Source organism: Abrus precatorius, unplaced genomic scaffold, assembly GCF_003935025.1.
Source record: "Abrus precatorius isolate BTA unplaced genomic scaffold, Abrus_2018 Scaffold7, whole genome shotgun sequence".
Classification (NCBI taxonomy): domain Eukaryota; kingdom Viridiplantae; phylum Streptophyta; class Magnoliopsida; order Fabales; family Fabaceae; genus Abrus; species Abrus precatorius.
The window spans coordinates 11,345,905-11,417,993 of NW_020874417.1; the positions used below are offsets into that span (position 1 = coordinate 11,345,905).

Here is a 72,089-nt window from a genome sequence, read left to right on the forward strand (position 1 = left end):
TTCAATACGTCTTACTTTAGTTAAAATGTAATTTTTATAATTTCACTACTTTATATATATATATATATATATATATATATATATAATTTTATTTTTTGTTTCTTTTTCATTAACAATTATGTGTTTCTATACAAGTAATTAAACTTAATTTTAATTAAATTATAGTGAATGAATAAGAGTAATAACTTTAATGGAATAAATAAAAAATATATAAAAAATTCAATAATAAATACATCAATTGCTGTGTGATTTTGATCAGATAATACTAAATATACTTAAAATATTATACCCAAATGTTCTCTCTTATATGATTCAGTATGATTGTATGTACATTTTGTCTATACTAGCAACAACTAAGCTTATTCGACGATGTATACATAGTATCAGCCTATTAAAATAATAATAAAAACTTACTATCATCCATACATGGACAATACTGCTTCCGATATGGCTAAAAAAAGCACTAGACAGAAAATAAATTTTAAAAATATCTTATTTTGATAAATTGTTTTAAAAAATATATTATTTAAATTAAAAAAAAAACCCCAATTTTACTAGTTGCACGCTCTTGTTTTTTTGAAATTTAATTTTCAAAAGCATATTTAATATGATTTGATAAATAAATTTCAAAAGTCCTTTACATGCCATTTCCAGGATTTAGTTTTTGGAATATACTAAACATACCTCCAAAAGTTTTAAAGTAATAAAACAAGTTAAGCCTATTTATGAAAAGTCTTGCCTAACCTATCTTACTTATATCCTTATTTATAAGGTGTGTTTGGGTAAGTAGTTCAATTAAATATTTATTTTATAAATTATTTTTAAAAGAGTTTTACAGTATAAATTTGATTATAAAACTTGTCAGAATAAGCTGAAAAGAGTTTATTTTGATAAGATGTATAAAGAAACTTATTAAAATCATACCTATTTTCATAAGTTCTTCATAAACTCTTCCAAGTTCATAAACTTTAAACTAAAGATAACTAACAAAAATAATAATTAAGATAAGATCACCTGCCTACATCTTTATTTTACCCAAACTAACTTATAAGCTAGTCAAATAAACTGTAAACTAAAGTAAATGACAAACAGCCTAGTGCCACTTATAACTCATATCTCTACTCTTACACACTATTTTATGGAAGTTGAGAGTAAAATATGGGGCATCCCCTGTCTAAACAACAGTAGAATGTACTGCATAAACGACAAAGTGAACTGCTTCCCAGCCATGTACATTATCGGTATAGCGTTTTAAAGAATCCTCAACAAGTGAATATGAAATGCCTACCATTTCCATTGCACAACATATATATGGACGTAGTAGACCTCCTACTTTGAAGTCCCCCAACCCATAAAGAGAAGAAAAAAATAGTCACCAAACAATGTAAAGATCTGAAACTATATGCTGCAGCAAACTTCCAGATTGAACAATATACAGGAGCATATTATATATTGGTTACTTATCCAGTAGGAAATGAAACCAAGCAAATTTTTAAACATCTTTTATCTCAACATTTCCTAAGATGTAGCTCAATGTGCTGGCACATGGATCTGCAGATAACCATCGATGATGACCAGTGTTTCCACTGCTTAAACCACCTTGGCATCATTGGAATTGTCTCTAGGACGCATGAAGTTAACGAGAAAAGAGTCCATAATAATCTACAAAGACTTTTAGGTTAGCATGAGGATGAAAATATTAGAAACTGGTTTAGAAAAAAATCAAATGACCTGGTTTAGATGTGCTGCAACGCAAGGAAGAACTAGTAACCCGGATTCTCCAAATGCACCTTGAAGTGGCTCTATCACTGCTACCATTACTGGTAATGTTTTCTGAAAGGTATGAAAACATGTTTGGACAGAAGATCAAGAGAAGGATAACACCTTGTCTCATAAGTTGATACTCATTTCCCAACAGATCTGGGAAATTAATTACTTATTGAGTTATTACCTGGCTTGCAACAAGTACGAGTGCACTGGCATTTTCTTCCTGCGAAAAAATTGATTTTCTACCACCAGTGATAACAGAAATACTCCGGACAGCAATGCTATTGAATACCAACAATGTCAGATGAAGAAGTCTGCAATGTATAATGAAGGTCAATTTTAGTTACTATAACTACATCGGTGCTGATAGTGATAGTCCTTTACAACAATCAAATAATGGTGACTAATTCTATTAAATTGCACGCCAGCGCCCCCTTTGAACCCTTAATCATACAAAGAAAGTACCAGAAAAGATCTCTATGTTGAGCAAGACTTTATGCGATCAGAACAGAATACTATACATATGCACAAATATAAGATGGCCAATATATTTAGTGCCTTGAGTATTAAATCAATGTCAGTTAAAAAGTAAAACCATTTTGATGGATTTCAATAACAAATGTTCCATTTTCCAATTTAATGAATTCAATCTTATCAAAGAAATACCTAATTAAAATAGAGTCAAGCATATATGGGCAATCAGAAAACAGTACTATATTAAATGGTTGTATCAGTACCTGTCACATAGGCACATACCATTAAATGTTTACAAATTATGGACGCAGGAACTCATTTTGGTTAACTATTCATTGAAGAATGAAATATAAGATAATTCTCAAATTTTGTGCTTTAACTTAATACTATCAAAACAAAAAACTAGTTAAGAGAAAACTACCAATAACAGATTTCAGTTATGTCATGATGGCAACCAAAATGTAAATTAACTCATGCTAACATACGTTCCCAGTCCAATAGCTACAAGAAAAACTCTGGGCTTCACCATTAACAGCAGTGGCCTCGACCTACTCACTTGTATCCAAGGTACCTGCATGGCAATATGTGATTAGCCTAATTTGTGTGTAATTCCTTGACGATAAAATAATAAACCAAATATGATAACTCAAACCGGATAAGGAAATTAATTTCTAAAAAGTTTCTAAGACTAAAGCTTTATAAATGATTTTTGGGGGGGAATAACTACCCATGCATGCAAAGCATTCGTGCATCAACTTAAAAGTTAGCATTTCATGATCAAAGACAATCAAATGGACTTGGATGTAGGAGTGGAAATTGATAGAAACCAGGTATCTTATTAAGAAGAATTAGGGATGAACCCCAGTTACAAGGATAGAACTTCGAGGGACTGCTCCTCCCAAGCCAAAGGCCCTAAACTCTCTCACAATCGATAAGATCCCTCCTCCCCAATCCCTTCTACTTATTTATTGACAGCATCCCTAATTAGATAAGTCAAGCTAGATAACTAACACATTATAACTAACTACTAATGGGTACCTAACATATTGTCACTAATGTGAGTTACCTAACAAAAATATTTTCATTTTGAATAATGACGTTGACTTACAGGTATTAGTTTTCACAAAATCTTTAAATTAATGATTTGTCAGCATTATGATTTTTCTGCTCCTGAATGTGCAAAACTGGTTCCTTGGATATATGGATTCAATGGCAAGCGCAAAACAAAGTTTCTCCCTGCAAAACATTCTTATTCACAGGGAGAAAAGTGAAGGGGAGAAGGTGACAAGGACTTATACATCAATAGTCAAGCTGTTATTAACTCAAATCTTCTTAATTGAATTGAATATAGAAAAGTGGAAAAATTATAATTTTCCCCATACAGAAGATTCTTGATACTTAATTGCTGACCAGGTTTCCAAAGATGACAAGAATCAAGGGAGGGAAGAGGATGCAAAACAAATGTAAACATATTATTATAGGAGTCAAGAAAAATCAATTGGCATGTCCCTTGTCTTTATACAATACATGGGTATAATAGTAAGCAATAATAAAATTCTAAAGCTCATGTGAAGCCAGAACAATAATTTCTTGTCCAGAAACTGATGGTTCTTAATTAATTTATTTATTTTTTAGATGGCTCACTTTTTAACAAGTGTTTCATGAATTGATTTAATTGATGGAATGTGCCACTAGTGCAACAATAGAATCAATTACAAAAAGCAGCGAAATGCATCTCATTCATTTCTTATAACTTAAGATTCTGAACATATTAGAAAAACAAAAACTTAAGCAATCTTTCCACCAACTTGATGCAAGGAAAACCCCCAACTTGGAAAAATGGAAATAAGGAATCAATGAAAAGGAATTGTTCTTACTAGGCTAAGGAAAAGTGCACTGATAAATGAGAAAAGCTTGCGGTTTCTATCAACAAAGTCAGCCACACCTGTAATGCAGATTTGATCAAAACAAATATTTTCTAGATAAAGGATAATATTATAGTTAGAAAAAATGAGAAAGTATGCAAACAGAGAATAAGCTATCCTTAAATAAAGGATAAATAAGGGCCTGTTTGTTAAAGCAGAAAAAAGAAAAGAAAGGAAGTGTAACAAGAACCTTGAGAGAACCATGCCACAAAAGCTAGTCTTTGTAGTTAGAGCCTAAGGCCTTATAAACCCTACACTCGAATCTCATACTTTTATGTGAGACTTGAGACCTTGCCATTGGATCCTAACAAAGTGATTATATGGTGCAACTTTATTCTACAGCTATTTTTCATTGAGGTACTATTATTAGCTTTTGAGACAAGCACTCTCTTAAGTTTTTTTAAGATTAATTATTATAAATTTCAGTACACATATCATTTAATTTAAAAAAAAGGTTTGTCCTTAAAAAGAACAAAAAATCAGGCCCTAAATTAGAGTCCTCCTATGCTTCTTCCTATCTACCAAATAAATTGCATTATCTGAACCTGCATATGAGCAAGTCTTGAGTTTTTGAGTACATGTAATGTCCAAAATATGATAAAGGGAAGGATGTGGAAATAACTTTTCAACTACTCAATACCTAATATAGTTTGTCTCAGCAGGATTTTAAATTTTAATGCTATTTTTGGTGACTTAGACTAGGGAGGGAAGAGTTTGTGAATCAGCTCTTTCTTTAGCTGCACACTTGCGTTTGTTCTACTTATTTTGTGTTATTGAGAAGAATTTCTTCCTTCGTAGAGGGGTTTTCCTCAAGTTTTATTCAATTTTCAGTATTAAGTAGTTCCAATCTAAATCAAGTTGATATAAAAGCTCCCAATCTAGTGGAGCTTGGATGGTCTTAACAAGACTGAAGAGCATACGGGTAGCTATCAAAAGACAGATGGAGGGGCTACAACAGAAGCTTCAAGAATCTATCAACTGAAACCTGCAGCAGGCAATGGAGAGGATGACCAAGAGAAAATCAAAGTAGAGGTAATGCATGCATAATTTGCATACCATGCCTACAATGATTAGCATCTAAGTTTCCTATGTTCATTTTAGATTGCATTTTCTTTGTTAGGAATGTTTTATTGTTTTTGTATGTTTATCTTGTAGGTAAGTGAATTTCCAAGAGATGTGCTACATTTGAAGGGAAGGAAAAGCTTGAGAGAAAGACCAAACAATTAAAGATAAGGATTAAAAGAGTTAAGGACCCAATTATGCCTAATGTTTCTTAGCCTCATCGGATTCATCGTATTTGTACAAGTTTGATACATATGATTTTATGCCCTTAAAGCAGTGTGTTGGAAAGGACAAGAGTTGCCATTATAACTTAGGAAACAATAGGCATTTACGAAGCATTGGGAACATTAAGATCTAAGAAGATAGTTCAATTCTTTAGGAAACAAAATCAGAATGCTGAATGTTAAACAACCAAGAAATCCAAAAAAAGCTCTCTTGAAATTTAGTCTCAAGCATGCTCATTTTTCAGGAGTTTGCTATGGCCACAATATTTGATTAAGAATAAGATTAAGCATATGCCTTTTATTTGGTTTTGGTATAAAGCACATACCCTTTTAAATTAGCTTTCCATAAATGATGTGTTGAGGAATTGGCCAGCATTGTGACATTGATTTTTACTTTTTTTCCTTTTGGTGTTCATTAGTGTGGTGTTATTAAGGAGGATTTCTGCAAGAAAGACATTTTGAAAATATTATGTTGACAGAACTGCCCCATAACTATTGGATACCACTTTGCAACTAAGACTTCCAAAGGAAACTCTGCATACAATTTGATTATCAGCTATTTCTCTCATGTAATGATAAGGATCACTTCTTTGTTTTATCTTCAAAACATGTGACAAACAAACTACTCAAACAAGCATAGACAATAGGACACACCTTTAAAAGATTCACGTAGAACCTGCCCATTCAAAGCAATAAAGAACATTAAAATACTTTTAACAAACTCAGTGAAACACAAGAATTTGAGTATTCAGCTCCGAAGAACAATTTCAACCATCACTTATAACAGACAAGTAAACAAATGTGTACTGTCACTGGTGTGCAACTTTGGAAGAAATGAAATAATGCTACAAAATTGAAATGGTCATTTGTTAAAGGATGGAAATACCAAAAACTGAATCAACTATCAAGAAAAAAGTGACAAATTAGGCCATTTGAAAAGATGGCCTACGAATCTATTCATACAACTTTAAATTAGAAAAAATTGAACAGTCACAACCAATCACCCACTATAAGCAATAAGACCCATTCCTCCAGAGACTTTATAGGTTATTGAAGGAGGATTGGATACTAAAAATACAAAATGAGTAAAGTAGAAATGCAGGTAACAAAAAATATTTCTTATTTCATAACAGAATATTGTGTAGCCAAACCCACAATGTAATTGCTCTAGAATTTGGGTTTGAACCTACCTCAACCCCAAAAACTAGCTCATAAAGTCACAAAGCCAAATTGGTTGCACTAAGAAACTCATAGGACCAGGTAAGTTGCATTGGAAAATCCATAGGGTAGGTTAGTTAGTTACACTGGAAAAATTGATGGGGCTAGGTTTATTTTACAGTCAAGGTTGGTCCATTATCGGATCTACAATAGGCTTTGATATCATCTTAAATTTAGGGTTGAGTCTAACTCAATCTCAAAAACCAACTTGTTAAGTAAGGATTGTCTTCATCTTTTTAAGCTCTACTTTGGCCTTATCTATAGTTGACATGAGATCTCAACAGTTGTAAGAATCACCACTGCAGCTTTAGAAAGCAAACAAATATTTTAAACATGAAGTAACCCTCCAGTTAGCCCATGGAGAGAATATAAAAATTTGCAGTCCAGACCACATCATATTGGAAGTAGTCAAACAATACCATACACAATTCAATTACCTTTCCCAAAATAAGGGGAATTAATATGGTCAGAACAAGACTTTTAAATAACTGCTTGGTAGGTAGAGTCACACCAACTCCATCAGCTACAAATTTTGTGATGGAAAGTGGAACCTAAAAGAAGAAGAAAAAATATAATAAAATATAACAAAAACAAGAATTAAATTAGTAGGAGAAAACATATATGTAGGGTATAGAACTGCATATTGCTTAAAAAGGGAAGGATATATAAAAATCAAAATCAAACATGCTGGAATGATATGGTCTTGACTTGATGGAAAAAGAGAGCAGTGTTCAAATATTAATTGTATTATTAATGCAAATATATGAGATGTGATATGTGTTTGATACAAAATGGATGCTTCTCAATGTATGACATTTTGTTACTCTTGCTGAATATGCAATCTTCAGTGTATTTACTTTGTTAGAACATCTTCATATATCTATATCTTTAGAATATCTTGTAAGACTTACAAAATATATTGGGGAATCAATTATTCATCTAACTAGTGTTGTAACAAAGCAGGCGTGGCAGTGCCATGCTGAAATAGCATGGCACAAAATGGAACAAAATGTCATCAGGGTCTACCACTACTCAGCCTCTATCTTTTCATTTCTTCTCACATCTATCCCATGCATATCAAAATACATGTTCCCAAATGCTGCCTCTCCTTGCCATTGATGTGACCCACATGTCACCATTTGACTCGGGGATTCTGTTAGATATCCCACTTGTTGGTTACAAATTACAATCAGTGAAGGGTATCACATGTATAAATAAAATAGGAGAGGAAAGGAGGTCATCTTGTCATTGGTGAGAGAATTGAGTATTTAACATGCTCCCTCACACAAGAGCTCTTTGGACTTGAATCTTGGATAATGCATGACCTATCTTCACCTTGGGCAGAAGCCAGGAATTTCATTTCTATTTAGAAGAATGGGGATGATAAGGATGAAACTCATGGCAACTTAGTCATTGAAATTTTCATATTGTCATAATCAACAACCTCAGAAATTAAATGTTAGGTTATGGTACATGAATGGTTTTATATTGAACAAGTATGACCATAAAGTTAGTGTTTTTCATTACATTATTATGCCCCACATCAAAACAATCTTACCTATTCTAAGTTTTTACTTTCTCTTTCTTTCTCCTTGACAAGTGTTAAACATGACATTTTATTGGTGTTTTTTTGGGAAAATAACAGTGTTTTCATAGTGTACATAATTGTAATCCATAAGAAATTAGTGAAGCTTTGGTGCTCTTTTGTAAATTAGTATTAACATAAATTCTTAAGAAGATTTGTATTAATTTCTCTCCATCTTGGATTAATCATCAATTCAGGGACATTTTGACCTTATTGCATTGACCAGAACCACCGTTAAGCACACAAATCTTGGAGTTAATAGAAATTTTAACTAGTTTGCATTGGCAATGCTGAAATCAGTTGAGAGAATGCAAAAGTCTAAATGATAAGGTTGTCCTCTACCTTTTCAATTTACCATTTCAATTTACTTCATTTTGGTTCCTTACTTTGTTCTTTTAATAACCATAACTAACACTTCAAAACTAAGTCCAATGATCGCCTTGAGTTGGTAGTAGAGTTAGAGTCCAACCCTTGGGGGAATTATACTTGTACCGACACTTTATTGCTTGACATGGCTCAGTACACTTGCCAAATATTTTCTATATTACTCCTCCCCTGCATTAACCTTGTAAATTTAATATAGGATCAAAGTTGTACTATCCCCAATGACCTAGTCCTATTATTGTTTGGCTTGGCAGAGTTACCTAAAATATAGAGCTCCTCTTCCATGATGTCTCTTAAACCCATTGGTAGGGCACAAATTAGAACAATCAAAACTTGAGTTCTTCCCTCTACCTATTATTATTCTACAGCATTTCTCTTGTCAGCAACCATTTCCCTCATGTGCCTGAATGGGGACTGAGAAACTTTCTTATTAATAGTACAACTTCTAGCCAGGCATTTTTCCCATTCTTCCTATATCTGTCATCCAACGTACACTCATCAGGTAGGTGTTTTGTCTCTAACCAACTTAATCATTGTTTCCTACCTTCAGATTGGGTTGTCACCAAAATATCACTGAAAAAGATGTCCTCCTTTTCACTGCTAGTATGAGCGCATCTAAACTTATGGCCACTTTCAACCTCATTCTCAATTGTTGTAACATGTGTATAATAGTCTTATTTCTTGTTTCCTTGCTTGTACAAAATTGGTTTGACTTATCCCTTATTTCTATATTTATTCTACAGATTTGACGCCCATGATCTTAGCATAGTTTTACAATCATACTTGTATATATAGACACAGATTGTACAGTGAAAAATCAACAAAACACAACACAATATTTCTATCAAAATATATTCATTCTTTTTTTCCCATCAAATCAATCCCTAAAATTTAACACAGCCATATAAATAATTTCATAATAAACTTCAAAAAAATATAAATCAAAGATAAAATTGATGAAAATGTTAAATATGCAGCTCTTTATGACTCACAATCAATATTCCTAACATGTTAGATATTACTGTCATCGCAAGAGCTAGTGCAGAATTTCCACCTGCAAGCTGCACAAGCAAAATGGGAAAACTGAGATAAAATCCAACTCCATTGCAGGTGCTTGAATCAAGATATCTAAAAATTTTAAGAATAGAAAGTCAAGAGAAAAACAGAAGAAAGGAAAGGAATGACCAGAACCATACCTGGGTAAGTGCAACACCACTTGATAATGTAGTCGGCATACAGCTAAATATAGCTAGTCCTGTAGAAAAATACAACTAGTACATAAGTTACAGAGTATCAACAGTTTGAAATCTGCAATATATAAGATCAAATTGGAAGAGGGAGTCTGCTGATATTCCTGGAAGTGTTGATCAAAGAATAGAAACACGGTAGCTCCTTCAAAATGTAGCACTTTTCAATATCTGAAGTAAAAATGTAACCTCATCAACTCAGTTATACAAAATGCAAGATATATCCAACCATGTCTCCAAGCTTTTTCGCTTTTTTTTTTTTCTAATTTCTGCATAAAAGTCAGTTTCCCAAATTATAAGTACCTAAATCAATTTATTTTATGTCATTTAGCCCATTGGCATATTCTTTACCAAATATTTTGTTGATCAAGGAATTGTATTTATTGTTAAGAGATAATACAGTTCTATAGGACAGTATCAAGAGAGGGAGAGAAAGAGAGAGAGCTGAGTGTGAAAGAAACTGAAAACTGAATTTTGTATTATTAATCTCAGAAATATTTGATTTAGTACAGAATAGTTTATATAGAATAGTTTATACAGAATACAGTAACTAACTGAAAAGTAGTTACAGGTTCAACAAACTCTAGAAATTAAAAGAAGTATATAACAAACTGACATGGACTACTAACATCCACCACGCTCCACAGCCACAACACCCGCACTGGTTGGATGAGCACTAGCCCCTTGACTAGTCCCAGGCTAACACTGCAATATCAGTGTTAACCCCCACGCCTCTCAATTACAACTAAGGGGCATGATGGAAGGCTCTAATACCAAATGATAAGAACCTTAGGAGAACCACACCATTAAAGGTAGTCATTGTAGTTGAAGAGCCCCAAGCCTTATAAACCCCACACTAAAATCCCATACTTACAATGTGGAAAGTTCTTTGGAGAAATCAGTTAGATTACAAAAACTAAAATCTGTTCAGGAAGCTATGAAAATGACAAGATTACATGAGGAAGATTCAAAAATAGAAGTGGAAGAACATAAAAGGACAGAAACAGAGAAGAACTCAGCAGTTGAGGTGCAGGGCACCAATAATATCATAGAAGAGATTGCAAAGAAAGGTGGTGACACATAGTCAGTTGAGTTGATTATGAAAAGGGAATTTCAGAAATTTAATCAATTTCTTGACCTTGACCAGACTCAGCAGAAGGTAGTGAAGAACTTTGATGATCATCTGCTTCTACCATTTATAATAGTGAAATTTTCAATCAAACCTTGGTTTCTTAGTTGCAGAGGCAATGGTGCTCTGTTTCAGGGCCAAAAGTACAAAAGAAAACAAAGTATTGGAAGAGATTGAGAGCAGTCACATTTGTGTTTGACCCTGGAGGAAAGGAAGCTATTTTTCAATGCAAGGTAGAATTGCAATGGTAATCATGCTTCAATCAATTGGACTTTATTTCAGCAGCTACTTAAGGCATTACTTATTCCTTCACCTTGAGAACAAGGTGAAACCCCCATTAGTACTTTGTTATGATATGTTAGTCAGGGACCCATGAGTAGTTAGTTATATTAGTTAGTCTAAATTAGTTAGTAGTTCAACAAGCTGAGATTGTCCAAGAAATAATGCTGATGCCTCCATAAATAGGAGGGTGGTTGAGAGAGAGGTCAGCTTGTCAATGGTAAGAGACTTAGGGCCTTTGACTTAGGAAGTTCACTTCCCTCAAAGAACTGTTGAGTGTGAGTTTTATTCTGTAAAGTGGGGAGTTCCACCTTGTGTTTCCTAATAAAGATGCCATGTTTCTATCAGTCTTCAACATCGAAAGTTGAGTATCTTAAACCTGGACAAACAGTATACAAGGTATTGCAATGCAATCAAAAGTTAAGTAGCGGTTATTCAATGTTTGATAAGATTCAAGGTCATCAATATACAAAAATGAGGTTACACAAGCTCAAAACAATTAAATCTATTATAAAAGTATCTAGCAAATATCTAAACCGGACTTATGCTTAAGGTAGAACAAAACTAAATGGCTAAACCTGTAATAAATTCCTGGGGTTGGAGCTGAATTTGTAATATTATTCTGGAAAAGTATGGTGAAAGGAATAAAATAGACACCTGCAAAAATAACCAAAGAATATGTGAAACACTTAGACACATAAAAATAATAGTTGAGATTTTATTTTTAGAACATGTGCGGACATACAAGAACAAGTTTTGACATAATTCTATTTGATAGGATAATGGCGTCAATTGGTCCATCTAGACAAACCCACCAAACAAGACAAAACTTAGTTTTAGCTATTGTATAGCCAATATGACAAGAAATACAGCAATTCAATTTCACAAGTTAAAACTTTATTCTTGACCACAAATGTAAAAGGCTCAAAGCCACAATAAGATATGAAATTTCATTTTAGTCTCAAGGTTGCCGATAGTGTCCAACAACATTAAAGAAAACCATGTCCTAATTTTTGTCTTTGGTTACTCTAAGAAAACTTATTTTTGTTATACGTAATTAGTTATTAATAGATAATAAGTTGTTAATAGATAAGATTAGTTAGTTAAATCATTAGCCAATAGTTATCTTGAAAAGATATATAAATAGCTAACTTTGTACATTGAAGAATTATGTACGGAATATAAACTTGTGCAAACTTTGTTAAGTTATGTTGGCCTCGTGTGTAAATGAGTGTGCGTTCTATTCTCGAAGAGTAGAAGTTAGGAATTGATCCTAACAATTGGTATCAGAATAGCCGACTACGATGGGTGGTTCAACCACAAACAAAGATTTGGAGATCAGAATTGACGGGCTTGAGAAACTGATGGAATCCTCCCAACAAGAAAATTTGAAGATTCACCAAAAAAACTAGAAAGCGTTCACGGAATCACAAAAGAGTCATAAGGCGGACATCGATTCGATGAAGGCGATGATGGTGCAACTCCTTGCGACATTCACAGAGCACGAAGAAGAAGGCGAGTCTAACCCTGATGCTAGCAAGATTATCACACAAACTCATATTGCGTTTCCTACGTTCGATGGTACAAATTATCATGATTGGCGTGCCAAAGCTGAGCAATTTTTTGACTTGGAAAACACCCCTGATGCACAACACAGTAAACTTTTGCTTTTGTCTATGGAGGGAAAAGCTTTTACTTGGCAACGCCACTATACTGCACACAATCGATCCAAGTTACCTTCTTGGAAGATTATTTTGTGTAATGTTGCTTGTCGATTTGATTCGAGGAATTATGATGATCCTGTTGCTGAATTGTCAAAATTACGGCAAGACGGAACATTGAGTGATTACATGGAACAGTTTGATGAACTCTTGGCAAGGGTGGTTGTGTCTGAAGATATGGCAATCAGTTTTTTCTAGGGAGGCTTAAACACTTCTTTGGAAAAATCTGTACGTCTCCATGTCCTGCGGACAGTTCAAGACGCCATGAGAGTTGCACGACTGCAACATGAGATCTTCATGGATTTGGAAACTAAGTTTCGTGTGCCACGACCTTATGGCTCTGAGGGCACCAGGGGCAGTTCTAGAAGCTGGTCTTCCGCTAGCTATGTGCCGAAAACAACCCCAATCACAAGTCTTCAGCAAACCAATCCTCCACTATCTACGAACTCTACTATCGCTAAGGAAGGTAAAACCAGCGTAGCAGTACTTACCAACAAGAAGAAGATGAATGATCAGATATCCAAGGGATTATGCAGATTTTGTGGCGAGACTTGGGACAGGTTTCACAGGCAGAAGTGTAAAGTTTGGGGAAGGTTAATTGCCATATTTGCTGCTCAAGGAACTGAGGATGAAGATGGAATTGCGGCTAATGAATTGGATCCAGACGATGAGGTGTTGGCCATTAGTGATCAGCAGATGAAGATGTTCAAATTTCTCTTCATGCCTTAAAGGGGGTTGCTGGTGGGCAAACCTTGCAGCTGCAAGGGACTATTAAGAGGCAAAAGGTTCCATTTTTAATGGACACTAGCAGCACTCACAACTTTGCGAGTGATCGATAGGTTAAAAGCTTAGGGTTGAAGACTCATTTTGTAAGAGAGTTCCCTGTCTTGGTTGCTAGTGACAAACCAATTATGATTAATAGAAAATGTGCTCAATTGAAATGGCAATTTAACAAACATGAGTTTGTGGGAGACTTTTTGGTGTTACCTGGGTCTCACTATGGAGTCATCCTTGGGATGCAATGGTTAAAAACCTTAGGGGAAATTTGCTGGAATTGTGCACAATTGACAATGCAGTTTGAACACAATCGGGAAGTGGTCCTTTTGGAAGGCGAGAAGCACACGGGAAGCATTCAGGAATCTGCCGGGAAAGTCAAAGCAGTGGCCAGTCAAGCTATGTTATTAGCCATTGCTTCTATTAGTGATGACTTAAGGCTTACTAGCATTATCAAGGAAGATGTGGACCTCTCTGTAGTGCAAAATACAGCACTGACACACCTCCTACAACAGTATGATCATCTATTTAGGGAACCGACAGAATTACCTCCTTCCAGAAAGTATGATCACAAGATCAATTTGATGAATGATACGCCTATTTGTTCGAAGCCTTATCAATACCCTCATGCCCAGAAGACAGAAGGGTCGATTTGCCTGAGTCGCCGTTGGGATTCAATGTCGCAAGGAGTTGCGTCATCATTGCCTTCATCGAATCTATGTCCGCCTTATGACTCTTTTGCGATTCTGTGAATGCTTTCTGGTTTTCTTGGTGAATCTTCAAATTTTCTTGTTGGGAGGATTCCATCAATTTCTCAAGCCCGTCAATTCTGATCTCTAAATCTTTGTTTGTGGCATTATAGCCGGCTATTCTGATACTAATTGTTAGAATCAATTCCTAACTTCTACTCTTCGAGAATAGAACGCACACTCGTTTACACACAAGGCCAACAGAACTTAACAAAGTCTACACAAGTTTATATTCCGTACATAATTCTTCAATGTACAAAGTTAGCTATTTATATATCTTTTCAAGATAACTATTGGCTAATAATTTAACTAACTAATCTTATCTATTAACATTTAAATCCTATCTATTAACAACTTATTATCTATTAATAACTAATTACGTATAACAGTAGGTATGATCACAAGATCAATTTGATGAATGATACGCCTATTTGTTTAAAGCCTTATCGATACCCCATGCCCAGAAGACCAAAATCGAGAGATTGGTAGAAGAGATGCTAGACACGGGATTCATTAGAGAAAGCCATTGTGCCTTTGCTTCTCCCATTGTGCTAGTCAAAAAGAAGGACGGGACGTGGCAGTTCTGCACAGAGTATAGGAAACTTAATGTAGCAACCATTAAAAACAAATTTCCTATACCCTTAATAGATGACTTGTTGGATGAATTAGGAGATGCCTGCTACTTCACTAAGCTTGATTTACGGAGTGGTTACCATCAAATCCAAATGCTTGAGGAGGACATCCATAAAACGGCATTTCGCACACACAGCGGCCTTTATGAGTGGGTTGTGCTTCCCTTTGGGTTGAGTAACGCCCCGGCAACTTTTCAGAATTTTATGAACGACATCTTTCGTCCCTACATGAGAAAATTTATTCTAGTATTTTTTTATGACATTTTGATATATACCAAAACTTGGGAGGACCACTTGGAGTGCTTACTACTTACTTTGCAGATTTTGGAAAGCAACAGCTTAGTGCTAAACAAAAAGAAGTGTACTTTTGGACAGTCATGTGTCGAATACTTGGGACATGTGATATCTTTAAAAGTGGTTGCACCGGATCCACAAAAGATTGCCGCTATGTTGAGTTGGGCAGTTCCTACTTTGATTAAGCAGCTCCAGAGTTTCTTAGGGCTATCCGGCTATTATAGACGGTTTATTCAAAATTATGGCAAAATAGCTATGCCATTAACAGCCTTGCTACAAAAGGATGCCGAATTTCAGTGGAGTGCAACTGCAAATATGGCATTTCAGCACCTTAAACAAGCTTTGGTGCAAGCATCAGTCTTGGCTCTACCTAATTTTGAGGCTGAATTTACAGTCGAGACGGATGCTTCGGGAGAAGGTATTGGAGCAGTTCTTCTTCATAAAGGACACCTTGTTGCCTATGTTAGTAAAGTCATAGGCAAAAGGTATTCCCTGCTTTCTGCTTATAATAAAAAAATTTATGCCATTCTGTTTGCTATAAAGAAGTGGCAATACTACTTTTTGGGCCATCACTTTGTCATCAAAACAGACCAGAAAGCACTCAAGCATTTACTTGAACAGCTGCCAACCACACTTATGCAGAATTGGGGATTAGAAAAGTTGATGGGCTTAGATTTTACCATTGAGTATAAAAAAGGCAGAGAAAACATTGTTGCTGATGTGTTATTGAGGAAGGAAGTGGGAGGCAGCTTAACAACAATCTATCAGGTCGGTTCGGATTTGCAACAGGAGGTTAAACTGACATGGCAATCTGATAGGAAACTGCAGAAAATTATTGATAAAATGAGGGTCACTGGCCGTGATTACAAGCATTACAGATGGGATGGAGGAATTTTGAAGCAGAAAGGGAAATTAGTGGTAGGCAATGATAACCAGCTCAAAGACAAACTGTTAACTTATTTCCATTCATCTTGATTGGTGGACATTCGGGAAGCACTCAGACATACAAGAAGATGCGAGAATTATTTTGGTGGAAAGGCATGCAACAAGCAGTCAAGAATTGGGTCAGAAAATGTGATGTGTGTCAAAGATTCAAACCACAGTTATTTGCACCTTTTCAACCGCTCCCGATCCCAAATCAAGCATGGCAATCAATTGCGATGGACTTCATTGTTCAGTTGCCAAAATCTGTTGGGAAAACCATTATTCTAGTGGTCATTGACCGACTAACTAAATATGCGCATTTCATAGCATTGAGCCATCCCATTAGTGCGGCTAAAGTGGCCCATCTATTCATCGACAACATCGTTAAGCTACATGGTTGGCCAAGTCAAATAGTGTCTAACAAGGATCCAATTTTTATGAGCGCCTTTTGGACAGATTTATTCAAGTTACATGGGGTTGAATTGCTGAAGTCTACGGCCTTCCACCCCCAAACCGACGGTCAATCTGAGGCATTGAATAAGGTTTTGGAAGGATATCTCAGGTGTGTCACTGGGAATGTGCCTAGTAAATGGGTGGAGTATCTAAGTTTTGCTGAATATTGGTATAACACGAAATTCCATTCGGCGACGGGGATGACCCCATTTGAAGCCTTATACGGTTATCCGCCAACTTCTAGTCAACCACTAATAGTCGGTGATTCATTGGTTCAAGCCGTGGATCATGTGGTCAAGTCAAGAGAAGAAATAGCACACTTGCTACACGCCAACATTACAAAGGCTCAGGACAGAATGAAGTACTATGCTGATTTGAAGCGGTCTGATAAGGTGTTCAATTGTGGAGATTGGGTCTACTTGAAGATTCAGCCTCACAAGCAGCATTCCGTTCCCAATTCTTCATTCCACAAGTTAGCAGCTCGTTATTATGGACCTTTTTGTGTGGTGGAGAAGATAGGGAAGGTAGCTTATCGATTGGAGTTGCCTGAAGGCACAAAGATACATGATGTTTTTCATATGTCGTTGTTGAAGAAACACCATGGCGGACACTTGGTCATATTAGGTCATGTTTTACAGAAGCCAGGGACTTTGAAACCAAGTCAATCGACATTTTAGACAGACGAATGAAAAAGAAGGGGAACCGGGCAGTGACTGAGATTCTAGTTCATTGGGCTCATACAGGTGTTGAAGATGCAACTTGGCATGAATTATATCAGCTGCAGTTACAATTTCCACATATTGACTGGCGTTCCTTGTTGGCAAAAGGGAATGATATGACCTTGAGGGCAAGACCTTCTGAAGGAGGGGATACTGTTATACGTAATTAGTTATTAATAGATAATAAGTTGTTAATAGATAGGATTTAAATGTTAATAGATAAGATTAGTTAGTTAAATCATTAGTCAATAGTTATTTTGAAAAGATATATAAATAGCTAACTCTGTACATTGAAGAATTATGTACAGAATATAAACTTGGGCAAACTTTGTTAAGTTCTGTTGGCCTCGTGTGTAAACGAGTGTGCGTTCTATTCTCGAAGAGTAGAAGTTAGGAATTGATCCTAACAATTTTTATCCTAAAATTATACAGATATATGTAAGTTAATCATAAATTTGCAGAAACATTTCAGTTAAACAATAAGAGTCCAAACACAGATCTAGGTTAGATTAATGATTAATCATTGTTGCAATTTTAGGTTAGATTAATCAAATCCAGCCTGGCCAACACAAACACAGGCTGCAGAGAACCAGCCTATAAAGTGCATCCATATGAAAATCATGTCCTTACTAGTCCAAAGAGTCCAACAGGCCATGCTTCCACAGCTGCACTGACTTCTTCACTACGCAACATCAATCCTATATGATAAGCATGAGAAAAAAGAAACCAAAACACCTTGAGATAAGGGAATCATAAATTTAAAATAACAAAGATGTGATATATTATCCTTAAAAAATAAACCTGAGATAACAAAAATTCCAAATGGACCAATTTTTGACACATTATATTTATCTGCAGCACAACCAAGACTAGGACATGCCAATCCTAATGCCACTGCACCAACAAGAGCTGCACATTGCCTCAAAAACACAAAACAAAATTGATATCAATTAAAACATAATCAAAATAAAGTAAACCATAAATAAATCACAAACACAAAAACAAAAAAAAAAGGAATGCACAGAAGGACAGAGAAGAGGGCACCACCCAAGGGTAATACATTGCTCCTAGCAAATTTCAAAATGGGCTGCACCCAAATCAATCCCTTCCTCTGTTTGCTTCCATTACCACCCATCTGAATTTCCAAAATGAAAGTAATATTAAAAGGAAAAACTCTCAAATGCATATAACACCACACAACTCCATTATTTTATGCAGGCTGAATTACAATGTAGAAACTTTGGTCCAAAGAATAAACAATGTATGCCCAAAAACAAATCAATATGAATCTTATATGGTAAAATTAACCATTCTTGCGAAGTCATCTCCAAAATGTCAACATCAGCTGGGTTCATATGAATGTTATATGAAAAAGTAATTAAAACCTTAAATTTACACCAAATTGAAGAAAAAAAATCAGATTAATTTATCCTTAATTTGGTGAAGTGAAGCAAATATTAATTCCCACTTATTTATTCGGCCATGAAGAAAAGAGAGAGAACCTGTTGGGATGTGTCACAGGCTCTAACGGGTGAGAGTGTTAAACGGCGAGTGACGGAGCGAAGAGTGAGGGGTTTAACGGCGTAGGCGACACTGTGGCGGAGACGGAAGGAGGAAGTGGTGGCAGGAAACAGCGTGAGGGTGAGTGAGTGGGCCATTGGGTCCGTCGAGTGCAGTGGCTGAACTGTGGAGACTCGTGATGCCAACATCTTGTGGACTCTCCCAAAGTGTCACAAAGTTAAGGTATATGCTGGATGGTAGTCGAAGGAACAACGTGCAAATTCTTGTTTTGTGGTCACTCGTCACTCAGAACGATGTAATCATTTTAAATTTTTGAACATTTTCGTCCAACGTTGGTTATTTGGAATCCCCAACGTTTTTCAATATCTATTTCGACAGCGAGAAAAATTAAGAAATTAGAGCATTGATTTATTAAAAATAAATTGTAGTATAAGTTTATATTATAATTTATTTTTAAAAACTAAAAATTGTTTTTAAATAATAAATTAAACATATTCTTACTTTTTAACATTTTTTAATATGTATTTATGAAACATTTTTTAAATAATTTTTTATTGTAATTTTGCTCCTTATACAAATAGACATTGTATCTTTTAGTTACGTAAAAAGAAAATGTTTTTTTTTAATTACGATAGACCGGTAAGTTTAGAAGTTACATTACCAATTGAAAAAGATAAAATAAGAAAATAATAGGATAAAAAAAATAATAAAGATATGATGAATTAAGAGAATAATAAACTCTTATTTTATTTTATATTAAATTTATATTGGGATAGTAAAACAAATAATATTATTTTATTACTTTTAAATAAAAATAATAAATTATAATATAAATTATATATTAAACAAAAAATTATTTTTATCAAAATTAATACAATTAAAAATTTTATTTCAATTTTTTACATTTCAACATATGTATTAAAATTAAAAGAATATTTTCATGTAAAGATATTATTAAAATTTGATATTAAATTATAATAATTTTATTCAATTTTAATGTTAAAAAAGAAATTATAATTAGAACAAAAATTATAATATTTTTAAAATATATTTTTACAATTTTTTTAAGTATACTTTACTTAAAAAGTTAGATTCATATATATATATATATATATATATATATATATATATAATTTAAAAATTGTATAATTTTTAATAAAATATTAAAATTATATATATTTTTTCAATAATTATTGCTCCTATAATGGGCGAGAGGCATTTATAAGGGTGAGACTTGCTCTAGACTTCTAGTGTTGCCACATGGTATTATCGCCCCTTTCCTCCAATGAATAAATGTGTGTAGCCTAAAGGTTTCTTTTATTATACATGTATGAATAAATGATATTTATAAATTTATTTTCTTCCCGATAAACTCATTTTTCACATATATTGTTGTTAGTAACCTACCTGCATTTAGGTTAGTAATAATTTTATAGATAATAATTTATTTTATTTTAGATTGGTAAATTTTTAATTTGTTGTTATAATTATTTTTTATTGTGTGACTTCCACTTTGTTTCTTTATAAAAAGAATGATAAAAAATAAAAAAATTTAATAATTAGTTAAATTATAATAAATTGATTTTATTTTATATTGATTAATATATATATATATATATATATATATATATTAATATAGAAATAAATTATTAAATATTTGTATGCATAAAAACTTATTTAATACAAGCTTTTTGTATTTTTTTTATATTTAAATTTTGTTATTATTTTAATGCTTTATTAATTCTAATTTAATTTTCTTATAAAGCAAATTTACGTTTACACTTTAATTTTGTTATTGTATGTTATATATTTTATTATTATTGTATACAATATTATGCTTAACATTTTTATTTTTTTCTTATAAATTCAATTTATGTTTAAACTTTAATTTTATTATTCCTTACTATGTATGGCCCTCGTGTCATTATTGTGTAATAAAACCACGATTATTTATATTTATGAATACATATTAAATAAAAAATTGTTTTTATTTATATATAAAAATTTATTGCCCTACAGATAATTTTTTGTATTTTTTTAATTTAAAAAATGGTAATATTTTAATTTTTGGTTATTTTAATTGTAGTTTTCTTACAAGTTCAATTCATGTGTATACTTTGTTATCGTTTATTATATATTGTGCCATTATTGTGTAATAAATTAATTATTAATTATATTTTATCTATCTTTACTGTCACGGGAGAGATTTAATTAAGAACGTGATAGCATTTTAGAATGAAATTGTTTTATGCATAAATGACTTTAGTTGATTCATTGATTATGTCATTACTATGTACTTAGATATGAATGAGTCCAATACTGGTACTGTATTACAAGTCTAAAAATTCTGAACAAACAACTCATAGCCTTTCTGCATTGTACTATTGTATGCTTGGGTTGTGTCTCCTCACTCAAGTCACCCCTAAACTTAAAATTTAGAGAAATTTATAGGTAATTCAGAGTTACAATGACTCAAATTTCGCTACATGTCTAATTTTTTTAAAAATTACATGTGTCATCTTGTTATTAGTTGAAAATATAATGATTGGGTCTACACAAATATTTTTTTTCCAAATTTCGGTGACATGAAAAAAAATACAACTAGGAAGTCAAGGTATATTTGGCAAACACTAGTGAATAAGCTAGCTTAAAGTTAAAAGGATAGCTTTTAGCTATAGAACAAAAATTAAAAGATAAAAGCTGAAAAACTAATTACTAAATTAAACATATTTAATAAAATTTATATTAGTACGATAATAAGCATGCCCCAAAGTTAAATTTTGAAGGCTTGAGATATTTCCTGCTAATCTAGAATGCTTTAGTTTGACAGACATTGCCTAGTGGCCGAACTGTTAATTAGTACGATAAATATTCATGATAACGTGTTGTTAAGATGCCCAGAATGCAGTATTCATCATCAAAATTTGGCATCCCTTGCTGTAATCATCATTGGTGTACAACACGGATTACAGCATATGAATATCCACAATATGCAAGAACACCACCAACACATAATCATAACAGAGCGCAGAAAAGGACTTGTTATTTCAGCTGACAAAATATGAAAAAGAATTTTCATTGATGAGATACTGACCAAAATCTGAAAGAATGATACAGTTAAAAAAAGGCTGAATTTCCCCTTTGAATCACAAGCCATTCATTCCCATGAATATAGAAGCCTAATGTTGCTAACCTTTTGACTGTAAAATAGGGCGGGCTCAATGTGATGAATCAAACTAACGACACACACTAGTCACTAACTATAAAGTTGAGTAAAACATCAATTTAATTCCTAAAACCCACATCATCGATCAATTCGGCCCCTAATTATATTTCTGAGAAAGCAAATTTAGTCTCAATCAGAAATGGCGATTTCGAAATAGAATCAATCAATCAATCTCAAATAAAATTGATGTTTTTCTCCAATTCATTATTCTACAAAAAAATTAAGAATAGAAATTCAAAAGACAACGAGAAGCGAGAACAAGGTATAAATGAGGAAGCAAACATAGGCAACGAGTCCAGGGTGTTCATCCCAGCGAGCGACTTGCACGAGGAGCGAAGTGCAAGCCCTAGTGGACCACACAACGAAAACGACAGCAACAACAGAGATAGCTAACCCACCTTGCGGAAGAAACAGCGAAAGCGCGGAAAGCATAACCATGGGCAACATGCAATACCCAATGAGACTCACGCAACGGTACAGATCCAACGTGCCGTTACGCCCCGCCAGCATGTTAAACACAACGTAGAGGAACAACGCCGAAACGGTGACCCACCCGAGAATGATTCCGAAGTGGATCTTCCCCGCGAGGAGTTGGAAAAGCCCAAACGACATCACTAAAAGCACGGGTCCAGAGAGATCGGCGTCGTCGTGGAGGTTGTTGGGATTTGCGACGCGAAGGGGGTTGAGGATCGATGTCGTTTTGTTCCAGATTTGTTTGGTGTTGATGCCGAGTTCTTCCAGGAGTGGGGGCTCGTCGTCGAAGTTGGAGGAGGAGGGTGTAGGAGTGAAGTGTGGCGCGGGAAACGACGTCGTTGCGGCGCCTATTTCGAAGGACATGAAGGGGATTGGGTTCGCGTTGCCTCGGGGCTGAAACGGCGCCGTTGGACGCCGTTGGACTGTGCCTGAGGGTCCTGGGTTTCCGCCTGAGGGGAAAATCACTGGGGGCACCGTGAATTCTTTCGGGTTCGACATTGTGGGGAAATCAAATGCAAATGCAAATGCAATTGAATTAAAATTGAAACTGAAATGAAGATGGGATTAGATTGGGGAGAAAGAAAGAAACCGAATCTGCTGAGTGTGAACGATGGGATCAGTCATGTTTCTCTTATCTCTGTTTTTCTCTGGAACGAACGTGTCATTTGCAGACTATGGTGCCGCTAATTTTCTTACAAGCCAAGCAATGAGAAAAAGGAATTATTTAAACTAAATATATTCGTGAGTACTTCTACACCAAAAAAATTGACACGAACTGCATGTAATGCAGTTTTTGCATCTTTATAGAATAAAGGCGATAAATTAAACATTGAGTAAACCAAAAAAATCACAGGCCACGTAATTCGAGTAAAATTGTGCATTCAATTCGGTACCCGACAACAGTTCCAACGATTTTTTTTCTTCTAAAATATGAAATTAGTTCTTAGATTTTATTTAAATATTTTTTGTTTTATGTCTCTAACAGTATCAAAATACCCATGTCTGACACTAAAAACTAAACGGAAGATCACATCATTCATTCATCAATAGCTTATGAGAAAGGATACAAAAAGATGGAAGTCTGAGAATAGTTCTATGCCACGAAATTTGCTCCATGCTTTTAAGGGTGCTTAATTATCAATGCTTTGTTTTAGATGCTTCTATCGATTCTGTTGGATTCCACCAGCTTTAGAGGTTTTGAGATAGATGCGTTAAAGGGTCTTTGACAATTGCACAACCAAGGAGTAGTGAGAGATATTTGGACGTGAGATTATTGTGAGGGGAACTATTCTGAAGTGGGTAAATGATTTCGTCCTTTGAGCGTCTCTTTAGATAAAGCTACTTAATATAATTTTCAAGATTTTGTTGCTATATATTTTTTGGGAACAGAAATCTTTAGTTTTTTTTTTTCCTATTCAAAGGGGATTAAAAGTCCAAAACTCACATAACTCTCCTAAGGATCCAAGAGCTAAACATATCCATGCCTAGGAAGGAATCCAAGAAAGAAGGGTATACTCGTAACTAAAAAAATAATCATTTTTTTAAGGCCCATTTTGATAGATCTATTAGCACATTAGTTCATTTCCTTATATATGAGGTAAAACTTAATAAATTTAACATGTTTTAAAAGCTTCTTAATTCCTAAAATCAAGTAACACAAGGGATGATAATTAGACTAAATATTCAAGATTAAAGACAAGATATATTTAGAGTTACTTTCAACCTAAATTGCTTCAACACCTTTACAAATAACCAATCTTATTCTCATGTAAATGGCTTAAAACTCTGCTTCAAGGGGAGTACAAAACTGAATCCTACCCTAGAACCCAGCAATGCGATGTCTTTAGTAATCCCTTAACAAGCCTCCACAAGCAGTCAATTCATTAGCTATAGAAACTACTTTGTTGACGTTTAACTTCATTGGACCAAAGGTAAGAGGAATACATTTTGTAGCTAACTGATCCTTGGATAACCTTGGGAGGTTTTTGGATGAGTCTCTGCAACAAAAATTAAAAAACTCAAATTCACAATGAACTGTGTGAGCTAAAGTATTAGGCTAAATGATATGATTTTGAAAAAAAAAAAATCTTTCTCCTCTTCCAAATATGCCTAAACAAAGAGACCAAATAGCCTATTCTAACAATGAATCTTACTAAAGAAAAAATCAGCGAGATTTTAGTCAACTACTCAAACCAGTACTATAAAAAAAAAACAAATTGGTTAAGTAATATAACATGATTCTAAATATCTTTAGTATAAAAATAATCACGAAGTACATGCATAAATGTCTCTAAGGCCTCATTACATCTAGGACAAGTAGAGTATCATGTCATCTTTCTCCTAAATCTTTCCTCATTGGTAAAGAGTTTACCATACAATAATTTTCAAAGAAACGGTTTTATCTTAGGAAAATCATCCCACTACCAAGCCAATTTAAATCATTAGATTGGTAATTAGGTAAGTAAGATTTGGAAATAAGTTGATAAGCATTTTTAAGAGAAAATATCTTATTACTAGTTAAGTCCCAATACATCATGTTTTAGCCCTCAGCAGTAGGCCTAACTTAAGCAATAAAATGATAAATGCTTTTAAGGAGAAAGCATTTTAGCTTATCCCAATACTAGGAGCCCCTAAGGAAAACAAAGTAAAAAGAAGGTCAAAATCAGAATCAGAACAAAGCAACATGCATTTTAATTTTTACTTGTTTTACGCTATTTGCATAACATAAATATGAAAATTTTTAAAAATTATTAGAAACTAGATAAAATTTGAAGAAAAATATGATTAATATACAAATAATATTAGATTAACAAAAAAAATTCCAACTTTTATGAGTTGGATTTCTCTTTTTTGTATAATTAGTCAATTATACAATTTATAGAAATTATCAAACTATTTAATTTTCTAAGTATAGACTAATTGAATTTTACAAGTATTCTTCTGACAAAATTTAATGGTATTTTATTTTAAAAAATATGTTTCTAATTAAATGAGAAGAAAAATAAGTTTTAAGAGAGAAAGTATTATATTGATTATTTTATTTAGAAAATTCCCCTCCACAAATATTTAGAAAGTCCAATGACATGTATTTGTGCTTATTTGGTTTGTTTCTGAAAACTTACTATTTGCACCATTTTAATCATAAAATTGAAAAAAAAATCAAAATTTGAAAATAATTGTAAAGTTTGTCTGATTATTATAAAATTGTTAAATAATTGGATATTAAAATATGGCAAACCATATCATAGGCTAAAAGTTAAAATATATAACTTTTATGCGGAGTTATAATTTTTTTATTACTTTTATTACAATTTTTTTTTTTATTGAGATTCAATTTTTAAGTATAAATCACTTAATTTTAAAATTGATTTATTTTAATTCAAAATTAGTTTTATGGAAGCAAATTGAATACAAAAGCCAATTGGAATTACGATTTATTTGCCACATTAGTCAAGAAAAGACCATGAAGTAAATTTGCTAGTCAAACTCAAACTTAAAAGCCTAAAATTGGTGAGGGATCTGTACAGAACCAAATCTCGCATTTCTTGCCACAACTAAACTCGGTGTAAGGAAAGAGGAACTATGTTCTAACTTTAACGGGAATAAATAATCTATATATTAACGAATAATATTTACAATATAAATTTTAGTAAAAATCGAATTTTATAATAAAGAAGAATAATCTTCTCTTTTAGTGGGCTATTTTTTTCATTAAGTTTTTAAAATCAAGTTGGTACACAAAATATTAATTATTGAATTTATTAGGTATAGATTTACGATGTTTGATTGGAAAATCAAATTGATATTATGCGGCAAAATGTAAAGTTGATAAAAAAAAACTCAATTATTGATTTTTCAATTAACAATTCACCTTCATCAAATAAAGAAATTTGGAATTAACCGTTCAAAAAGCTATCAAAAGTCAAGCTATTATTGTGCTTTACATTTATAACTGAAGAAGATATGTTTGATCTTTTAACGACGTGAGTTTGCCATTTCAACTATCTAAAAAAAGTGATAAAGACGAGTAAATTATCTGAATTATTATTATGTTTGACTAAAAGCTATTGTTTCTTATAATAGAAATGAACAAATAGTATTTGTAGTACCACAAATTCCATGTTTTTTCTGAACGTGTTGACATACATGTTATTTATTTAAATGCGCATATACACATGTGAACAAAGATAGTCTCGTGTTATTAGATTTGTTTTCTAAGCTTTGTTACAACCTATGTCTATCTATATATATATATATATATATATATATATATATATATAAAGATCTAGTATTTCTAGACAATGAAGACTTTTAACTAGTACTTTTACTTGTTAGACTATTTTAGTCATCTCTTCATCCCATAGTTGAGGATTTTTCCTAAGACGTTTATATAAATGAGCACATATTGTTATAATATTTGGTAAAAAATCTGTCACATAATTTAAACATCCTAAAAACCTCTGCAGTTGAGTTTTGTCTTTTAATTGGTCTGAAAATTTATCAGTAAATTTTATAGATCTTTGTATGAGTGTTATTGTGCCTTGATAAATATTAAATCTTAAAAATCTAATTTTATCTTGAAATATTTTTATTTTCTTGGCTGATACACAAAGTCCATTTTGTTTAATCAATTCTATAAATTTGTTTAAATGTTGTATATGCTAATTAATTCCTTTTGAAAAAATTAATACATCATCTAAATAAACTATTGAGAAATTCATATATGGATAAAATATATTATTCATAATTTCTTGAAACTCACTTGGAGCATTTTTTAATCCTTGGGGCATTACATTCCATTCGAAATGTCCAAATGGTACTACGAAAGTTGTTTTGTACCACCTATCTTGTTCTTTTACAGATATTAATAATATTCTGATTTCATATCAAATTTTGAAAATATATTGGCATTAATTAACCTTTTGATTAAATCTTGTTTATTAGGTATAGGATACCTAATCCATTTTAATACTTTATTAAGGGGCTTATAATTTATTACTAATCTTGGGACCCCTCTTTCTTGTTCTGAAGCTTTATTTACATAGAACCCTGTACAACTCCAAGGTGATTTTGACGATCTAATTAATCCTTTTTCTAAGTATTCTTGTAGTTCTTGTTTACAAAATTTTAGTTATTCTTCATTCATTTGTATTGGTCTAGCTTTTGTTGGTATATTCGTTTCATCAAATCCTTCTTCATATGACAATTCTATCTCATTTTTTTTTCTATGGTGAAATGCTATAGGATTTAAGTTACAAATTTCTTTTGTAATTCTTTTTTCAAAATTTTGTATAATCTTTTTAATGTTTTCATTTTTTTAATTGTTCTTCAAATTTTTTATATTCTATTTCTTTATTAATAAAATTAATTTATTTTTGTTTTCTTTCTATTTGATTTATTCTAGTTATTGATGCTTCTTGTACTAAATTTAGTTCTCTAATCTTTGGTGGTTGTAAAAATTCAAATTTTATTTCTCTATCTGGTATTACCTTACTAGTAATTCTTGTATTGTTAATTTCACAAGGATATAATAATGTTAGAAAGGGGGTTCCTAATATTATTTTGTTTCCTATATCTTTTACTAATATAAATGATGTGGTAAAACATATTTTGTTTTTACAAATTTTTTCTTTTGATAATTTATAATTTATTTTAAGTTTATTTCCTCCTGTAGCTGATAATTGTTCTGTAGTTTTTTTATAATATTTTGTAGAAATTATTCCTTCTTGTATACAATTAACATCTGCTCCTGAGTCTATTAAAGCTATTAAGTTAAACTTTTATTGTTCTACAATTAGTGTTATTTCACACTACCACTTGTGTGAAGTTATCAGTGTTAATAATTCTAGATTAAATATATCTGGTTATTTTTCTACCTTTGTTCCTGATGTACCAGTTTGATTTTCTTGTAGTTTAAGAATCTCTTTACCTTCTAAAAAAAGTAATCTAATTTCTAAGTCTTTTTGATATTCTTTTAGTTCTTTTATTTCTGTTTTTAAGTTTACTATTTCTTTTTGTAAATCTTTTATAGTTGTTTGTTGACTAGGAGTTTGAAACCTTTCAAAGACTTCTATCATTTCTATAGGCTTAATTACTACTTTTTTTGGCTCTTCTCTTGTTACAAATTCATTAAGTTTTTTGATAAATTCTACTTTTAAAGGTCCTTCTTTAAGGCCTTCTATTATTGTTATTAAGGATTGAGTCTGATCTCTGGTTATAGTATTGATTTGTGGAGTCTTACAATCATCACAATTACATAATCCTAGTCCTAAACAAAAACTTTGCTCTTCTTCAGATTCTTCTGAAGTATTATCTAGTTGATAAATTTCATTTTCTTGTGCATTTTTATTTTCATATTCTTCATCTAAGAAGTCTGGTTCCGGTTCAGAGTTTATTAGAATTGTATAGAGAACTTGTTTAAGTTCTTCGTTTTCAATAGAGTTAATTTTCTTTTCTACTCTACATTTATCTGCACGATGACCATACTTTCCACATTTCCAGCAATTTCCTTTAAATTAATTATTATTTGTATTTTGTGGTGGTTTAGTTATATTTTTCTTATATGGTTTTTTATAGGTATTTTTCTTATATGATTTTTTCTGATGGTTTGGAGGATTTTGATTTTGTTTTCTTTTATTATTTTTTCTAATTATTCTACTAGGAGCTTGTATCGGCCCTATTCTATATTGTGCGCAAAAGCTTCCTAATTCTGCTTTCCCTATTATTTCTTATTTTCTAATTTGATTTTGTAATTTTATGTCTCCACATATTTTTATTGCAGTATCTATTACAAAACCATGTAGTTGTCCTAAAATTAATGTTCTATAATATATATGTTCTCCTAATCTATTTTTGATATTTTCTATGACTTTTGCTGCAAATAAAGAAGGAATTCCACAGATAAATCTTTCTTTCCAATATGGTTCATTAGCATCCTCTAACATCATTACTTTTGACATAAACATATCCCTATACCAAGTATAGTCAATAATAGTTGGACAACTTAGTTTATGTAATTGTTTTCTTACTCTTTCTCTAAATACTATAGGATCTCCTGTAAAGTGTAATAATATTGTATATATAAGTGTTACAACAGCATCTTGTTCATTATTTTCTTATTTAACGTGTCCTAATATAAATTCTCTATCTGCAGGGGTTACATAGTTATCCCACCAGCCTCTAAGTTGTCCAGTGAAGCCTTGCACGATAGCTTCAGCTGTTACTCTATTAGAGACATTTCTCATTTTGTAGGCAGTGGCTGACATAGCCATTTGTTGTGTAACATCAAAAATTTGTTGTTCAGAGACACCATCAATATTCCATTCTACAATATCATTGCCTCCATAGGAATTTTGTACAAAATATAGTCTATTTTCTAAGGCGACATCTGGTAGTGTAGGTCTGTTGTAATAATGTTTTATTTTTGGGTATTCATAAATTTTATTAATTTCTAAGGTATTTATTGTTTGTTTATCTAAACTTACCTTAGCTATTTTTGTTTATATTTCTTCTATATCTAATTCAAGTTCGGATTTCTTTCCTAATTCTTTCATAACTTGTGCAGACATAGTAGTAATTGGATATATTTGTTTATCTAAATAATGTGATTTTTTAATATTATTATTACTACTAAAATTTTCTTTATTATTTTCTATTCTGTTTAATTGATTAGTCATTAAGTTTATTATTGTATTAGAATAATTTAATTGTTGATGTATTTTATTTATATCTTTTTTATTTATTGGTTCACTATTTTCATTAATTTTTTTGTAAGGACTAGCTTCCACTTCTTCATTTTCTACCTATATTTTTATTTGTTCTAGAGGAGGATATTCATCTTCTATTATTTTTCCTGTGGTTGTTTTCCATATATTTTTAATTTTTTGTAAATGATTTATCTCTTTATTAAATGGGTAATTTATATTATTTTGTATACAATATTTTTCCATCTATGGGAAAAAAATAAGTATTTATTTGTATTTCCTCTAAATATTTATAAAATTTTTCTCTAATTTCTGCCCTTTGTTGTTGACTAAATGTTTCTATTAACCAAGTTTTTCTATCTATGTTGTGTTCTCCATCTATGTCTTCTTTAATATATTTTTAATCTATAGTAAAAAGTTCAAGTTTTTCTATTGTATTTAAAACCTAAGAAGGTGTTGGACTATAATTTACTTCCGAATTTTAGTTATAGACTAGAATAGAAATTCCTGGTCTAGTTATATTATCTATTTTGGTTATGTCTATATCTACTATTGATCCGCTAATAGAATGTCTTGAAGGTTATCTAATAGTGGACGAATTTGCTATACAAATTGATCTAGACCTATTCATTCTTAGCCTAAACCTTTTTGGTTCTTCTATTATATCTCTTATTTCTGTATTTTCTTGCTTAATAGAAGAAGGTTCTTCAAAAATCCATTCTTCTAGTATTGTTAATTGGTCATGTCTTAATCTCTTGGGTACTTATACTAAACTTCTATTTAAATTGGCTTGTATAACTACAGTTTCATCTATATTGATTTGTCTATGTGCTTTAAACCCATAGGGAATTTTTGTAATTTTATAATAGACTCTATAGATCACATGGAATGGATCAAACGAGTCATCTACTATATTTTCTTTTATTTTTGTAAATATTTTTATGGCTTTAGATGTTTTTTCATTATCTAAAGACATTGATATATTGGGATAGTAATTAAAGAAAACTGGCCCATCATGTAGGTTACTTTCTAAAGTTGCTATTATAGAATCACTTTTATTTTGTAATTTCATATCTCTTAATAAAACAAGTATAGGGAGATCTACTCCTATTTTAAAGTTTGGTTTAACAACTAATTGTATTAACCCTATATGGATAAACTTAAACCCTTCTTGTTTATGATTTTGTATAAGTTGATCTTCTAGGAGTTGGATTGCATTATTTAATTTTGTTCCAGGATATGAATATTCTATTTTGTGGATTTGTTCATGATTATTTCTAAAAGACCAAACAGATCTATCTTTGTAAACATCCTTTTCTTTAACTATAGGTATTGACCAATCATGTAAAGATTTTTCTATATCATCTATGGTAATTTGTTGAGGCGTTGTTAAGGAAGAAGAGGTTACTGTCGAAGAAGAAGAATTTTCATCTTCTACTCTCATTACTCTTGTAATTATCTCTTTGTTTCTACCTAGAGCTAGATTACTTATTGATCTTAATAAATTTGCCATCTTGGATCCTAAAGGCTACAGGAACACCAAGGCTTACCAACGGTTTTACTGTCCACGCTCAGGACTTACTACTGGAAACACCTTCCAGGCTTACCAACGTACACACAGTTCTCACTGCTACCCATTTGGATTCTAAATAACAAACTTATGTTTGAACAAGTTATAATCAACTTAGGATATAGCAAAAGAAGATTACAAGATTAATGATATGCATCTGATTAAAATTCAAGCTCTTGACAAAACTTTTAAATCTTTCTTATTTTCTTTAATATCTAAAAGAAAAATTGTCTTTTGAAAACTATCTTGAGTTTGTTGTAGCAGTTTTCTAACTTCTCTTAACTTTCTCCTAATATCAACAGGGTGATAAAATTCAAATTCTCCAAGAATATCATAAATATAAAAAGGCATGATGATTTCATAAGGCATAAATAAACCGTAAACCTATATATATATATATATATATATATATATATATATATAATTGACTGCACTTATTTATTATTGGGTGTATTAAATTTTGAAATATAAAAGCTTATTTCTATATGCGTAACTTCATCTACTTATTACTCTATACATTAAAATTCAAAATGTATAAAGTTACTCGCATTGACTATACTTGCTTATTACTGCACCTACTTATTATTTATTACTGGGTGTATTAAATTTTGAAACATAAAAGCTTATTTCTATATGCGTAACTTCATCTACTTATTACTCTATACATTAAGATTCAGAATATATAAAGTCACTCGCATTGACTACACTTGCTTATTACTAGGTATATTAAATTTTGAAACATAAAAGCTTATTTCTACACCTACTTTATTACTGGGTGTATTAAATTTTGAAACGTAACTTCATCTACTTATTACTTTATACATTAAAATTTAGAATATATAAAGTCGTTCCCATTAACTCCACTTATTAATGTATATTAAAATTTAAAACGTATAATTTATGAATTAAAATTATATTTTATTTACACTTATTATGTTTGAATTGTATTTAAAGAATATTTATTAGTATTGATGGTTATATTATGCTACAAACAACAACATAAATATTTATACTATAAATTAGCTTAAATTATCATTATTAAACTTAATTATAATATTTTTCATAATTTATAAATTAAAATTATTATTGTATTTTAATATAATCTATATTTTATTATGTACTTAAAACACTAAAATATATTTTGAATTAAAAACATTAAACTTATAAAATTATTAGTTTATAATATATGTTTTTAAATTAAATTTATAATAAAAGATAAATTTGTATATTTAAATTATTTTATTAATTAGTTTAACATAATTTTTTTATTGTAATATAAAATACCCAATTAGTTCAAAAATGAACAAATGCTTAAAAAAATTATTGAGTAATGTCACAAGAATTATTTTTTTGAATTAAAAAAATTAAACTTACAAAATTAATAGTTTATAATATATGTTGTTAAATTAAATTTATAATAAAAGACAAATTTGCATATTTAAATTGTTTTATTAATTAGTTTAACATAATTTTTTATTGTAATAGATGTAAAATTGACTACACCTACTAATTAATGTGACATTACTCAATACAATGTGATAATACAATGGTTGTATTGCAACTGTGAACGATATATTGTTTAAAAGTGATTGATATTATATTTCTTGCCCCCATTACAATAAGAAAATTTCTTTCATAACTACAAATTTTAAATGTGAATCATGTTATAAAGACATTGATTATCCAATGACAAGGTAATTAATTTATCACTATATATTCTAATTTTTAAATTTTCATGTTAAAATAAATTGAATTATATATTATTACCTTGATTTATATAAATTACATGTTTCATCTTGAGCTTAATGTTAAAGATTTTATGGATTCAACTATATTTGTTTTATTTGATGAAGTTGTTGAACAATTAGCACAAGTAAAGTTAAAAGATCTTATTGCAACATCTGATATTGTAAGCAAAAATGTTAAGTTCTAACTTATTGAAAAATTTAATCAAATGATTGATTATATCAATAAAATATATTAAAATATATAACTATTTTTATGTGATAATTTTTTTAAGGGTGATGGTGAAGGGTTAAGGTTGCCTCCACAACTTTTAAAGATTATTGCACTTCACATATTTTTCAAATAAAAATGAGTACTTACTTTGAATGTCGTGGATGACAAAGCTTCACGGCACATAAAATTGTGAAGCTAATAGTAAAGGTAATATAGAAGATTAAATTGGAGTTTCATTACTTTTATCTATAATGTTTATAGATATGATGATAAATAATTTTATTTTTATTGTCTAATATTTACAGATTGAGAAAGAAGAAGGTTTAGACAATACATATACAATAACAAAAGAAAATGACTTGGCTAGTTGTTCACATATATTTTCAAATGTGAAAACACCAAATTTACCAAAAAGAAAGAGAAAATTAATGTATACATTATAAATTTATAATGTATTGTTCAAATTCTTAAATCATACAGTAATTTACATTTGATATTTTCTTTTAAGTTGCAATATGAGGAAGACGAAGCAAAAAATGGTGAATATAAAGCAATAATGAAAGATTTCGAAGATTGAACCATTTTTATTGAAATATTGTATAACTACTTTTAATATTGTGTAGAATCTCAAAAGTAAAATGTCACTAAATATTTACGTCTTTTTATAAAATAATTTTATTATTTTATTATATATCTCTCTCTTACTTTATTATGTATGATTTTTGTTCTTAGATAAATCTTATATGTGACTTATATAAATTTTATATTATATCAACATCTGTAATTTTAATAATATAAAAATTAATTTTTATATTAAATACAATCATTCTTTTCTTTTAATTTTTACCTAAATCTTAATTAAAAAAAAATTAACTCTTTTTTTCTCTTCTTCTATTATTATTTTCAAATGATTTAATAAGAATTGATATATCATAATTATGTATAACCTGTTAACGTAGATAATATTTTATATATAATAATTATGATGACAAATTTAATTTTTTTAAATTAAAAATTAACAACATTTATCCTTAATGATTTTGTTGCAATGTTTCTTTTTATAAAATGTTATAATGAGAATGATAAATTCAAAATTCTCCAATTAAAACTAATTAATTATAACAATTAAACTAAATTAAACATTATTAAAAATCATAACAATGAAAATAAATTTGATTTGATTTTTAAATCTTTAGGTAACTGTTCTATTTTCATATTTAAAACTTTTATATTGTAATTGAATGAATAAGTGAAAAAAATGTAACGTTTTAACTCTGAATTAAGTTCAAATATTATATTTAATTTATATATATATATATATATATATATCATTTGTTTCAAAAGTTAACGAATATTTCTCTTTACATACTTTTAAAATTTCTTGAGTATGAAGTCTAAATATTTACAACTATCGCAAGACTTTCAATCCAACGAAGATAGAGGTTAGTGTTTAAAATGTTATAGAAGCATTTTTTATATTAACATATAAAATTATATTTATTTATTAGAATTTCATATTCTAACTATATGATTATTCAAAATTTTCAGATTGGAATATAAGTTCTAATATTTTTGAAAATTTTTCTGAGAACATTCAATTGCAAACACATAGAACAATGCTTCGTAATGAAAAAATTCAATCATTTTCTGGACTTAAAATTAGTTCCCAAAATATAAATCAAAATACAGGTATTATACATAAAAATATGAAATCAATATAAATATTTTTTTATTAATATAATTATTTATTATGTTATATTCTTAAAATTATATATTTTTTAATTTTAAAAAAATATTTAAATCAAATTCACTGAATATTGACTTTTTTTTGTAGGACCAAGTAATGTATCATGTAATGTTTAAATTATAAGAACATTCTAATGTAACATCACTAAATTATACATATTTTAATTTTACAATACTATTCCAATATGTATAATATTGTTTGTAAATAAATTTATTTATATAAAAATACAAAAAATAATATATTTTAATTTTCATACATTATCGTATAATTTTTTTATGTATTTATACTGAAATTTTTATTATTGTCATTTTTAATAAAATTATGATAGTAATAATTTATTTATTTATAAAATAAAATATTTGTTAATATCATCATTAAAATTTTTTAACAAAAATAATTACAGGAAACAACATTAGTGCTAAAATACTTATTTCGCAGATAGTTTTAACAGCACTTCAAGTGGCATTTTCTTTTAAGAAGAAAATAATTTTCAATAAAGGTATGTTATGCAATAACAATAAATAAAAGTCAAGGACAACTGTTAAATTATGTTGAATTATATTTGTCAAAACTTGTATTTAGTCATAGTCAATTATATGTTGCATTGTTCAGAGTAATGTTAGCAAAAGGAATAAAAATTCTTATTATTGAAGAGGATGACAAATATATAGGATATACAAAAAATGTTGCATATAAAAAGTATTTTATACTCTTCTTCAATGTAATTATATTTAAATTATATATTTTATATTTTAAAATAAATTAATTTAATAAAAATAAAATAAATTTGTGCAATGTACAGACATATTTTCTAGTTAAACGTATGTTAAGAGAGAAGTATTTAATGAATATTTTAACACATTTAAAAATATAGAACATAAAAAAAAGCTAAATTTTTTTTAAAAAAAGTGGAAGACTAATTTCATATTTACACTTTTTTTTAAATTTTATTTTTACTATTTTCTTAATTTAATATTTTATATAAAAATTAAAAATAATTTATATTTAAATTTTTTATATTATTCATCTATATTAATAAATATTTTATTATTAATTAATTTTATAAAATAGAAGTAAATAAATAAATAAAATTAAAGTATTAAAATATCATAGTGAAAAAATCGGAAATAGAGTATTATTTTTCAGAAATATATATTGATTTATTTTGTAGCATTTTTACTTCCACCGTGTATCGGAACTTGTGAAAGCTGTTCAACAGGGATGAGCGCGTTTTTTGTGTGCACCGACATAAAATTTAAAATTATATTATATAATTTTAAATTTAATATATTTTATAAATAAAAAATATTATTAGTAATAAATGTTTTATTATATCAAATATGACTGATATAAAAAAAATAAAATTTGAAAATTTGAAATTTTATTTTATTTTTTCACTAAAAAATGAAAAGGCTTAAATTATTACCAAATTAAAATTTTTTATACTCATTAATATGTTATCTTAAAATAACAACATTTACCATCCTTTGTAACTTTGTGTTATATAAGATTAATATAGTCATGAGAGATTATCTATGGGATTATTTAAGAATAAAATGCATATATCTGCATTAAATACTTTTAGTGTTTTATAATTAAAATTTTATTTCTGAAATTAGTGTCTACTTTTAATCTCAGTTTTTATTATATTAATTATTAAGGTAAAATTTTTATTTTAATTAAAGAAAAACACATAAAAGATTATATTTAAGTTGTTCATAAAATTAGTAATTTATCGAAATTGAACTTAAAATTCTAAACAAATTTAAATGTACAATTTAGTTTATTAAATGAAAGAATTAAAAAAAAACAGCTTTCATTGCTCTCTTAATTTGAAAAGAAAAATCCAAAATAGTATGAAACTAAATTTGACGAAAGATGTATAGCACTACTATGAATTGATTTCCGTCAACTAATTAATTTTTTTTAATATTTAACCAATCATTAAAAAACCACGTAATTTTGGTGGTGAATTCACAAATATTTCTTTTTATACCACTACAAATCTCATTGAAAAACAATAATAACTTTTAACAAACAATAATTTTTTATAAGAATTAAAAATATATTATAAATACTAAAATTAAAATTAAAAAATATTTAAATATAAAATAATAATGTTATAACAAAAGTTGACCTAAGAAATTATTTTAAAAATATATTTTTTATTTAAAGACTTATTTGTAAACATCTTTTAGACATGACTAAAAAAATATGAATTTGGTGGCAAAATTAAAAAAAGCATAAAAAAAATGTTGGGTGGTTTACACACGTGTAAAGTAGATTCCACGATACGCGATCCCATTGGTAGAGTGACGGCACCAAGGGATCCACGCAGTTGCACCTATGACTCTGTTTCCTTAACCTCCAAGTCACAACGGATTAATATTATCTTCACTCATTCAACCGTTTCCCTAAACTAACTCTTCTGATCGCATGGACACCGTACAAGACCCTCTCTCCCCGTTCGATTGGGAAGCGTTTATCGACCAATTTCCAGATTTCCAAGTCCATGATTTTCCCCAAAACGACAACGCTCCCCTTAGCATCAACGACGACCACAATCCACCCCTTCTCTCCGAGATCGAGAACTTGCTCATGACCGATGATCTGAACGACGTCGTTTGTCCCCTAACGCCGCCCTCCGAGTCCGAATACAGCAAGCTTCTCGCTGAGATTCTGGTGGATCCCGAGGACGGACCAGAGAGTCAGCTTTTGAGGACTGAGTCAGAGGATGGGTCCGATAAAGATAGAACCGTTGATGCTGCATCTCCCGATGAACCCTTGTCCAAGAAGCAAAGAAGGTAAATAAATAAAAATCAAATTATTTGGAGCTTTTTTATAATTCAGACTTTTCTGCGTTTTTATTTTTGGAAAATCTCTGTAATTAATGGACTTGGATAGTCAGAATACATATATTGTTGCAGTTTGATGATGTTGAGACCAGGATTTGATAAATTTCAATGTAATAATAAGTAATTTGTTACCGAATTTAGATTTGTAGAATATCTTCGTTTTTGCTTGTATTTTTTTATTTGAAAGTACTGGATTTGTTTTATAAGTTTTTTAATGTTTGATGTAGCTGGTTACGGGGTAGAATTATGGTGAATGTAGTAATGTGTTGTCAAATTTACTTTGATAGAATATAGTACTCGTCAGTGTAATATCGTTCATAAAATTAATTTGATTTACATGCATTCAGATGATTGTGGATTTATTGATTCATGTAGTTGGCTCCAGATAGGAGTTAGTGGAATAAGGCTTGCTGGCTTGATTGTCTGTTATATGGAAAATGCTAAAAAGGGTCCTAAGAAGAACACTGGACGAGGAATCTAAAGTAAAAACATTCTTTTATTAAAAAAAAAAAAAATTGTAGAAAACATTTATTAGAAAGTGTTATTAATGCTCTCTCACTGTGATTTCTGATGCACTCTCTGCATGATTTGCAATAAAAAATTTCTGTTATGGCTATGGTAAGCAAGATCCTTGTTGTATTTGTTTTGTGGTTTGATTGGGAATGGAATTTGATGGGGTGTTATGATGGTTATGGTTCTAAAGAGTTTTGCTCAACGTCTGACTTTCAGGCAGTTGAGGAACAGAGATGCTGCTGTGAGATCAAGAGAGAGGAAGAAATTGTATGTACAAAACCTGGAGACGAAGAGTAGGTATTATGAAGGGGAATGCAGAAGACTGGGGCATTTGCTCCAGTGCTGCTATGCTGAGAACCATGCTTTGCGGCTATGCTTGCAATCGCGTGGCTCATTTGGTGCTTCCATGACCATGCAGGAGTCTGCTGTGCTCTTGTTGGGTAAGGCTTGTGATTGCAAATCATGTTGCCTCTGCTTTTTGTTGTTTTCATTGCTGTTAAGTTTTGGACAGTGTAATTCAATGACTAAAATCATCTGATCTGGAAGATAACAGCAGCTTTGTTGATTAATTTGGTTGCATGATTTGGTTGTTTTCTGGAATCTGGAGTTAATCTTGTGCACATGTTTTACAATTTCATTTATTAGCTTTATATTATACGCTTATCTACAATGACCAAAGTTGTCACAGCATCAATATAACCATGCTAATTTGATATTAAATTTGCGAGTGTGAGAGCCTGAATCTTCCTCTGATACTAAGCCTTTTAAGTTGCTAACTACGTATTCTTTTTTTAAATTTTATGACTATGATTTCTTAATCTTATTGTGGACGGGATGGTTTGTATTTTCTTTTGGTGTTTTAATGGATTATGCAAGACTGAAGTTCTGAGTAATTCATTTATGTTTATTTTCCGTGTAGTAAAATTAGTTTAAATAAATGTCGAATCTCAAAATTACTTTTGAACCTCCTAAAATTATCATCGAAACTTATCAATATAATCTGAAAACAACTTATTTTGATGAGTAAAAACCTTGTTGAAATAAGCTGAAAAAAACTTATGATCATCATAAGTTATTTTTTATAAGGAGTTCATAAGCTCCTCCAAATAGGCCATTTATGCTATGCCAAAAGTAAGAACATATTAGTAACTTGCAAATTCCAAACCACTCATAAAACAAGAAGATTTGCGATTATGCTTGCTGAATGGAAAATTGATTTTGAGATGTCAACAAAGAATCACCCAAGTCCTATGTGACAATCATAGGGAAAGAGTTTTATGACGCTGACTAAATGCAGCTCATTATAATTAGATGTAATTTGTTTAAAGATATTTATTGATCATGTTCATGTTGCAGAACCTCTGCTGCTGGGTTCCCTGCTGTGGTTCATGGGCATCATGTGCCACCTCAGTCTTCCCCTGATGCTGTGGTGGACAGCAGTACCTCCAAGAGAAAACACCGAACAGAAAGACCTAAGAAGGGTGACTCCAAAAGGGCCAAAAAGTAAGATCTCTGAGTGTTTCCAGATGAAATTATTTGTAAAGAGTAGAAGATGCCGAGCTACAAGAACAAAGATGAAATTCAATTTTTTGGTGTTCCAACTTCTATGACTGTAACTTATGAAGTGTGCCTTTGAATATATTTATTCCTTCCTTCTTTTTTCTTTTATATTGTGCTTATTACATATGGTGACCATTAGAAAATTTGTAAACTGAACGAGTAGGGGGTTCCGTGATATATGTATGCATTTGTCAGATGTTATGTTCTCTTAACGTGTCATAGGATGAAATCATGAAACATGGCGAGCTGCTTGTGTTTTAGGCAGTTTATGCTGCATTCAAACATTGTTTGCACTATCTTGTAGTCCGTTTATTTTCCCGTTTTAGTAATTTTGTTTTTGGTTAATTCTTCCACTGAGTAGCTTTTCAACCGAAGGATCTCTCTGAACATTTTGATTACAAGTCTGAGAGTACGAAAGAAGCAAATCTAAACACGGAAAATTAGAGTTTTACTCAAACAGATAAAATTAAGTGATTATTTTTTAACAGTAAATTGAAGTAAACAGGCCTTTAGTCACCCAAGTTTGAAAACCAATTTTTTCGTAAATCGGTCCCGTAAGTTCAGCCGCTGAAGTGTTCTAATATTGAATTATATATATAAAAGAATCTTTTGGTTAGGTTAACTTTTGGTCGTAGAAAACACATTATTTCCCCTTAGTTCAAGATGTGAGTCGAATAGGAAATGGGTGCAAAAATTAAAATAGTTTACAAGTTCATCATTAATACAAGTGAGAGCTTAATTGAAGAAATTAAGGCTTACTGCATCTTTTAAATTATCTAAGCACATAAGTATAATAGATCTCATTATTATAAAAAAAATAAGATTTTATTTTGTCATATTAAAATTAATTAAAGTGGAAAAATTTTGAAACTAAGAATAAATTGTTTGTATATGCAATAAATTTAATATGACATATCAAAATATTATTTTAAGCATACGTGTACTCTTAAATTTAAGGAAACATTTATACTCTCTTTTCTGAATTAAAGTTGTGATTTTTAATATTTTAAAAATTAAACATTATTTACGTTTTTTTTTAATAAACAATCAACTTTATTAAAATATTTTCTCATTGTATAGAGCGCTATAGAATTTATTAATTTTTTTTTTACAAATACAAAACAGTTTTGTCATTAAAAAATAGATAGATTATGATTGAATCAAAAGAGACTATAGTATTAAAAAAAAATTAAAATAACAAAATATATAATGCAATACAAGAGAAGTCATATGACTTATGTAAAATTTTTATCTTTAAAAATAAAAAATTGATAAAAGTCATCTGATTTCAACCTTTACTTAGTATCATTGCAGATGTATTTAGGAAAATGATATTTTCCATGACAATAATAAACTTAGATTTAATCTGGTCAAATTTAAAAAAAGTCACAACCACTTAAAAACTTATGTTACTTTTTAAATTACCATATAACCTTTATATTTTAATATTGAACATTTATGGTAATTTCCAATTATCAAGGTACGTTCTTACATCCTCATATAAAAAAAGGCAATTTTGCTTTTACATGTTGCCACATATTCATGTGTGTATTACAGTATTTGCTAACCCTTTGGAAGTAAAAATTTATAACATTTGAAAGGCCTTTTATTTTGTAAACTTATTCTTGCTAACCACTGGAGTTTAACCCTTAATGATAGAAAAATATAGGTATATTAAAACTTAAATACAAAATACCTGTGTTAATTATACTTTGAAGTGGATCCTGTTATGTAGTTAGGATCCTTTCACAATACATGACTCAATTGTAGAGACACTCTAATATTTAAGTTCACAATGAGTTACATGTGTGAATAATTAAAAGAAGCTAAAATGCGAAGAAAAATAAAAAACTAAAATGAAATTAGTTTTTTGTAGTAAGTTTAGATAAGTTGAAATGAGTTGTCACGTATTGTTATTTTTATGTCAAATATAACTTTTTTTTTCCTTCTAACTACTCTTTTGTCCTTTTTTGTTTTCGTCATCTTCCGTCATTTATGCATTGTATGTCTCTTTTTTATTTAATTTTTAAAATTTATATTTAAAATTGTTAGGTAACCGATTAATAACATTGAATGACGTGTTTCTTTTTTTATTTTCTTGAGATTTAAAGTCAAATTACAAAATTTTAAAATATGATTATTTTCAGTTACTATAAAACTACGGTAATTTTTATCCTAAAAATAATATTTATTTATTTTTAGTAATAAAAGTCTATAAATTTTGATTAAAAGTATTATTCATTACACGATAAACTGTATATATTGTTATAAAGTCTTTATATTTAAAATAAGAACTTATTTATTATAAAGTGGGTGACAACCATAAATATCTTATTTATTATAAAGTGGGTGACAACCAGATTGTATGTCTATAAAATATAAATTTATTGTATGAGTTTTTCCCATTACACAATAATTAAATCATATGTTTTAATAGGAAAGTTAAAAATTAAATCAAACCGTTTTCGAACTGTTAAATTAATAAAAATAAATAAATAAATCAATCAAACCGAAAAAAAAAGCTTTTTATATTGTGATTCGATTTGGTTTTCGGTCCCCCTTGTTATAACCTAATTAAAACACACCCATAGTTTATTTATATTATTTTTCTATTAAAATTGCATATAAAAACCATTGCTTTCTTAAATATTATCATAATATTATATAAATATAAGTTATAACACTTTTATTTACTATATATTATCAATTCTTATAATTGAATACTCTTTCTTTATAAATAAATACTTCATTTTTTTAATATATTTTTATCCTTCTAATTAGAATTTTTTTAATTCTTTTTCAACAAACACACTTTGACCATGCTAATCTTTAGTTTAAATTTAAAATTTAATTAAAAATCATATAAAATATAAATTTTATAAAAATAAAATTCATTTAAAAAATTAAAATAAAATAAATCAATCAAAAATTGAATTATAAAATAAAATCTCAAGTTAGTTTGGTTTTGATATTATTTTTAAACTAAACTAAACTACACACTATTTTTATATTCAATTTGGATGAATTTTTAAATGAAAATTGAACAAAATTGAACTATAAATACCCCTATATTTTAAAAAGAAATAAAAATTATAATAATGTCATTGTTATACAAAAATGAATATTTTTTAATTATTTTTTACTTTTGAAGCTAGAGAATAAACTGTTAAAAGAATTTGTGTGTATTAATTATAAATTTAGTACAACACATCAAAATTCTATTTTTTTCAATCAAAATTTACATGTATAGAAAGTTTGGTCATTGAATAAATTATGATTGAATCAATTTAGGCAATAAGATTAGAAACATTTACACTAGGAGATTTATATAAGAATATAATTTTTTATTCAAATAATAATAAAAATTTTAAACTGCACAATCATATATAAATATTTTTAAAAATTAAAATTTTAAAAGTTATGTAAATTCTTAAAATTATCACACGACTTTTATATTTTAATCTTATTAAAATGAGAGAACATATCTAGAGAAAGTCTTTATAAAACAATTACAGTAAAATCTTATATAATAAGACAAATTATTCCTCTAATGAATTATAAAAAGTGAAAAAAATAATAATTAAGGATTACTATTCTATCAAGAATAACAACCTTGCATTTTAATATTTGTTTAGGAGATCATTTTAATGAACAGAGATAGAAAAGGAAAATATTTGTTTAATGGAAACTTTTATTTGAGAATTTTAAAATGTAGGAAATTTTTTTTTAAACCTTCCAAAATTTCTTATTAATTCATAATTTTAATTTAAGAAGAGTTTTTTTTTTTCTAATTCCCCTTCTTTCACTTCTTCTTTTATCCTTCAACTATTTTTCTTCATTATTCCTCTTAACTCTTTAACAAAGCTTAAAAATCTAGACTTAACCGATTTAATTTGAATGAAAAATTATTATTTAATTTGAATGGAAAATTATTCTAGACATATGTGTGCATTAAATATATATATATATATATATATATATATATATATATATGAAAGCAATTACTCTCATATAAGAAGCCTTTCTATTTTAAAATAATTTTTATCATAAATGATTTTTATTAAAATTTGTCCGTTTCTTAAGATAGCATTCACACTAGATCAATATCTTTCCTCGAAACAATTATAAATAAGGTTGAACTATAGACATACTTCCTCACTTGAAGATGATCGGTTCTGACCCTATTAAATTCATGTTGAAATTCTTAGTTTTTACTTTAATCATTAATCTTTCTTTAGCTTCTGATAAAGATGCTAAGAAGAAAGGTAAGGGTTATGTTTGCTCTGGTTGTGAAAGAGTAATTTGCAGTTGTCAAGCTCGTAGAGGACATCAAAAGACACATCAAGGTAAGAATAAGCAGCAAGTTAAGCAAATTGATGTGATTCCTTCCTACAATTCAATGGATATCACCAAATCTAGTGCTGAATGTTGGAATGCTCCAAAAGAAATTTCTTTTGGAGATACTAAAAACAATCCTTTTGCAATGAAAGGTAAAGCGAGGGCTTTTTTTTTTTATTTTCTATTTGCTATAAGTTAAATCACTAAACATTTTCAATGCAGGAAGTTATTATGACAACAACAATGGCCAAGAAGACAACACCCCATTATTCATGTCTCCCAATTATCCTTCTACAAGAAATAGCAATGCATCCTTGGCAAAGTTTGTTCAATCTAAAGCATCTATGCCCTCTACTCAATCTGTGAACAATCCAATTCATATGAGTTCTTCTATTAATCTTACAAGCTGTACACCAAGTGCAAGCTCTACTGCAAACCATCCATTTGGTGTTGGTAGTCCACAATTTTTTATAGAGGGTTTTTCTAAGTCTTTTAGTAACAATCTTAAAAAAACTAAAAATAATGATGGTAAGTTTTCAAATTCAGCTTTTGCCACAAATCCTTCATTCCCAAGTTATCATAAGACTGAATTTGGTTTATTTAATAGCCCAAATCACTTTTCTGGAATGAACACCGACAACTTTCCCAACTCAAATATTGAAACACATCTTGTGAGTTCAAACAAAAATTATAATTATAATGTTGAGCAAATTGCTGAGAGAGTTAAAAAGCAAAACAGAAGTGAAGTCGAAGACAACTTTGCTGGGATCAATTCCCCAAAAAGAGCTACCATTAACTTTATTCCACCTGCCTCTTATGAAAAAGATATGCTGGAAAAGAAAGAAATACTTCTTTTTAATAAGGATGCTAAGCCTGAAATTGAAGGTGCAAGTCGCTCTAAGGATGAAGCCTGTGTTTTTACTCCAGAGAATATAGATTATGTAAAAGAAAAAGATATAGTTGATTTGGATCTTTCTCTTCATCTGTAGATCAGTATTTCTTTTAAATAAATTACATGTATGTGTGAAAATTTATCTACTACTAGTTTTCACATGTATATGTATTTGGATGGTAAAATTATTAATGTCTTGTTCAATTAAATTATCTTATCTCTTGTGATGTGGGCATTCTCTAACAAAATATTTAATTCTTTTTTAAAAATATATATGGTATGAAATTAATTATGTTTATATTTAGTTTAAGAAGCAAGATTTCAAAAATGTTTAAGGATGTAAGATTTCCAAAATGCTTCACAACCCTCACATGTTATATCTATACACGTTAGAATAATTTAAGAATTAGATTAAGTGATTGGTTCAAGTGATTTGACAAAAAAGGAGAGTAGAGTTTATATTTGGTCAAGTTTTTAATAGTGTTTTAGGTGTGAATTAGTTAAAATTAGAAGTGTTAAAATTAGAGTTTATATTTAGTTAAGCTTTTAATAGTGTTTTAGGTGTGAATTAGTTAAAATTAGAAGTGTTAAAATTAGAGTTTATATTTAGTTAAGCTTTTAATAGTGTTTTAGGTGTGAATTAGTTAAAATTAGAAGTGTCAAATGGGGTCAACCATACCTAATTTAGTTCTAACCCATATGAGTTACTGAAAAAAAATTCATTGGCCAAAAAGGCCACCATATGGAAAGTCCAAAGGACTAAAAAGCTCGTACGATTAAGTGGGTTAGGGCTAATTTATGGACTAACTATCTTTAATTTTTTTTTGTAATTTATTAAATTTTTTTATTTTATATAAGATATTTTTTCTATAAATTTATAAATGAATAAAATTACTTAAAAATGAATTATGCTTAATTTATTATCAAATTAAGTTACATGTGTAACATCCTAAAATTTTTAATTGATAAATCGAGATAAAATACCATTTATTATATATATGCTAAATTTAATTATTACAAATTAAATAAAGTCCCTTTTTATATGTTTATTTATATGAAATTTTTAAATTTTGTAATGGTAATGAAACAATACATTTAAAAATAGGGATGGAAACAGGCCAGGTCAGGCCAAACTTTACTCTAAACAGGCCTGACGTGTAACATAATTATTAGGCCTGAGTATGGTCTGTTACCTATTAAAGTCTTTATTTTAGGCCTGACCTGGCCTATTTAAGTGGCCTGGCCTAAAGCCTGTTAAAAAAAAATTAATATTAATAAAAATATAAATATTTTATTATCAAATTAGTTTATATATTTTTCTAATTTCTATCTATGTTATTAATAATTATTAAATAATTATAATAATATTTATATAATTTTATAAATAATTTTTAAAATATTATTTAAGTATTAATTATAAATATTTTTATAGTATAAAATTTTTATATTTTTATTTTCTCAATTTAATTTTATAAATTTATTAAATTATTAAATATTTTAATTATTTTTTATGATAATTAAATTTTGTTTGTATAAAGACATCTTATATTCAATAAATAAAATCACAGTAAACACATAAATTTGATAACAAAAAATAACACTTACAAAATTTATTGAATCAGCTAATAAAATTATTATATTTTAAAAAGTAAAGAAATATCATCATTATAAAAATTGTAGATAAAAAATATTTATATTATAAAATTCATAAATGCAGAAAAATAACATATGAGCATAGGAAGAATTATTAAAATTTATATTTAAATTAAAATAACATATATTTCTAAATTTTTATCTTAATTAAAAAAATGTGATAAAACTTAATATAAAAATTTAAACTTAATGTACTATATATATATATATATATATATATATATATATATAAAATGACAACAATAATAACTATTAAATTAAAAAAATAATTACAAAATATTTAATTTTATTTGTTTCATTAATTTGTTATTTTCAATTAACAAATAAACGTAAAATTAGCTACACTATAACATTAATGTAATATAAAAAATATTACTGATGCAATAAATTAAAACACATACTTATACATTACATATAAATTGATAAATTAACTAATAATTTAATTAAAATACGTGAAAGTTACAAAAATATATATTATTATATAATTTATTTCTAGTTATATTATTTATATTATTTGTTACATGGTTTGATTATATATATATATATATATATATTAATATATATTATAATAATTTTTTATTTAATTTTGTTATTATTATTTTTATAAATTTTTACTTTCAAATAAAATATAATTCAGATTTAAGCAATATCTATTTTTTAATAAATAAAGAGAATTGACATAATATAATAATTAAATAATTAAATTAATAATAATAAAATTAAGAGTATAAAAAATATGTTAATATAATTTTATTATTTTTTTTAAAATTTTATTTCATTTAGTTTTGATTACATCTTATTCCTGTTCAAATGCTTAACTATTCTATAAATTGTTTAAATATAATAATTTATTATTAAATAAATTTATTATTTAAAAAGTGTAATCATGTGTAAATATTTTTAATTTTTAATAGAATATAATTTATGTTTATTATAATTATAAATAAATAAAATTATAATATAATATATTATTAAATAACTTTATTATTTAAATATTTTTTGACAGCTCTATTGTTAAATTACATAATATATATATATATATATATATATATATATATATATATATATATATATATACAGGCCGGCCTGTTAGGCTTAACAGACTTTATAAATAACTCAGGTCTGACTTATTTACTTAAACAGGCCTTAAAAAAAGTCTTAGCCTAGTTTGTTTATTAAAAAGGTCAGGCGTAAATCAGGCTAGGCCACAGACCCCTATCAGGCGGCCTGACCTGTTTTCATCCCTATGTAAAAACTACAATAAACTAGAATTAATTCTTCTCAGTAGTAAATCTGAATATACATTACGTATATTAAATATCAACATTTAAAACTGTTTGTGAAAATATATATGGAAATTAAGATAACATTTACATAACCAAAATAATTACATCCTATCAGTAAATTTAAGTCCGAGAGCAATCCCCAAAATACATTCCAACTTTAAGAACTTGGTACTAGTCGATTCCATGACAACTTTCTATTTCTACCAGATCTTCAGAATTGAGATCCTCGTTTGATCCAAGGTAACGATTACCTGAATCAGCTTTGACCTCTGTGCCAGTCACATGCTCAAAGGTTCGTCTGGATGGTCTTATGAGATGGTCATAGTTGTGATAGGTAAATAGATAGGTGAGGGCTGTTGGAGTTTTAACAATACCACTATAGATATAGATACATAGGGTCTGATGTATTCTACTCCTAGGAAAATCAAAAGGGATACTATAAAAGAAATTCATTTCTAACATAATAAAGGCCCTAGGTACATCTTCAACAAGAGCAACAAACTTAAAATAACATAATCTTTAATATTCATTAAATACATAATTAAGCCTATTATGTACTGAGCAATTAATTAGCCTAACTCTTTCTTGAGGCTCCATCATCATGTTTTCCTAAAAATATTAGTAAAGATGAGCGTCTATTCTATCATTTACAAATCATTCATCACATAATCATAGTATATAATATAAAGAAAATATATACATTTTCACACTTATTCATGTTGCAAACATACTCACATAGACACAATTCAACAATTTATTATACATTATCCATTCTCTCATTCTAATACGCACTTCCAGTACACTGTGATCACATATATCGATATTTTCAGCATTTCTTGAGGTTTTACTCAACTAGGTAAATAATCGCCGGTTAGCCAATGCGCATGGATACAACGTATATAATAGTCAGGCCCCTTAGCAAAGGCATAGTCAAGAAATGAGTGAGGTCAAGTGGCACATTCGCTCTCAGAAAGAGTATGTACACATATGCGAATGTTGCTCACCACCCTACGTTTCTCTACGATTTTCATCTTCTCCGGACTCTATACTCCCAGTGTATCTCTGTAACTATTCACACTAAATCCAATTCATATTCGACACTTAAGGTCATTTTGAAATCATTTCCTCCTTCACTCACAAGATTGTACTTAGTAAAGCACTTCCAGACTAAGTCCACTTCATCCATACTCTTTTAGTATAGTTTCAGTTACTGAATCCTTCATACCAGTATCACGCTTTATTATAGTATTTTATCCAAACATATTCCATGAAATAATATCATAATCACTTAGCAAGTTTAATAATATTTCACATTGAATACTCATCATATCATGCATATAAGCATGTAACAATCATTCGGTCCAAGCAACCAATCCGTCCAAACAATCAAACAAGCATATTTTCATCCATTATTCATACAATAAATATTTCAACTACATATTTTCATGAAATGTCCATGTAACAATACTCTAATTAGAACGATAAAATATTTTCCTTACCTCAAAGACAAGTTTAATGAAGGAAAGAATAAAAAGGATAGTTCACACACCAAGGTCGTTCTACACCTTATAGAAAAGAGTATTCTTTGAGAAAAGTGGAAATAAAGAAGATAGAAGTGAAAACAAAGAGTTCAAGCTTTGAGATACTCACCAATGATTTCATTATGTTGAAGTTTGAGCTCTAATTCAAAGTAGTTTAAGAGTTTTTGAAGCTTTTCTCTGAAGAAAGGAAGAAAGAGTTCAAAGAAAATGAGAAGGGAACGTGATAGAAAAGAGTATTCTTTGAGAAAAGTGGAAATAAAGAAGATAGAAGTGAAAACAAAGAGTTCAAGCTTTGAGATACTCACCAATGATTTCATTATGTTGAAGTTTGAGCACTAATTCAAAGTAGTTTAAGAGTTTTTGAAGCTTTTCTCTGAAGAAAGGAAGAAAGAGTTCAAAGAAAATGAGAAGGGAACGTGAGTTTTGGAATGAAATGAAATTTCCATGCTGGAAATCTCTTAAATACTCCTTAGCCCTGCGCACTCTCGCTTGAGCGAGGAACAGCTCGCTTGAGCGACGGATATCTCGCTTGAGCGAGATATGAAGACAGTGGTCTCGCCCAATATTTTCTAATATACTTGCTTGAGCAAGCTCCATCTCGCCTAGGTGAGATGATGTTTAGAGAGCAGGATGTTTTTCTTGTGAGTCCTTGCTTGAGCGTGTCATCTTGCCTAAGTGAGATCCCAGCTCACTTGAGCGAGATCACTCTCACTTGGGCGAAGTGACAATTGAGCTGATATTATCCTATCTCGCTTGAGCGAAAATCATCTCGCTTGAGAAAGATTGTCTTGAACCATCATATTTTTGGACGCTCAATCTCGCTTAAGCGAGATTTTCCTTACCTGAGCGAGACCTCCTACACCAAAATCCTTCCAAAAGTCCTTCATACTCACTTCTACATGCATTCTAATACTGCTTAATATTAAACAAAATATAATTTACTAAATAATGAAAAAAAGGATGTTATAACATGTTATCTAATTTTATATGTATTATTGATAATTATTAAATCATAGTAAAAATTTTTATTTATATAATTTTAGAAATAATCTCGTAACATATTATTTTATAATTTTATTTGAGTATTAACAATAAAATTTCAACATTTTAATATTTTAATATGATTATTTTTTATTTATTTATTTTATAAATTAGCTTAGGATCATCACATGTTCAATAAATATTTTTAAAGTCAAAATAGAGATAGAAAACTAACAACGAAAAGCAACCTTAGTTAAATAAGTTAATTTATCTTTTATCAAAATGCTCTAAATGATTTATGTGAATGAAATTTAATGTGTTAAAAATAAATAAATACAACATCATCATTATCATCAAAATCATAGACACATGATACTTAATATTGCAAAATTTATAAATACAGAAAAGTAACTTGTGAACTTAGTAAAATTGAGTAAAAAAATATTTTTTATAATAAATTAAAATAAAATATATTAAAATTTATTATAAATACAATTATTTTGACTTGGTTCGATTTTAAGAATGGAAATAAAAAAATCAAACTGAATTGTAAAATAAAATGAATTTTTTTTTATTTGATCAGTTTTCAAATTTTTTTAAAGAATAGTTTAACAGTTTGAAAATAGTTTGATTTGATTTTAAACACTTAACGACAAGTAAAAAGGAAAGAAAAATTATAATAAATATAATCAAATAAAGTAAAAACAATAGTGTAAGATTTGAAAAAAAAATTATTTCTAAAAAATTAAGACTTTTGAAACTATAATAGTGATAGTGAAAACTTAACTAGTGACTTGTCATTGTTTGTTTACATGATTTTATCTCTAGAGAAAATGTAAATATTATATTAAATATAAAAAAAATAGAGTTATATAAATCATTCATGAGACTTAACCCAGAGGACAACTCACTTTTTCCTTATTATTATTTTTGTACAAAATTATTCTATTTTGATAAAAGTTTACTTTACATGTTAGACATGAAACAACAAGAATTGAATAACTCTATTTCGACAAGTTTAAAAATGTTAATAATAAATGTGATTGTCTTGCCATTATTTGTGGATATAATTTTTAAGAATATTAATGGTAGCGGTGGAATTCTTAATGAACCATTTATTGTCTTGCCATTATTTGTGGATATAATTTTTCTTTGTAAATAAATCTTTAATTAATATGTTATATATTAAATAACTAGAGTTGTACAACTTTAAAAATAGAAATTTTCAACGTTAAAGTATACATTCTAAATTAAAGAAGCGAGAGTGATTAGAAGGAAAAAGAAAAAGAAATAATAAAAATGATAAAAATAAAAAAATTAATATTGTTAGATACATACTTTAAGATAATAATAGTGTCAAAATACATACAATGGAATCACTCGTATACTTCTCATTGTTTGTGTGCATAATCTTTACATTTAGAGAAAACTTTTATTAATGGATAAGATATAAAAGAGTAACATTAATTAATATATTCCACCAATTTGACCAATTTAAAAATTTTAATAATAAATATTGTAACATTTTAAAATTTTACTACTTATAAATTAATTACTAATTATATCAATTTAAATAAATTAAAATTAGATCATATGTGAATAGATAAAAGAATAAAACACATTTAACAAAACTTATCTGAAAGAGAAACAAATTAAGAAAAAATTAGGTAACGTAATTATAGGAGTAACTCAATATTAATAGAGATTAATTATCTAATTTTTTTAAATGATTTTGGATCATCTAAAATAGGGATTAAAAAAATTATAATCAATGGGGTGGAAACAAAAATAGAAAATTATATATAAATTATAAAATTGGCTAAAAAGACCAAAATATTATTAAAGTAGGCCTATAATGATGATTCAGATTGGAGAAAACAATGATAATGAAAATTTCTAAAATTTTTATGGCAAATTTTGGGTCAAAATGGTTATAGTTGTTGAAGATACAGGCACAAACTTCAAATAGAAATTCAAACTAATTTTTCAAATTCAACACTCAAAGTGGTGTGAAAGAGGTAGGTAAATAGGCCAAAACTTCTAATTTTGTGATCCTATCTTACCCAACTTAATTGTCACATTTTTGACATGATCTAAGAGATAAGCTAAAGTGTAGTACACCAATGAGAAAAAAAAGTTTAATTTACTAAAACTCATTAAAAATGACTTTGAATTAATGGTTCAATTTCTAAGGAGTCTAATTAAATACTAACCAAACTAAACCAAACCCAGCCAAAGAATAGTGTCATGTGAGGAAAAAAATTTGAAGTGACTAACCAAGAAGTAAAGGCAAATCAAACAAGTACACTTAGGCAAACTAGATGATATCATAAAGGTCAAAATTTCCACTTTTAGCATGATTATTGGGGACCACTTTCCACCATGATAAAATTTAAATTTGGGGAAGACTTCAATGAAAAAATTACTCTAATTGGGTCCCTCTATCTGATCATAAACTCCCTGAGCCATAAAAGCCAAGAAAAAAAAAAAGACACCCACCAAAGACAAGACCAATTTCACATGTAAAATGGAGTAAAACTTGAAGACTTAACAAAAATTTCTAAAACTAGTGGTACCAGGCTCTTTTAAAAACTTGACCATATCCAAATCCAGCCATATCAAGCTCTTTTAAACACTTGACCATATCTAACACATCAAAATTAAATCCCACCACTCGATCAAGTCACTCTTCAACCCAACAAAGTATGAAAAACTCCAAAATACCAGATAACTCTACTACAAAATTAAGCAAAAGAACTCCAATGTTTGAAGATCTTTTTGAGAACACTCAAAGCTGACTTGGAAGGGCAGTAAAGAGACTCAAACTAGACCAAGAAAAGGAAGAGGGAGAGGAGATCAACACACACTTGCAACCCCACCCAAAAAGACAAGACAAAATCAAATAAGAGAGGAGAATATAGTTAAGAAATTGGGAAAATACTTTTGGTAATTAATTTTTGACTCAAGGGAAACCCTTGAATCTTTTTATTGAATGAAAATTTCTTGGGTCTAATTAATACATGAAAATAAAATTAATTGGAACATGAAAATCCAATGAAATCATTAAAAATATAAAAAAAAGGAAATTTTGCAGAAAAATCTTAACAAACTGTAAATGGATATTTTGAGGGGAATTTGTTGATGAATTTACTTTCTATGTATTATTATAATGATATTATGATGATTATATATGAATCTATGTGTTAGAATTGTTTGAACATTCTTTTAAAATTTTTTGTAAAAATAAGACTTTTTTTTTGTTATAAACTATCTCCTATTTCTGTAAATATCATTTTTTTTATGCATGATTTGAGTTCTAATCTTTTGTTTGACCTTTATATGACATAAATACACCCAACTTAATTAAAAATCCATGAATGAGCTTTAGAGCATAAAAAGGAATTTTTATAAATTTTTAAGAGGATATATGATTTTGAGATAGTTATAATTATTTTTATGTTGTTTTTTATTTAAAACTAAAAATCATGAAAAAATTTCCATAAGATCAGTACATATGATTTTATTATTTTGGATTTTTTTAAATTTAAATGATTTTTTAATGTATTTTTGAAGATTTTGGATTAAATAGTTAAAGGAAAATAATTAAAACTGAAAAATAACTAAGAAATGAATTTTTGAACTCATGGACACTTTTAGGACCCCTGGAGTGTAACACCTTACATTAAATTTTAAGTAATAATTTTGCAAAATGGGAGTAATAAAATTTTCATTCAAATAAAAAAATCTCATCATAGAGTTTTATAAAATAGTTCAAAACAATAAAAGTTTACAAATTTATATCAAAGACTGCTACAGGACTAATTCAGTTACATCATAATTTCAAAATACAATCTAAGTCCTATAGCAGTTCATCCTTCCTTCACTGAGTCCGGTGCTGATCGTCTTGGTCACCTGAAAGATAAATGTAAGGGTGAGTACTCTACACTATCCAACACACATAAATATAAAGACTCACCTCAAATACTACACATTTACTAACATAGTTAAATTATGCATTCACAAGACAAGCATCTTAATCTCAGTCACAATCATCATTCATCATCTATTCAAATTCAAAACACAATCGGTGCACTTACTGCATTAACATTTCACACACGCGCGTTTACTGCACCTAGCCATGCTCACTGTGGTACTGTGATCATAGTTTCACACCATGAATGATAGCCAGTTACCCCCGCCTTACGGATATCGTGTGAGCAGTCACAGGTGGCTCAGCAAAGGTAGTGGTCACAGGTCTAGTCAGGAGGAGAGTGTGTGGCCTGTGGTGCACCCATGTTCACTATGGTGTCACCACCACTCTCTCTTTCCCAAGGTATTTCTACCGTCTCATCTTCCACACCTCCAGTGTATCGCTGAACCATTCATGGCATAGCATACACGACAATACTTTGCCCATATTTATTCATATTACACGGCACAGAGGCCCACATTTATTTACAGTAACGACACACATGCCCATAATTCATTCATAATACTCGGCACATATGCCATTATTCTATCACACAACATATCAACAAGTCATCCATATCTATTTCCAACCATTTATACTATTCAATCATCATTCCTCAACATGCTCACACACATTCTCAATCAAGGATATGTCAACCCATAATCAATTCACATTTCACTCCAAACACACAATTATTTTCATCAAATCACACATTTGCTACTCTCTATTTCAGCCACATCACAACATTCAACGAAATAAACAGTAAATTGAACACAATGAGAAATGGTAGAGTCTCCCTTACCTCAAATGAAGACCCACACACCAAAACAACAAGGTAGGCACTCCTCCACACGAACTTTGTCCTAAATACAGGGCTAAGAAGATGCTTCTGATAATTAATCTTTTACTTTAATCATTAATCTTTCTTTAGCTTCTGATAAAGATGCTAAGAAGAAAGGTAAGGGCTATGTTTGCTCTGGTTGTGAAAGAGTAATTTGCAGTTGTCAAGCTCGTAGAGGACATCAAAAGACACATCAAGGTAAGAATAAGCAGCAAGTTAAGCAAATTGATGTGATTCCTTCCTACAATTCAGTGGATATCACCAAATCTAATGCTGAATGTTGGAATGCTCCAAAAGAAATTTCTTTTGGAGATATTAAAAACAATCCTTTTGCAATGAAAGGTAAAGCGAGGGCTTTTTTTCTATTTTTCTATTTGCTATAAGGTAAATCACTAAACATTTTCAATGCAGGAAGTTATTATGACAACAACAATGGACAAGAAGACAACACCTCATTATTCATGTCTCCCATTTATCCTTCTACAAGAAATAGCAATGCATCCTTGGCAAAGTTTGTTTAATCTAAAGCATCTATGCCCTTTACTCAAAATGTGAACAATCCAATTCATATGAGTTCTTCTATTAATCTTACAAGCTGTACTCCAAGTGCAAGCTCTACTGCAAACCATCCATTTGGTGTTGGTAGTCCACAATTTTTTATAGAGGGTTTTTCTAAGTCTTTTAGTAGCAATATTAAAAAAACTAAAATAATGATGGTAAGCTTTCAAATTCAGTTTTTGCCACAAATCTTTCATTCCCAAGTTATCATAAGACTGAATTTGGTTTATTTAATAGCCCAAATCACTTTTCTGGAATGAACACCGACAACTTTTCTAACTCAAATAAGTCTAGTGGGGTTGATGTCGAAACACATCTTGTGAGTTCAAACAAAAATTATAATTATAATGTTGAGCAACTTTTCATCATTATTGTACTTAAAATAAGTAAGATATGAATTTTCTAAGCTATTATTAGGAGGAAAATAAAGTCTTGTGACCTATAGAGAAAAATTATTTTTAGTAAATTGACTTGAGATTTTCAGGTCTAATAAAGTATTTTTTTTCTTTTAAAATAGATGTAAATAGGAAAATAAATCCACTAATATCATCAAATTTGAATTTAAAATGAACAAGTTGTGATATTTTTAAGAATTTATTATTGAAATAAAGTAACATGTGACTTGTATACTCATAAAATTTTGAATTAAAATCTATATGGATATATCCTAAGAATGTATTTTTGTATGAAAGACTTGTACAAGCAAAATAAAAATTTACTCTTTACCTTATTATTATTCATGCGCACAACTTTTGTATATTGAAAAAACTTAGATACGAAACAATTGGAGTTGGATAAATTCATTTCTAAGACAAAAGAAAAATAATATAAAATAAGTTAAAAAAAAAACCAAGTATGTGTGAGTCGAATTAGAAATTAATCAAGGTGTAGAAAATAAAATAGTTTATAAGTTCATCATTAATACAAGTGAGAATTTAATTGAAGAAATTAAGGCTGACTGCATCTTTGAAATTATCTAAGAGTTCTGTTCCAATTCTCTTTTTTATTTAAAAAAAAATGGTAGTAAACCTAGTTAGTAAATATTAGATTAATATTCTATAAGCGTATCATAAGGAGAGAGGCAGATATAATATAATGATAGGTATAATGATAGGGATTAGTTGGAACTACTCTTAAAATTTATAAATGATTATAGATAAAAATAAGAATTGTGTTATTGCTCAGTTCATATATATATATATATATATATATATATATATATATATATATATAGTGGAAGAAAAGGTGTAGATGAATGCTTCATTATCTCATATTCAGCTTGTAATCTAATGAGGTTGTTAAAGTTGGAGGAAGAAGAAGGAGTAGTTAGTGAGTACACTGACTGAGTTAACATTCTCAATTGCTCATCCTTTTTTCATTTGTGTCAATGGACTTGTGCTTAATTTTCATGTGTATTTGTATTATCTGCATCAACATCTATTTTATAATTTAACAACTACTACACTCTTTGGTGAACAACTTTGTTCCATTTATTGAGAGCTAATTAAGGGTTGTTATTCCTTTACTCCTTGTTTGGCTGTGTATAGCTAGTTTTAATTCTTAGATTCTGGTGCTGTTTATGTCTAACTTCTAGCAGGTTGATGGTTGCTATCCATGTTTTTATATTCTTAGGCTTTGTTTAAGTGTTTGAAAAGGGAGAAACGGGTAAGATTTGAAGGGAAAGAAATGGAAATGAAGGACAGAAGAAGGAGATTAAACTCCTCTCTTAGTTGGATATTTAATATTGAGAGGGGAGGGTAACAGGGAGTTTAACTATATAAATAATATTATATTTTATATCTTTTATTTATATTTTTTTACAAAAAATGAAAAATAAGTATTTTTATTTCTCTAAAAATTAATAATTTTAAAATTATTTTTTTAAAAAAAAAGTTAGAATCCTATTTATGAAAAAGTATTAAAGAGTAAAAGAGAGAAACCTCCTAAAATAGAAAAACTCAAAAAATAAGGGTTACGAGAGTTTTGGAGTCCCAAAACTTTCTCCTTTTAATTAAGCAACTCTTAAACAATAATTAATCCCTCCTAACTACTCCCTTCCCCTCTCCTCCCCTTCCTCCTAAACACAACTTCTAAACATAATCTTAAGGATATTTTTGTTCATATGTTAGAAAAAAAAAAGAGATAAAATTCTTTTTGAATGTTATGTGTTTCTCCTTTTATTACATGTATTTTAGAAAATTAAAAGTCAATGCTTGATGGTGCAGAGGTGTAGAATGTGTTTGACAAAACTAGTAGATCAACTAATTAGAAGTATAAAAAAGTTAATTAAAAAGTTATCTAGAAGCCTAAATATTAAATAGAAGCTGAAATTGGAGGTTAAAAGTTGATAAACTAATTAATTAAATTATAAGTGTTTAGTAAAATTAGCCGTTGAACTCATAAATAAATCCAAAATTAAATAAAAAAATATTTTATTACTTAGCGTTAACTTAAAATTTGGTAACTATATATATATTTTTAAATTGTTATTATTATAATATTTTTATTTATTTTAAATAATTTATCAACTTAAAAATTAGGATAATATATATATTTTTTCATTTTTATATGTTGATATCAAATAAAATGAGATAATATAAATGAGTTAAATTATAATTTTGGTTATTTTAAATATTATTATCATTTCACATGTGAACATTTAAGAGTTTTGGATGCACACTAATCAAACTTCACTTCTATCACCTTATAGAAGGGTTAGAAATTAGAAAAAAATTATGTAGAGATGAAGGCTGTTAATCCCAACCCCCAATAAGTTGAAAATGAAATTAACAAATTAATTGTTCAATTTGTGGAGAAGTAAATTATAAGAAGCAAAATTGTCTCATATATTGCAAAAAAATAAAAATAAAACTCCTAAACTATGATGGTTTTTATTGTACTTTTCTAACTAGTAAATATGCTCGTGTGTTGCACCAACTTATTTTATTTTTATTAAATTTTATTTTAAAATATAAAATATATAATTTAAATATAAAAATATATAAATATAGTAAAAAAATATTATATTAAATATAATTATATTGAGGAAGATTATGAAATACTTCTTTATATACAATATTTTTTGTATATCTTATATATTTGTTATCCTTTTTGATAATAAGGATTTTCATTCTTTTTGTTGATGTTACTCTAGACAACGTAATATATGACTGACCATGACTAAATATTGGTTTTGGTAAATATAATCCAACATAATTTAGTTATTGTTCTTTACTTTTATTTATTATTATTGCATAACATGCCTTTATTGAAAAATGTTTTTTCTTAAAAGGAAAGGCCACTTGGAGCCACTTGCTCTTAAAACTGTCCGCGGAATAATTATTTTAGCACTAATGTTGCTTTCTATAATTATTTTTGCTTCAATTATCTATTCTCCTAAACGCATGATAAGAAGTCTTGTTCCATTGCATATTCCTAATACGGGATTGATATTCCTAAATAGCATAATTGGCATTCCTTCTTTGAGTTGCAAGTAATGGAGAGGAAATCTATGAAAATTTAAAGTATTCAAGAATTTTACGGGATACATAAGCTCTTGCTCAGTTATGTTATCATTGGTTTTGTCAATCTCGTCAGAACTTCTATAATACTTTATTGATCCTTCAATCATGTTTATGATATAATTATTAATATCATCAACAATGTCATTTAAAGGAGTAAGTATGATTTTTTCTTGAAGGTATTTTTTATCCCGCATTTGTTGTTGAAAATTTGGATATGTGCTTTCAAAAATTTGTTTGAGTGAATCCTCGATTGGCTTGAGTAGATATTGACTTGGAATTTTTATCCACGTGAGAATGCGTTCTCCTTCTTTACTAATTGGTATGTTTCCATCTCCAACTTGTATGAGCCATTTATTAAATTCATGTGCCAAGGAATTTTCTTGACTTGAAGAGGAGTTGTTGATAATTCTCATACTTTTGGATAACATATAAATTTTGCAACGATAAAAAAAAAATAAGACTTATTAATGCATGCTTGAACTACATCTTGTCGTTGTCCTTGTTGTATTACGGATAATATTTGTTTAAAATCTCCTCCAAGAAGTATTTTTTTTTCCCCAAATGGCTTAGACGTACTGTTAAGATATTTATAACCAACAATATCGTTAAGGGACCTATCAAGAGCCTCAAAAGCCAATCTATTTATCCCAAACAATGAGATCTGTTTGAATTATTAATTAAGCAAGATGAGTATTTTGTTTAATCGAACATGTGCCCTATTTAAAATGATCAGTATCTGAAATCTACTATGAGTTGTTCTACCACCTAGAAGCAATAATGATGCAGTACCTATAAAATTTTAAAGTAAGAATAAATAAGACATAAATAAAATCATGTATATGATAGTTTATTAAAGTTTTCATTAAAATTTAAGATATTAAATTTTAATGGATATTTTTATAATTTTTATGATAAATAAAAAATAATTTTGATGATGCTAATACTAAATTATAGAATTTTTATGTGTGTAATATTAATAAAATAATAATTTTTGTCATCTTATTTTATTTAATAAATAAATATTTTATAAGTTTTATATATAATGTATTTTTTATTGTAAGTATTAATGAAAAATTTAATTTATATTAATATAATAGAACAAAACATTTGATTATACTATATTTTATAACTGAGGTTGACTTGTTATACTGTCAAGATTCTCTTCATCTTATACCAAGTAACTTGATTCTTACATTTTCATCATCAAATGAAGATAATTTATCTCTTACCATTCTAAACACTAGGTAATGGGATTATACATGTCCAACATATTGTTCAAACTTTGAACAATAGTATTGTCAATATTTTCTTCATTATTGAAGGAATATAATCTATTTTGAACAATAGTTTGAGTGCTCCAATCTTATGATAAGTTTGGCCACTAATTATAAAAACATATGACCCTAGTCTTAAATTGATTGTATTGTCAATTTTTGCTCCTAACGATGTAAAAGCAAAAATAGAATTATATGTTCGAATATTTTGTCTAAATTTTACTAAGCATGACCTCCTTTACAACTGAGAAGATTTTTTAAAACATTTGGTGGTTCTTGAAGGATTTACCATTGAACTTTTCCTTATTGACAACAAAGAGAAAACTTAGGCTTTCTTGACTATCACAATTTATTGGCTTTTTTTTCCATATAACAGAACTATTGCAATATTCATAAGTGTAATTTAGATATGTTAAATCCATATATTTTAAATTATCACCTACAATTTTAAAAAAAATTATTAATAAGTAAGTAAGTATATTTTTAATTTATGATTTGTATGATAAAATATTAATTATAAGTGTAGTTATGATAAACTTTACACGAGTATAATTAAGTTATATTAATAAATAAATAAACAAATATAATCATAATTTATAATATTAATACCAATACATGCATAAATAAATTTTTATAATTATTCTTTAATTAAAATAAAAAATAAATTAATTTTAAAATATGAAATTTAAAATAATTATTTATCAATGTAATAATAATAAAATTAAGATAATATTTATTAAGATAATAATAGATTTAATAATATGTTTCACCTTAAAAAAGATCAATAAATAAATAAATGAATTTTTAATATACACACACACACACACACACACATATATATATATATATATATATATATATATATTGTCATACATATTATTATTTATTTTAAAATATAATATAATAGATAAATTTTATATGGTAATAATTATAATAAATTTTAAAAGATAAATAAATAAATATCAACCTACTTACAAATTCTTTAAATTTCTTTAAATTAATTAAAAAATTTAATGATTAGATTAACAAATATTTATTTTATAAATAATTTTTTATTACTGTTATAGTTTTATTAAAAATGATGATAATAAAAACTTTAGTATAAAAAAAAAACTATATGGTAATGTATGCAAATTAAAATATATTATTTTTTATATTGCTATATAAACAAATTTATTTTAAAAAAAAAAAATATTGGAGTAGTAACGTGAAATTAAAATATATATAATTTTAAATTTTCTAAAATTAATTATATCAAATTAGAATATTTGATAGACTAAAATAATATTTATGATATAATTAAGAAACTAATTTTAAATAGTATAAAATATCTAATTTTTAAAATATAAAAATAAAAGTTATATTGTTTCATGATATCATAAACTATTCATCTTTATAAAATTTCAAAAATAAATAGTTATAATAATAAATTATTAAATATAACAATTATTTTAATATAAGTTATAAAATTTAAATTAAAGACTTTATAGTTTTTCACTTATGACTTTATTTATATTTGTTGAACTAAATATTTATGATAAATTATTTATTTATAATTATAATTAAAAATTATTAATAAAATTTTACTATATAATTATTAAAGGATGATATTATATTTTTTAAAAATAATTCATCAGCTAATATATACAAAAATAAAATTTTATTTATTCAACTAATGTATAAAGTTTTACAAATTTGATTTTAATATCTAAAAATAAAAATATATTAAATTTTTTATATATAAATAAAATTATTATATAAAATTATTGTAAATAAAACTTAATAATAATGCAATATATATTTTGAATTTAGAAGTTTACTTGTTGATAAAAATAAATAATAAAAAAATATATAGAATTAAGTTTTTTTAAAATAATTAAATTATTTTATATTGCTTGATAACTTAATAGAATTAATATTGATTAACATTATAAATAATTTTATTTAGTAACTAATTAAGTATAATAAAATTATATTTTTTTGAGTCATAAAATTAAAATAATAAATTTATCAATTTTTTATGCATTTGTTTTCAATTTTTAAAATAATTAATATGGTTGGTTTATCATTGTAAATAAGAATCAATAAAAATAAATGTAACTAATTAAAGTAATTTAATGATATAATAATATTTAAATTTTTTTTATTAAAAAATAAATATTAATTTAAATAAAATTTAAAAGTAAATTTAAAATGCTAGACGAAAGAAAACATGTAAATTGAATTAAAGATAAGTAGAAGAAAGTATATTATTATTAGGTTTGTAATTATTTTAAATATAAATATAACATTAATATAAACATATTAAAATAATATACAGTTATTAAAAAAAAATAGATGTGTTCTAACGATTTTGATACAAATTTAGCGTATTTGAGATTTAATGATTGCTTTCAGATATAATTTTTGTGTGATGTCCTTGTGTCTAATATTTGATACATCACCTGGTTTTACAATAAAAAAAAAGTTAATATTTAGTGAACCTAATTTAAATAATTTCTTAAAATAAAAATGTATACTTTTAAGAATATAACATAATAAATAATTATATTAATAAAAAAATATTTGTATTGTATTAATATTTTTATGTATAATACCTATATTTTGATTTATATCATGGGAACTAGTTGTAAGTCTATAAAATGATTGAATTTTACTATTAGGAAGCATGATTCTCTGCATTTCTAATTGAATACACTCAACAAAATTTTCAAAAACATTAGAACTTGTATTTCAATTAAAATTTTTTAAATAATCTTATAGTGAGAATATGAAATTCTAAATAAATAAATATATTTGAAATATTAATAAAAAGAATAATTTTATAATATTTTAAATATTAACCTCTATCTTTCTTGGATCGTAAGTCTTTCGGTAGTTGTGAAGATTTAAACTTCATACTCATAAAATTTTAAAAATACGTAAAAGAAAATGTTTGTCAAATTTTGAAACAAATGTTATATATAGAAATTAAATTTAAAATTTAAACTTAATTCAGAGTTAAAACATTATATTTTCTTTATATATTCATTCATTACAATATAAAATTATTAAATATGCAAATCAAACGGTTATCTAATGATTTAAATATCAAATTATATTCATTTTCATTATTATGATATTTAATAATATTTTATTTATTTCAATTATTATAATTAATTAGTTTTAATTTGAGAGTTTTGAATTTATCATCATTATTATAATATTTTATAAAAAAAATTGCAACAAAATTATTAAGTATAAATATTGTTAATTTTTTAATTTAAAAAAATTAAATTTATCATCATAATTATTATAATATAAAATATAAATAAAATATTGTTTACATTAATAGGTTATATATAATTATGATTAGTCAATTCCTATTAAATTATTTTTAAAAAATTAAAATGATAGAAGTAGAGAAAAAAAAAAGAGTAGTTATAAAATTTTCAATTAAGATTTAGGTAGAAACAGATTCGGATCCTCTCATGTTCTGGCGGGAACATGAGCCTCATGTTCACATTCGCTTAAGCGAATTTGAAAAGGCTTGAGCGAATTTTGAGTGATTTCTCGCTTAAGTGGTACTTTTGGCTTAAACGACGTAATTCTGGGATCCAGGCTTTAAAAGGAGTCCAAGCGAGGTTGGCGAATTCCCGCTTAAGCGACAAAAAATGGCTTAAGCGAATCTTCAATCGCTTGACTCCGCCCAAGCGAAAATCTATAATTTTAAGCGAATTTGGGACAGAGAAGTATGAATTTTATGCTGGTTAATCGCTTAAGCGCTTTTGAAATCGCTTAAGCACAAGTGTTATTCGCTTAAAGCGGATGCAAGCGAATTTTATTAAAATGAAGCGAATCTGGGACAGAGAGCCAGTATGCATAGGACTCTAATTCGCTTAAGCTAATAAGGATCCGCTTAAGCGAATGGCTCATTGGCTTAAGCCTACTTTTGTGATGTTGCAGCAAATTGAAAACGGCTTAAGCGAAAATAAGGGCTTAAGCGAATTATGCAGAAAAAGCGAAAATTATGCAGAAACTGACAGCATGTTCTCAAAAGGTAAAAGTTTGCAAATTTTGTTGTTAAAGTCAATTCCACTGATCTAGAAATAGTTAAATGTGGCAGCAAAACATGAATAAAGATTCCATTCCATTCCATTCCATTAATGGTACACAAATGCTCACAATAAAATTTACCCAAAAAGAAGTCACTAGTACGTAGACAAGTTATGAACAAAAGAAGTAGAGGATTCCATTCCATTCCATATCATCCAGAAATATACAGAAAATGTACAGACAAGTCATAACATGGATAAATACTTAAGTCCATTGTATTTACGAAAGGATTGGAGTTGAAAGCAAAAACATACAGAAAATGAAATCCATGACAACATATGAAATATTTCAAAATAAATACATCCATAAATGATTTTATAATTGTGGATTGATCATGTCTGTCACGTAGTCGTGCTCATTGAAGTCTTCATTATGTTGTTCATCATCGTCTCCCATTTGTTCATGTGTTTGGTCCTCAACCACTGGTTCATTGAGCTGAATATCTTCCTTAGCTTCCTCCTCTGGTTGGGCTATATCATCCTCTGCAAATTGGGGGTCAGTTGGAAAAGTTAGACTGTCTCTAGGCCAAGATACAATAGTTGCAAAAGATTCAGGTGTAGGCCAAGGGAAAGCAGAAGTCTCTCCATGATGTTGGTGTAATGTAAACCTGAGAATTGACAAAATGAGGGTTATGTTAAAAAGTTAAACATTTTCAATTAGCATATAAAAAAAATTATTTAAATAAATTTAACCTGTAGAAGGCCTCATTCAATTGCATGTAAGCTTGGTTGTTTGCTGCGTTTTGTTGCTCTATATGAGTCAAATGGCGTATGACAGCAAAATCTGTATGTGGCATGTGAGGCATGGATGGTGCAGTTGGTGGTGGTGCTGCAGATGGGCTCGGCTGAGATGAAGGTGGAATAGGATGCTCTAATGGATTAGTGCAATAATTTCTGATGAAGTGAAAATTTATAGGTTTCTTCAATTTAACTATTTGGTTGGAGCAGTAGGGAATGGTAAGGCCTTGTGAAGCAAACAGAGCAGTGATCAAAGCAGGGAATCCCAAAGGCTTCGTAGCTGCTGCAGTAGTGGAGGTGTTGGACATGACAAACTGGTGTATTTCATCCAAAATTATTGCTGCTATGTCCACAGTTAACTTCTCCATGAAGCTATAAATCAAATATGCTTGAGGCATGCGAACATCTGAGGTGTGTGTGGTAGGGGCTATGCTGGCAAAGAGAAACGATGTCCATATTTGTGCCAAAGTGTTTAAACTTTGCCTCTTGAACCTCATTGCCTTTCCAGCAGCATTTGTCTCATAGGATTTCCCAGGGATGCATAAGACATTAGCTACTTCCTGGTCTGCAAAACCTAAAAATCTCTTTCTACGTTGTTGATATTGGCACACCTCTCCTTCGGGTAAGATCATAGGATTACCCAAAAGTGCAAAAATAGCCTCCCTATCATAAGCAATTGTTTGCCTCCGAACCCAAGACTTCCTCTCTCCCTTGTCTGGTATCAACGACCACGCATTTGCGTAAAATTCTTTTATAATGACTTTATGTATTTGGTTGGGGAGATTTGCCAAGTATTGCCATTTCCTTTTGACAATTTCCTGCATAAATTCGTCGTACTCTCCTTCATCTAATACTACTTTCCTCTCAGGTAATAATTCCCTTTGCTCCAATTGAATGTATCTTTCAGCCTTTGCCTTAGTTCTGAACCTAAATCTATCCCATGATAGGACTGGTGTATGTGTTTGTAGTGGTTCTACGTCATCCATAGCTTGTTCATTTTGTTGTGAACCTTGCCCAACTTCAGGTCTTTGCCTCTTTCTTTGAGGAATTGAGTTCTTAGGTGCCATGCTGAAATGAACAAAATGAAATGATAATACTATATAAAATAATGAATTTTAGAATAAAAAAATTTGGATGGAATGCGAAATGCAGTACTTCCTTCATTATTTCAGTTTAGTGGCACAAATCGCTTACGCATCCATACGCGGCTTAAGCGATTTTACCAGCACAATGAACCAACATGGACACAAAATAACATTGTGGAATAACCAATCAAAACATTTATGTTTTTATCACGTTATAAAACAGAAAATGCATGTATCAGAGTACTTTCCATGTATCACAATGAAAATAAGTGAATCTTCGTTAATGGAAACTTTAACCTTAAGAACAAATTGCATGCATCCAGTATAAAAAGTGAGGAAGTATCTGACTTTGAAGGTAGAATGAAGGATAGGAGGGTTTAGGGTGGGAGAAGAAAGGAGAAATTTTAAATGAAGGTATGAGTGCAATCAGAAGGAGAATGAAGAAAAAGATGCAGTTTGAACTTTTAAAAGTGTAACCGTCGCCATTTTCACTTAAGCTATTAAATTTTGCTTAAGTGAATTTTCACTTAAGCCAAACATGCTTCATTAAAACTTCGCTTAAGTGAATAAACCTTAAGTGAAAATTAGCTTAAGCGAATAAAATTTGCTTAAGCGAATGAGCCTTATTAAGTTGGCACCAAAGGTCAGTGCAGTGACGTAGTGAGGAAGAAATAAAGATTATCCAACCCTATCTTCTGTGAAAACTCACCTAATTTCTCTTATGTCAAGGAATGGTAAAAAGAATGGATTTTTCTGAATGTACAACTGTTAGATAATCACCACAATGCTGAATCATGCTCCGAAGGTGAAACTAATCACGTTCCTTCCAACCAACATAAAAAATAATCTTGGGTCAACCTGACAACATTAACATCTAGTAAAGGTAAATATTTAGCACACATATTTCACTTCATTTGTCATCTTCTTTATAAGGAAAAAATGGTTATGATGTTTCTTCTTAAATTTTTGGGCTAAAAAGGAAATGGAATGCGAATATGTTGCATGGAAGCCGCGTGTTGGGTTACAATTTAACACTCTTGAAGAAGCATGGAAGGATAACAGGATTTGGTGTGAGGAAACAATATTATAACAGGCGAAAGGTTGATGGTGTAATTTCATCTTGTCGGTACGTTTGTTGTAAAAAGGGACATCGAAAGGATGATAAAAGAAATCTAACAGTTACAAAGCACAGGGCAAAAACTAGAACTGATTGTCTTGCAAGAATAACATTATTTTTGGGATGCAACAACAAATATGTTGTACATGAGTTTGTAGAAGAGCATAATCATCCATTACAACTTCCAGAAACAACTCACATGCTTGCTTCACATCGTAAGATAACTGAAGTCCAAGCTCATCAAATTGATTTGGCCGAGTCCTCAGGATTGCGACAGAAATCATTATTTCAGCTAATGAGCTCACTTGCAGGACATCAAGCTAATGTTGGCTATACTCCTCTTGATGCAAAAAATTATTTGATGGCTAAGAGACAACGGGGAATGTTATATGGAGAAGTCGGTTGCTTAACGGAATACTTTCAACGACAGTTAATCGAGAACCCATCATTTTTTCATGCATACCAAATGGGTGCTGAGGAACAAATCACAAATGTTTTTTGGGCAGATGCAAAGATGGTCATTGATTACGGGTGTTTTGGTGAAGTCATATCATTAGACACTACGTATTGCACCAACCGAGCTAATAGACCTTTAGCCTTGTTTTCAGGTTTTAATCATTATCGAGGTGTTGTTATTTTTGGGGCAGTCTTGTTGTATGATGAGATGGCTGAATCATTTAAGTGGTTGTTTGAGACCTTCTTGGAAGCACACAATAAAAAACAACCTCAAACAATTTTTACAGACCAAGATCAAGCAATGGCCAAGGCAATTGTTCAAGTAATGTCTCACACACATCATGCTTTATGCACATGGCATTTAATGCAAAATGGCATAAAACACCTTGGTAATTTGATGAAAGGAGAAAGTCATTTTCTAAGAGATTTGAAAAAATGCATGTATGACTATGATTCTTCAATTGAGTTTAAGGAGGCTTGGAGAAGGTTCATAACAGAATACAATGTTAAACAAAATTCTTGGATTACTTCACTTTATTCCATAAAGGAGAAATGGGCATCATGTTATCTTAAGGATGTGTTCACCCTTGGAATGCGAAGTACTCAATTAAGTGAAAGTTTAAACTCTGATTTTAAGGCATGTATGAAACCTGGTGTTGACATAAAACAATTCTTTGCTCACTTTGAATGAGTTGTTGAAGACAAGCGTTACAATGAGTTGAAGCATGAGTATGACTCCCGCCATAAGCTAGCTATGTTGCAGTATGAGGTGTCACCAATCTTAATACAAATGGCCAAGGTTTACACACATACAATATTTAACTTATTCCAACAACAATTTGCTCAATTCTTAGCTTGTAACATATCCCAAAGGTTTGAAACTCCTCATCTAATTAAATATGTGATTACTAAAGTCCATCAACAAAGATCATGGGCGGTTACGTTTGAACCTTCCTCAAGCACTATATATTGCTCTTGTAAGAAGTTTGAAACATTTGGCATACTTTGCTGTCATGCATTGAAAGTGTTTGAAGCCAATGATGTGAAGATTATCCCTGATAAATACATACTTAAGAGATGGACAACACAGGGTCGTAGTGAGATTATTCACAATGTCAAAGGAACAGAGGTAGAAGGAGATCCTAAACTTAGTACCACACACCGATACCGTAATCTAGCATGTAAAATGATTAGGTTGGCCTCCGACGTTTCTAGTTCAGAAGAATATTATCAGCTAGTTAATGACAGTATTAACAACTTAATCAGCAAAATCACAAAACTTCGATTGCAAACAAACAGTCTAATGGATAAAGATAAAGATGATGCAGAATTTGTGGCCAATAATGATGGTACACAACCTAAGAGATTCAAGCGACGACCAAGCAGTAAGAGGAAAGGGAGTAAACGTTTCAAAAGTTGGGTTGAGCTACAAGCAAAGAGAAAGAAGAGTAGAACTCCAATATTAGATCAATCAACATCTCAGGTTCTTTTATATAATGATTTTGAATACTAGTAAAACATACTTTTAATTAGTTTTTGAATGCAATATGAGATTGAACACTCTTGTGAGAGTTTTTAAGTGATCCAATTTTTGTTGATTTTATCAACAGACCAAGACTTTTGTAACGATCGTTTCTTTAACTTATTAATCTTGTGATCATGGGGCCATCCTCCATCTCTATTCTATATTTATTATTTTTTTTTCTTGTCTCAAATCCTATTTTTACCCTAATAATTCTATTCTTTTTATTGTTTGAATCCAATTTAAATCATTTAATTTGACAATAAAAATCTTGATTATCATCACTTGGTATCATGAGTTTCGATTAGGAATTTGATGATATCCTTTTTCTGCAACAGAAGAAAAATAGGAATTTAGGTATTAGTTTATTTAATTCAACAGTATATGATCATTGTTTGCATACAATTTTTTTTTATTAAACTTATTTCTACATGTACATAGATTTAGTTGGATACTTAGAGAACCAAAAACACTTACATTTGGAATATTCTATTAGTAACTCTTCAATCTAAAGGAAAGATTGTTCTAAATTTAGCTTTAAGTGATATTTCTTCTTTACTTGACGGTACCTCAATGTGTAACATTAAGTAAGAAAATTTGAAAGCAAATCTATTAATCAACTAAGTTTAATCATATGTGATGAAGCTTCTATGCTTAATAAATTTTGTTTTGAGCTCTAGATCGTACATTAAGAGATTTAATTAGAAGAAAAAAATTCAAATGGAGTAATAATTAATACATTTTTTAAAAAAAATTCTAATAATAAAAAAATCTTTGAATTAGAGATACAATAAAATAATTTAAATAATAAATAATTTAAACTAAATATTAAATTATATTTTATATTATATGCTTCTTAATCAGATTTAACAGTATATAATCAAAAATAAAATTAAATAAAAATAATATTTATTAATTATTATAGTATACTCTATAATTCTGTTTGAAAACTTTTTAATATTAAATAAATCTTAGCCATACCGATGAAGATCTTAGAAATTTTGCATTGGTTGAAATTGAAAAGCTACTACATAAAAATGGTCAAACCCTTCAAGATTTTAGTAATATGCTTATACTAGATCACCTTAATATTAATGAGACAGGAAATAGGTTAGTTCTTGATGAGTTGTGATACAATTGTAGCCAACTATACATTTATCGATGGTCTTAGCCTTGACTGATGAACAAAGACATGTATATAATACTATAATGTTTGCAGTTGCTATTGTGGTCTATTTTTTTTGTATGGCTATGGAGGAACAGGAAAAACATATGTATGGAATACTTTGTCTACAACTTTAAGATAAAAAAGAAATATTATTGTCAATGTAGCTTCCAGTGGTATAGTTGCTCAATTGCTTCGAGAGGACGAACAAGTCACTCACGTTTTTGTATACAGTTGGATATAAATGAAGACTCAACATGCAATATTAAACAGAGTCCAATCGTTGAATTATTTGGTGAAAACAAAATTGATAATATGGGATGAATCTTCGATGGCCCATAAATTTTGTTTTGAGGCATTAGACAT

The 72,089-nt window shown here is 28.9% G+C and overlaps 3 protein-coding genes and 1 pseudogene across 4 annotated transcripts; 2 read left to right on the plus strand and 2 right to left on the minus strand.

The window, feature by feature from the left end:
• Window positions 1-1,235: 1,235 nt before the first annotated feature.
• LOC113872244 (probable sodium/metabolite cotransporter BASS4, chloroplastic) lies at window positions 1,236-19,353 on the minus strand. 2 transcript variants are annotated; one of them, XM_027509645.1, is made up of 14 exons: window positions 19,063-19,353; window positions 18,608-18,695; window positions 18,362-18,469; window positions 18,191-18,258; window positions 11,873-11,951; window positions 9,836-9,894; window positions 9,632-9,700; window positions 7,108-7,221; window positions 6,107-6,128; window positions 4,119-4,186; window positions 2,727-2,812; window positions 1,952-2,081; window positions 1,732-1,833; window positions 1,236-1,662 (listed from the first exon to the last, which is right to left on the minus strand). In XM_027509645.1, exons 1-14 carry the CDS (start codon window positions 19,267-19,269, stop codon window positions 1,591-1,593), a joined length of 1,272 nt encoding a protein of 423 aa, XP_027365446.1. In that variant the 5' UTR covers window positions 19,270-19,353; the 3' UTR covers window positions 1,236-1,590. The 2 variants fall into 2 exon arrangements, with proteins under 2 accessions (XP_027365446.1, XP_027365447.1); XM_027509646.1 differs by having other exon boundaries at window positions 1,236-1,833; window positions 18,605-18,695; window positions 19,063-19,351.
• A 2,469-nt stretch (window positions 19,354-21,822) lies between these two features.
• Window positions 21,823-23,469, minus strand: LOC113873343 (protein YIPF5 homolog). Its single transcript, XM_027511421.1, has one exon. The coding sequence runs from the start codon at window positions 23,277-23,279 to the stop codon at window positions 22,542-22,544; it is 738 nt and encodes a 245-aa protein (XP_027367222.1). The 5' UTR covers window positions 23,280-23,469; the 3' UTR covers window positions 21,823-22,541.
• Window positions 23,470-38,150: 14,681 nt separating this feature from the next.
• LOC113872929 (bZIP transcription factor 50) lies at window positions 38,151-41,029 on the plus strand. Its single transcript, XM_027510820.1, has 3 exons — window positions 38,151-38,564; window positions 39,345-39,568; window positions 40,485-41,029. The coding sequence occupies exons 1-3, from the start codon at window positions 38,197-38,199 to the stop codon at window positions 40,736-40,738; spliced, it is 846 nt and encodes a 281-aa protein (XP_027366621.1). The 5' UTR covers window positions 38,151-38,196; the 3' UTR covers window positions 40,739-41,029.
• A 27,416-nt stretch (window positions 41,030-68,445) lies between these two features.
• On the plus strand, window positions 68,446-70,549 carry LOC113871475 (annotated as a pseudogene).
• Window positions 70,550-72,089: the final 1,540 nt, after the last annotated feature.

Excerpts from the sequence above, each read along its gene's own strand:
- LOC113872244 (XM_027509645.1), bottom strand. The coding sequence starts at position 19,269 with ATGTTGGCATCACGAGTCTCCACAGTTCAGCCACTGCACTCGACGGAC. Across the intron at positions 7,222-9,631 it reads ACATGTTAGGAATATTGATT|GTTCCACTTTCCATCACAAA; the intron begins GTGAGTCATAAA and ends TTCTTCTTTTAG. Across the intron at positions 2,813-4,118 it reads GTGCACTTTTCCTTAGCCTA|GTACCTTGGATACAAGTGAG; the intron begins GTAAGAACAATT and ends ATTGCCATGCAG.
- LOC113872929 (XM_027510820.1), top strand. The coding sequence starts at position 38,197 with ATGGACACCGTACAAGACCCTCTCTCCCCGTTCGATTGGGAAGCGTTT. Across the intron at positions 38,565-39,344 it reads TTGTCCAAGAAGCAAAGAAG|GCAGTTGAGGAACAGAGATG; the intron begins GTAAATAAATAA and ends TCTGACTTTCAG. Across the intron at positions 39,569-40,484 it reads GTCTGCTGTGCTCTTGTTGG|AACCTCTGCTGCTGGGTTCC; the intron begins GTAAGGCTTGTG and ends TTCATGTTGCAG.
- LOC113873343 (XM_027511421.1), bottom strand. The coding sequence starts at position 23,279 with ATGTCGAACCCGAAAGAATTCACGGTGCCCCCAGTGATTTTCCCCTCA.